Below are 72089 nucleotides of genomic sequence, written 5' to 3'. Positions count from 1 at the left end.
CTACTTTCTTTTTTCAGAAAAAACAGTGATATAGGTCCTAGAATTACAAGTACTTTCTGTGTTCAGCTGAGAGTAGACAACTCTGAACCAGGCAGAGGTGTATAAAAATTTGGACATGAGACACAAAGTTTTAGCAGAAAGCAGTAACTGCTCCTCCCATGCCTGTCAAAACAGATTATGGAGATTGGCATGCATCTGCTAAATCTCTCTCATGACAGATGACCTGTGTACACTAGGAGGTCCTCCCTTGGTTGAGTTCAAGATCAGAATGTGCATTGAAGGCAGAATAATTGGCCACAACAGATTTCTCTTTTGATGCTGTTATAACTTTAAATAAATGAATGGATAGCTACGGTGTTTGCATGTAATGGTGCACTTGGCATTACTGGAGATTTTTCACCAGCAGATTCGACAGACATGCCTATAGCAATGACAACCGTAACTAGAAAAGGGAAATGGATTAAATTTCTCAAAGTCTCTTCTATCCTTACTTTATCTTGTTCTGTGAACTTCTTGGAACTTCTTAACTCTGTGGTTGTTACACTGTAGTTGTATTTTTCATGCTCTACTGTTCTGAAAATAACAAATACCTTCTAATATTAACTTAATTAGACTAAATTGTTCCACAAATTTGTTTTCACCACACTGGAGTAAATTAAGACAATTCTAGGCTTTGAGAGTGCAGGGAATTTTGAATATGCCACATAAACAACTTGACCAACACGGTTTGCTACATCAGTATTTACTGTTATTCAGTGAGCATGAGCCATAGTATCTGGTTTCAGATGCATGCTCACAATCCTCAAGATAATTGGATTATAGCAAAGAGCAGAATTTGACTACAGGGAAGTATGTTTTTCAAATTTTACTGTGTTTCTCTATGCAATAAAAGGGATGATGCTGTAAAACAAACATTTATTCTGAACATTATAAAGTTCATCATAAATTAGATTTTGTCAAGAATTCAAATAAAAATTTGAAGTAGCTAGCTCTTTGCATAGTGAAATTATAATGATTTATAAATTAGTAACTTATGTTCTTTAGTAGATTTGTAGAGACATGTATTTGCAATCAGCCTTGCATCCCAGGCACTTATGGTTCTTAAGGCTGTTTCCATAGATAGCGATATCTGCTTCCACGCTGTCAGGTTCTGTCCTGCAGGCTACACCTGCCACAGCCAGGGAGGCATTACTTCAGCCTGTGAACAAGCAGCAGACCAAGCTGCTCTGCATGAGACACAGGTCATCCAGAGATGCTCTTGGTACACACAAATGATGATAAGTGTCAGGACTCTAATATACATGGAAAAGCAAGGAATCAAAGTCGAGTGAAAACTAATCCTGAAAGCTACTGGATTGACTAAGCCACTCTAATAAAATTCTTTTCAGGTTACATGGCATAACTATAATTGACAATTTTGGAAGTACACTATTTACTACCATTTGAAGATACAGATAAACTAACTGAATCTGTAGAAACTGTGACTTTCCTTGTTAGTGATAAGTGCATAAATTCCTTTTATTATCCCACTTAAACACATAAGTAGCAATAAAAAAAGATTCTTTATCTTAGATCCACCCTTCCATATACTTTAAAACACAGTGGTCTTTCAATTGTCATTCCTTTGCCTTATTATATTCATCTCTGGATAAACTTGCTGTGTTACATCTTGTTTGTAAGGTATCCAATCCATTATACCAGCTGTTTAATGGCGTCCCATGAGAGGATTTGGATTCATGGATTTCTGTCTGCATCCTAGTTACGTTAAACACTGCTTACAAGTACAACATTTCTACCATAGCACAAGAATTCCTCACTAGATCACAACATTCAGAAGAAAAAAAAAAGAGGTTAATTGTAATTTACTCATAGTTAATTAAGAGTTTAAATATTTTGGTTACTTCAGTTGCATGTGCCCAGAAATATATTTATTGTTTTCTTCCGTTATCTTTCTTTTAAAATACCTCATTCTTTTGCTTCATGCAGTTACACTTTGCTGTCACTCTTCACTGAGTAAAAAATCATCTGGATGGCCAGGCCCAGAGAATGGTGGTGAATGAACTTAAATTCTGTTGATATCCAGTGGGATTCTCCAGGGCTTAGTACTGGGGCCAATTCTGTTTAATTTCTTTGTTGACAGCCTGGACAAGGAGATTGAGTGCTACCTCAGGCAATTTGCAGGCAAGTTGGGCCAGAGAGCTGACCTGCTGGAGGGCAGGAGGGCTCTTCAGAGGGATCTGGGCAGGCTGGAGCATGGGCCGAGCCCAGTGGTGTGAGGCTCAACAAGGCCCAGTGCTGGGCCCTGCCCTTGGGTCACAGCAACCCCAGGCAGTGCCACAGGCTGGGGCAGAGTGGCTGCAAAGCTGCCACAGGAAAAGGCCCTGGGGGTGCTGGTGACAGCAGCTGAGCGTGAGCCAGCAGTGCCCAGGTGGCCAAGAAGGCCAAAGGCAATCTGCCTTTTCTCCACAGCAGCTCTTTTCCTCCACAGCAAGCATTTCATATAGTCAGAAAATGACATATATTACAGTTCATTTATATTAAGAGGATGCATGAGGAAAACTCTCAAAAGCTTCTTTAGTGATTGCTCCTTTCTCTTTCCCATCATCTCCACCAAATAATGTAGTCCAGTCGCTAAAAAATCTGTCAGTGTTGTTCTGTTTTCTATGCCCAAGAGAAAACATAACACACTTTGTTTCAAGACAACTCTGGTAATGATAACCTACATTTCATTACACCTCTTTCACCCTTGTTTGGAGTGTTGTTGACTTCTCTAAGTAATGAATAGCAAGTTTTTGATTTTTTTTTCAAACAAATGAAACTGTTCAGTAAAAGTGTACTCAGGAGGTCATAATACCTTTTTTTCTTGTCTATTTACATCTCAAAAAAGTGACACGGTAATATAAAAGCATAGATGTGGAGTCTTTCCACAGAATCACAGAACCACCCAATGAACTAGGTTGGAAAAGACCTTTTGAGATCATCAAGTCTCACCTGTAAGGTAACACCTCCTCATCAACTAAACCATGGCACTGAGTGCCACATCCAGTCTTTATAGTTCTTATAGTCTTTTGACTAAACCATGAGAGGGAATTGGTGAGCAAGCTGAAAAAAAAACAACAATGAAGTCCTTTTCACTGCTTTTCTAAGGTTGTGCTTACTTATGCTGACTGCAAGAACATAAAATTTGCCTTTTTTTAGAAACATTACCTAGAATTCCATGGAAGTATGAAGCACAATAACTTCCCACCTGCTCACAACGTACACCTTACCCTATGCATATTGCTCATGGCCTCTGGGCACATCTTCAGTACCACCCTTCCCTCACAGAGTTTCAAGGAAAAATTCAGGGCAGCATATGATAACATGCACTTACCTGAAAAATAGCCAGCTCAGATTGACCCTGATGTTTACTCACTATGTGGAGAAATGTGGGAAGAAAAATCTGAATGAACCAGAAGGTTTTTTTTTTTTCTTTTAGGTGTGCATTGTATATTTCTACAAAGAGATCTATTTCTGAAATCTGGGAACATTCCCATACATGAAAAATATGGAATATATACCCATGGTACATAGATTGTGTAATGAGTTCATTTGAAATACCTACAGATTACAGACAATAATGACTTCATAGTTAATGTCAGCCTGATTGCCAAGGTCTTGTAAAAGGTTGAAAGTTCATATATCTGACAAGAGTAAGAGGACTGACTTATTAGTCACAATATAATTTCCTCTCACTTGTCCATCTTTTTCAAGTCTGGAACACATACAAGTGACATCAGATCTTCTACCAAAATCAGATGCCATTTTCAAGTACTTGTAACTCAACCCACAGGTAATTCATGGTCAGATTCTCTCTCTTTCCAAAACAATGTGGATCAAAAATGGATAAAAAGGGGCAAGAAAGCACCATTCTGTGAAAATAAACTCCTCCATAATTAAATTTCTCTGTAATGTTCCTACCTTGCCAAATGCAAGATATCCAATATCACCTTAAATAAATGGCTATATGTTATAAGACATGGCTTATAATATAGATGAATATTCAAGATCTTTCTCATGTCTCCCTGAACAAAGAATTTTACACTGTGTCATTGATGGATTTTTAGACCTTTGAAAAGTGTCTTACTCAGGCACAAAAGGAGAGCAGAATAACAGTAATAGCACAGCATAATCCAGCTTGCTGAAGTCAGAGACTTCAAAGGTCCTTGACATAATTAAGAGTAGGACTACCTTGTCTCTAAAACATTTGGATGAAAATATCTCCTTTTAAAGATGAATGCTTCAGCAATTAATTCTTAGGACAGCATTAGTATTACAACTGCTTGTGTAAGCTCTGTTGCAATGCAGTGAGGTGAAATGAGTGCTCGATGACAAAAGGACACTTCCACTGGGTACAAAGAGAGAGTATGACAGACAAATACATCATGCTTAGCCTGCAGATCCAAGTTCACAAAGCAAAGCATGCTGGAAAACTACCCCACATGCAAATAAAAGCAACAAATGAAAGCAAAATGGATCGACATGGGTGGATGAAATGATGATCCTCACTGCTTTCAGAAATGGATCAAGACATAACTATCAGGCTAACATTTCCAAAGTTTGATGTGGAGCATCCATCTGATACTGAAGCTGAGTTTTCAAAGTGCTGAAGATGAGAAAGTCAAAGGCAAACATAGCTTGACAAAAACCAAATCAATCTACTTACTGCTGAGAGCACGAAACCAAAGCAATTTTGAACTATTTCCAGTTGGGTGCCTATTTTCCAACTACTTACGATTCCAAGAAACTGAGTTGTTAGAGTCCCGTTCAGCAATAAGTCTGTTAAATGATATGGAGTAAGCAATAAGAAGTCACTTTATTTTAACATGACAGCTCCTAAAAAGGGATGATACAAATCTCATGCTTGCACAAAAACATTGAAATTATTTTACCAGCTATTGGAATATTTTTATTCAGCAAAATAGATTATACAAGCAAAGTGATTTTACGGAGATAGCAAGAAATAAATTAGCATAAAAAACCTAACTATTTAAGGACTATTTTTGCTGTTATTATAGTGATTTTTTTGTCCAGACTTAAATTTGAACAAAAAAAGTGGCCTAATGTACATATACATAATTATATTATATTAATTATATTAATTATATAGTATCATATTATTTTATATTTTGTAGAACTCAGGAAAACTTCAAACAACAGACTTTCAGCATCAAATCACAGCTAAAGTGACATACAATGGTAATTGGAAAAACTCTTCAAACTATGAATTGCAAACCACATTGCCAAAAAATGGCTTCCACGGGATAATTTACTTGTTGGTTTGGTTGTTTGTTTTTTTTTCAAACTGAGAAAAAAATATACAAAAAAAGAAAAATAAATGAAAACAAAATATAACAAAGAAGAAAAGTGTGACTGCTTACTCCCTTCAGTAAATGTTACTTAGAAAAAGTTATTGCAAACTGCCCAGTTAGGATAATTTCACTATAGAGATGTTCAGAATTTAACTGATCCCTTCAGTTAAGCATATTTAGTCTCATCACTAGTAGTGTTTCCTAGGAAACACTGTTGGGCCTGGTCCTGTTTACTAACTTTATCAGTGATCTGGATGAGACGCTTGAGTCTACTATTAGCAAATTCATGGATGGCACCAATCTGGGTGGGAGTGCTGATCTGCTGGAGGGCAGGAAGGCTCTGCAGAGGGATCTGGACAGGCTGGAGCATGGGCCGAGCCCAGTGGTGTGAGGCTCAACAAGGCCCAGTGCTGGGCCCTGCCCTTGGGTCACAGCAACCCCAGGCAGTGCCACAGGCTGGGGCAGAGTGGCTGCAAAGCTGCCACAGGAAAAGGCCCTGGGGGTGCTGGTGACAGCAGCTGAGCGTGAGCCAGCAGTGCCCAGGTGGCCAAGAAGGCCAATGGCATCCTGGCCTGTGCCAGCAATGGTGTGGCCAGCAGGAGCAGGGCAGGGATTGTCCCCCTGTACTCAGCACTGTGGGAGCCACACCTCAAATCTTGTGATCAGTTCTGGGCCCTTCAATTCTGGAAGGACATTGAAGTGGTGAAAAAAGTCCATAGAAGGACAGCGAAATTGGTGAGGAGTCTGAAATGCTTGTGCTGTAAGGAGTGCCTGAGGGAATTGAGATCACTTAGCCTGGAGAGGAGGAGTATCAGGAGTCCTCTACAACTCTGTGAAAGGAGGTTGTACCCAGGTGGGAACGTTTTTTCCTAGGCAGCTATGAATATTAGAAGAGGACGTAGTCTTAAGCTTCTTGAAGGGACATTTAGGTTGGACATTAGGAGGCATTTCTTCACACGAAGGGTAATAGACATTGGAATGTGCTACCCAGGGACATGGAGGTTTCACTGTCCCTGGGGATGGTTAAGGAAAGAAAAGTGGCACTCAGTGACATGGTCTGGTTGACAAGGTAGTAATTAGTCATAGGCTAGACTGGATGATCTCAAATATTTTTTCTCAAATTAGCTGAATCTCTGATTCTGTATTTCTCAGCACATACACTCAGAAATCACATGTTCTGAGATTTTGTGCCTTGATCTGTCCATGTTGAATTCTTTGCTGTTTCCTGCAACTCATGAAGACATGTCATGACATTAGAGCTGAAAACTGAGTGACCAACACAACATTTTATTGGGCAAATATCTCCCTGTATGTATCTTCTTACCTTCCTGTAAAGGCAATGTAACAAGCTGGTAGAAAGGATTATCGGCCTCAAATTATCCACATACTCTCCCATCTCAAAGGAAGAATATTTTTGATTGTTATTTTCAACATATAGACTCTACCAAAAGATCCTTACATTATTCACTGGCTTGGGAGGGTGTCACAGTAAAGTTAACCACTGCTGACTTTTACATTCACAAAATTTGAGACTAGGAAAATCAGCACTGCAACAGACTCTTTCCCTGCTATTGTATTTTTGTTTTCAATGTAGAATGTACTTTCATTTTCAAAAAAGCATGTGGTCATAATCTGAAAGTAGCAAAATTTAAATGTAACCAGAATTTCTTTAGACTACAGATGACACAAATGGAATACCCCACAGACACATTAGATGAAAAGAAGTAACCTACTGTCAGCTGACACTGTGAAGATTATACAATATGATCTCTGTATTGTGACTCCTGCTTTGACAAAGAACATGTTTGAGTCCTTCCTACTGGTTGATTGCATGAGAACAACCATATTATTCTTTTTGTATGGTCTCCAGATAGAGTGATCCTGGGGTGCTAGACACATCTCTGGAAATTCTAAAGTGAACCTACAACTGAATCTACTAACTTGAAATACAATATTCTGCTGCATGTTTGACCCCAGTTCCTCTCTACTCCTTAGCAGGTGAAAAGAGGACATAAGCAAGGGGTTGAATGCACACACATGGACAGAATCTATCTGAATTTATGTACAGATTGCTTCTTGAGTACTTTCCGCTTCTGCCATAGAAAAGAGCTGTGTTCTGCAAGCTCCTGATATTGACCAGCAGTGTGGGGTCATTTCCATGAAATCCTTTTGCTAGCACAGCACAAAGTAACCTGCTCACTTGTTAAAATACTTTCATATTTCATCAGTCAAAAACCTTACCATGCAAATCTGCTGTACTGCAGTTAAGTCCTGATGCACAGGGGGACTTTATGTCCTTTTGGATGACAAAGAGTTTCCACAGCTATTTCTCAGGAGATTTTGTCTCTCCAAAGGCTATTTTCAGAAAGATTTGTTTGTTCTTACAGGACATTTCTATCAGAACTGTGAAGTTATGCTTAAACTGCCCTGCCGAAAGTTAATTATAAAACTCGCTAGAAGCATAGGTTGAAGTCCTGCTTACTGCTGGTGACCACACATTTCTGTCAGGCTGGAAAAGTCAGCTGCTTCAAGCCCAGCAGCATTTCCATGACAATATTGTGTCCAAAAAATTCATTTTAAAACATAAAATTAAAAAAAATATTAAAAGGTGATTTCTTATGGTTTTAATTCTATTTCTTACTATAGAGTTTACTGATCGCCAGCTAAACAATTTCTAAGAAACAAAGCAAAGCCTCAAGTCTTCTCTTTTGGCTACTGCAATTAATTAACGAGAATTACCTCCTCTATTGCCCCCTTACCAGTAATAGTTACACCTCTGGTGATAAGTAAGAATCCTAAGGCCTAAGAACTCTGTCCTGGATACAGGGACAAGAGGATGGAGCTTTCAGTGCTGTGTATTCCACACCACCCACATCACTGCTGGAGGGGTGCGGCCTTGACAGGAAAACACTATGAGCAGAAACTGAAGTGGCACCATCTTTAGCCAGGGCACATGGAAGGGCATGTGCCAGAGCAGAGTCCAGACTGCACTGCTACTAGGCACCAGGATAGAGCTGGCACCATAGCTGTTGTAGCCATCAGAGCCAGCACTCCGGAGCTGCTGGCTGCCACTCTGCTGCTGCCACCACTGCTGCACCCACAGCCCTGCTGCTACTGTGGTGGCAGAGAGCGAGAGAGAGCCTGCACCAGTACTGCTGCCACCACCAGAGCCAGCGTCTCTGCACCACAGAGCCTTATCTGGAAAAAGTAGTTTTCCAGATTTTGTTTTGTCCCTGTTTTTCATTGTTTCTGGACTGGGGAGGAGGAGGTTGAGCCACAGGAGCCGCCACCCTGGCATGCTGCCTCTGTTTTGCTGAGGGCCATGTGATGACGGTTCTATTTTGCCTGTGTTTAGACAGTGCACTGATTTGTGCCCAGGTGGACATTTGGTGAATACCCTTTTGTGGGCAAAACTCTCTCCTGTCGCTGCCTCTTGTACACTCTTTGTTACTAATATTGTTGTGATTATTTCAATAAGTTGTGGTTCCAGTTTACAATTTCTCCTAGTTTCCGCCATTATCAGAAGGGGCAGGGGGGAAAGGGGGCAGCTACAATGGGTTTAATTTTTCACCTGGGTTTAAAACCAGCACAAACTGAATCACTGAAAGGCATATATAGGACTAAATTAGTTAAAAGTTAGAAAAAATTACACTAAAAATGACAGTAAGTGTTTTGTCTCCTATGAACTACTATCAACAACAACCCTCACATGATATATTGAAATAATGACCATATTACTGTTCAAACTGCTTGCATAATTTGCACTAAAATATTGTCTCTTGTATACTAACAGCTGTGTGTGAGATATACTTCCCACACTGGATGAGCATTCACTTGGCTCCTCTTGTTCATTTTCCCTCCTTGTTCCTAGCAGGCTTTTTCTACAGTTAATGCACTGAGACAGATGCTTGGCTGTCTAAGGCTTTCCTACAACCATGAAAATTTGGCCTATGACTTCCCATGCAGTTTGAACCTAAGCTCAAAGGCCAAGCTTCAAGTCTCAAAATAAGATTGCCTCCAAATCATGGGCATTTTTATAATACCAGCTTTTTTCTTGCAGCTAAAATTTTGGCATACATTTCATTGCAGTTCAGGGAGGGCTGTAATTTGTCAGCCAGCACTTCATCTATGTTTGTAGAGATATGGTAGCCCATGGTGTTCATCCTGTTTCTCCTGGATTAATATACCCTTTGACAGCTTTCATTCCCCAGCTTTTGCAGAAATTCTCTCTCAGAAGAAATTTAAGAGCATGGAGAAAGGATACACAAATAAAAGCTCCAAGGGTCAGGTGGATTTTGAGATAAACCTGATGAGGTACAGCTGCAGATCCTGAGGAAATTGGTGGAGGAAGTGGCTAAGTTATGTATCATATTCGAGAAGATGTGGCAATCCACTGATTGGTAAAGGAGAAATATAATCCCGATTTTTTAAAAGGGAAATAAGGTACACCCAGGGAACTATAGGCCTATCAGTCTCATCTCAGTGCCTGGCAAGGTCATGTAGCATATCTTTCTGGAATGAAGGTACAGGGAGGTGATTTGCAACAGCCAGCATGGCGTCACTAAGGGCAAATTTTGCCTAACAAGTTTGGAGGCCTTCTATGAAGGATTATAGTATTGGTGGATTATTAGAACTACCAATTTTGTGGACGGGACGTGCCTGAGTTTGTCTGGCCCCTGCAGCTGAACCAAAAGGTGACAGCTGTGGTGTTTTACCTCAGAGATTCTTTTGGCTAGCTGGATGTTGCAGCTGGGCACGTGGAGATAAGTTCAGGCATGCTGGGGCTCCGGTGGTGGCAGGATGGAGCTTCCTCTCATAGACGGTCCACTCCTTAGGTTTCCCTCTGACAGAGAAGCTTTAAGGCGGTAGTGAAGGAAAGGAGTCAGTTCTGATGGAGGGCTTTAATCCAGAGCTTTTATTCTGGCCCACAGGCCTCTGAATCCAGCAACTCCTCCAACAGAACTCCCGGACCACATGGTTGCTCGCTCTTTTACTCAGGGGAGGGGAGGAGGGGAGGAGGGAAGGGATAGGAAGCCCACCAACCAGGTACGGGAGAGGAGGTCTCAAGGGACAAAGGACACCTGGATGGCCCAATGCCCCCTGGGGGGTAGAGGGCATCTTTTGAATCTGCCCAATCACTTGACACCCTTCTGGAATTCCAGGATTGACAGAGAGTGCTTGGCAGGGGGCAGGGTGGGGAAAGGAGGGAGGAGAAACCCAAGGGTTTGGGGTAAAACCCTGAAATCATACTGTAACAGTGAATGAGGAAGGAACAACTGACATCATTTACCTGGACTTGTGCAAAGCATTTGACACTGTCACAAATGACATCCTTGTCTCTAAACTGGAGAGACACAAATTTCGTGGGTGGAACATTATGTGGATAAGGAATTGGCTGGGTGGTAGCCCTCACAGCTGTTGCTCCCAAAACAGCTTGATGTCCATGTGGAGACCAGTGATGAATGGTGCTCCTCAGGGGACCAGCGCTACATATAGTATCTGTGGCAGTGGCACGGACAGTGGAAGCACCCTCAGCAAGTTTGCTGATGACACCAGTCTGTGGGCAGCCAATGCACTGGAGGGCAGGGATGCTATCCAGAGGGACCTGGACAGGCTGGAGAGGTGAACCTGTGCCAGAAGGTGGGCCTCTGGAAGTTCAACAAGGCCAGATACAAGTTCCTACCTCTGTGCTGGGTCATCCCAAATACGGACACAGGCTGAGTAATGAATGGATGGAGAGCTGCCCTGAGGACAAGGGCTGTTGCTTGACAAGAAGCTTGACATGACCTAGCAAAGTGAGCTTGCAGCCCAGAAAGCCAACCATGTCCTGGGCTGCAGCACACGAAGTGTGACAAGCAGGTTGAGGGAGATAATTCTGCCCTTTTATTCCACTCTTGTGATCCAGCCTATAGTACTGGATGCAGCTCTGGGGTCCCCACCACAACAAGGACATGAACATGTTGAAGTGAGTGGCCACAATGGTGACCAGAGGGCTGGAGCACCTCTTTTACGAAGACATGCTGAGACAGTTTGAGTTTTCCAGCCTGGAAAAAGCTCAAGGAAAAACTTCTAGCCACCTTACAGCATCTGCAAGGGATCTACAAAAAAGCCAGAGGACTTTTTACAAGGGCATGTGGTGAGAAGACAAGGGCAAATGGTTGCAGAGACTAGATTTAGAATCATAGAACAGTTTTACTTGGCAGGCAGCTTAAAGATCATCTCATTCCAATTCCCTTGCTGTGGACAGGGAAAACTTCCAGTGGACCAGGTCACTCAAAACTCCATCCAGACTGGACTTGAACACCTCAAGGGATGGAGCATTAACTGTTTCTCTAGATGACGTGTTCCACTGTCTTCCCACTCTCACAGTAAAAAGTCCTAATGTCAAATATAAACCTACTCTCTTGAGGTTTGAAGCCATTCACCTTGTCCTGTCACAACATGCTCTTGTAAAATGTCTGTCTCCATCTTTCTTGTAGGGTCTCTTCAAGTACTGGAAAGAAGGCAAGGTATCAGATAAAATGAGATTTTGAAATATTTTAAAAGATGAGTTCTTTCCTTGAACCATTTACAGTGCATTACCGTTGTATTTTTCCAAATTTTTTTTTTACATTCTTTTGAAGTAGAATCCTAGCTCACAATTAGATCTTTTTATTCTAACGTGTGCAGGCAACTAAAAAAGCTGAGGCTTAGACACAGACCATGCTAAAGTTCCAAATGCTGTGATGAAACTCCTCAGAGCAAATTGGGAATACAATGACTGTTTAGTTCTGCCTAGAAAAGATGCCAAGGGCACTGAGTATTTTCAAGCTCTTGAAATGTCCCAGAAGGTCAGATCGTATGCCTATAATTCATTTTTGAGTTGCATAGCCAATAATTCTAAATTCCTTTCTCAACTTTGCTCTTCAGATCTTTGGCTATCTCAGTTAACATATTACCTCAAACTTGCTGAACATTTTATAAATTAGTGTTCACTCACTCATCCATTTCAATGTGCTACTAAGAGATTTGAGTTCCAAAATAATTTTGTCATTTGCTATCATCTTCTATCCAGAAAACGTTCTGCTTCATTACGTCTTCATTAAAATAAATCTCCAAAAGGAGTGTGGGTGAACAGTGTCCTTCAATTTCACTTATGTCGTTTGTGAAGACTGGTAAAAAGCAACTGCTTGCTAGAATCAATAATTTTATAATTACATGTATAGTACATAGTTATATGTACTAGTACGGCAACTTGTACCATATATCGCATAATGAGGCATCCTGCAGAGTTGCTGGAGCAGCAGTAGAATATTATCTTATAATTTTTGCTTTGTTCACCATCACCTTGTATTAATACATACGTAATTTGTGTAGTATGGAGGTTAAATGATGTTACTCCAATATGGCTGGAAAATATCACCATCTTCACTTGGGGAACAAATTATTATTATGCTAATAAAGTGATATTTGTTCAACATAGTTTTACCTCTTAATTTTTCAAGATTAAGAGACACGATTGCCACTACAGTAAAGATTCAGCCTTTTCACATGGGCCTAGAGATCAGATGCAGGTGCTGCTGTGAAGTAACTCTTCCTCTGAGGTGGAATTGCCTTGTACATATTACTGTGCCAAAGAACAATATATCCTGTGCAACACCCAATATCAAGTCACATCTGAAAACAATAATGCCTTATTCACAGCTCAAAAATCTTGGAAATATATATGAAGTCTAGTTCAAATTTCTTTTAGTCATTTGCCTTAAGCAGAGTTCATTTCTGAGTCAGCAGGTGAGAAGATATTACAAAAATCAGAAGTGAAAAGGTAAATCTCCACTCCAGATAGTAGATCTATTGTTCTACTCTACAAAGATTTACTGAATAATTTTGCCCATGAAGACATCATACTTCAAAACAAACTTCATCCCTGCCATGCTGATATTCTCTGACAAACATTTTTAAATGCTTTGCAGAAACTCAGATATTTTTACTCTTTGTGCAAATTTAATTAGTTTTTTTATTACTACCAGAGTTCCTTTGCACATGAGGCTAAAGAAGGGTGTTGTGAGAAATATGTGTGCTTCATACTTATCCTTGTTGTTCATACTTACCCATTTTGTGTAATTAGGAAGGAAAACTATTTGCAGTCATATTGGTCTAGATTTTTTCACAGACTCTTAAGTGGCTGAATCTTTAAGAAAAAGAAGAATAATTTTTAAAATCATTGCCACAGTATGCACCTGGATTTACACCACTGCTGGTTCATGATGACTTCACAGATATGCCATCACTCTTTCTAGGCAAATGAGAAATTTGTGACCTTGTAAAATGTGTCTGCCTGTAATGATTTTCAGAGCTTGGCTTTCCTTCAGCCTTCTGTTAATAGTACATAACTACTAGTTAAATCTCAATCTGTGAAACACATTTCATGCCACCTTCCCACTCTGCTTGCCCACTTTCTTACAACATAAAATGTCTGCAGCCAGGAGAACATATAAGCACAGTATGAAATATTTACACTACTGGAAACAAGAAAAAGTAATGACACTTTCTCACTGATAGAAATTCCTCCAAGTAAGATATGGACACAACATCTTCCAAACTTCATTAAAATAAGTGACAATATACGCAGTATTTTTACTGAGGCCAGGAACACAATTTACTAAAAAAACCAGAAGTGATCTAGAATGCAAAGTTCCACATCCATGGTTTTAAAAGCTTAACAGGTAAACCATTATCAAGGAACTCTAATACTTTTTCATCATTATTCTTTTATGTTTGTTTGACACAGATGAGTTTTGATACCAACTGTGAAAAATAGCTGATAAAAGAATATTTAGTTACCAAAAGTGGGTTTTGGTAGCAAAAAAATATATTCAATATTAGAGGGCTACAAGCTAGCAAACAAAAATCTCATCTGCAGCTGTTGTCTTCCTCCCAGTTGTGGTCCCATTGACTCCAACAACAATAAAAATCTCATTGATCGGGCATAGGATTTCATTTAATTAAGGAAAACAAAACAAAACCCCAACAACCACTGACACTCTCCCAAAGCAAGCAAACAAAAAATAAAGTCCAAACAACAAAAAAAAAACCCTCCCAATGTCCTCTCTTTGTTAATTTTAGCTCAAATCCAGACTTTTTTATCTACTGTTAAGCATAATTCAACAATTCTAAAAAATCTCAGTTGAAGAAAACATGAAGAATGACTAATTTGATAAGGTTTAGGGTATCTTTGGCAAGAGTAGAAAAACAAGTGCAAACAGAAGATAAAGCACCTACTGGTAATATTCTGGAAGTTCTATGTAGTTAGATGGATCCCCCTATGCATTCAGGAACAGCTACTGAAATAGAAATATGTATGACTTTAAAATTATAAGAGAGGGTTGGATTAATTAAATATACCAATAAAGTTTCTGGTAGTTTAAAACTACACTGGATTAAACAGCAATTGTGAAAGAAAAGTCTACTGCTATTAGACCAGTATCATGGCACCAGATATAAAATCAGCCCTGTCAAGTAAAGCTCAGTGGAGGAATTTTTTTCCTATAATATATTTTTTTCTTATCACATACGCTACATTATACAGCATATATGGAAGTTAAACTTCAAGGTCAGATGTCAGGAGGCACGTCTTCCAGGCTATAAGGAAAAATTCTGCAATTTTAGGTGCTTGGTAACACTAAAGTATTTACAGACATAAGACACATAAGATCTTTGTGCATTTTGTTCCACATGCTTTGGCACTTCACTGAACTTAAAAATGCTATGATTTTTTTTGCATTATTTTCTCATTAAGACAAAGAGATATTAGAAGGAACTGATCAGTTTGTGTTTTCAAATTTTGTATATACTCATGGCTTTATGTTATTAAAAAACTATTGCAAAGTTCCTATCTTGTGCACTGGCCTTAAATTAAAAAAGCAAAATTAAATTAAACAAGCAAAATTAAATTTAAAAAGCATATTTTAAACCCTCAACTATTCTACCCATATTTTATGTAGATTATTTTTTGAAATATTTTAAAAATACTGTTGTTTATCAAAGCACTTTTTAAAAACACAATACTCAAAATTTCCTTAATTCCCTGTTGATGCAGTTTCCTTTGTATGCTCACCATAAACTAGAAGAAAAAGGCACTTCATTAGTTTTCTATGGAACAAATCAACTGTCACCAAAACTTATACGGTAAGCTAACCAATGCAGAAAAAGCTGAACATCTAAATAAGTAAAACTGAAGTGATTTTTTTTCCTTTCTTAATTAGAATCACTGAAGATCTTTTTTAAGATTTATGAAAGGGCAAACTTCCATTTGCTATACTCTGCTCTGCATTGTACTGTACTGTACATGCTCCAGTAGGACTGCTCTCCCAGCATCTCCCAGCACTGAAACATTCATATGCCTCAAAACTGAAAATATTCCTATGCTGGTCTTCAGTAATTCACTTAAAATGTAGTTAAGAGAGTTATACAGATTGGAAGTTATTGTTGAGACATGGCTGTGTAAGTATTAGTACACCATGTGGTAATAATTTATCAATAGAATGGTTATTTATGTATTTATGCACACTCCTAATTCTACAACAAAATAATCTGAATTATTTTAGCCTTCAGGAAAAAAAAACCAAACATGGTGAATGTATGTCATTGTTTCCCAGGACAGTGTTCACATTTTCAAGACTGATTCCTCTGTATGGTTCATTAACATTAAAAAAATTAAGCACAAAAATTAAATCATTTTTTCATGCATACAATCCTGACCATGATCTACTCTAACAACTTTGTAACAGTGATCAATATAGCTGCAGAATATATTCTTATCGTCTTTACAGGTAGAGTGTATCGACATTTTTTCACAAATGCATTCTATTCCTTTCATAATGATTCCATGATGTCTCAAAATCAGACAAAAATTTAAAAAAATGTTTTAAATAGAATATAGATTTATGTTTGTTCAGTAGTTGCACTCACTAGGTGTACAAGCAGGTAGTCTTGAAAAGTGGTGTGTCTTTTAGTCTTTTCATATAGATTAATTAGTTTTTAGAATAATTTCAACATTTCAAGAATGATCCATGGGCTTAGGCTACATTTCTTTTCCATTTTATTGGGATGCTTTTTTTTGTGATGTTGGGTTTTTTAATTTATAACTCCCTTTACAGAAACTGCTAGCTTGACTCTACATCCAGGATCAAAGCCAATGTCCATCATTCTATAATAGGAAAATTAAATTTAAAATGGCTTGCTCATCAGGATGTTGAAAACATCCCTATTTCATAGGCTTGATTTTTTACACCCTTTAATTTTCAATGGGTGTTGTGTTGTCAACTTTGTGGGTTTAGGTTTGGTTTTTTTGAGGTCAAGACTGTGGAATTACTTTTGATGAAATTAAAAAATAAAGACAATTATTAAGGAAAAAAAGACTAGAACTTTGGCATGCTTTTTTCCTTAAACATTTTTAGGGACAAAACACTAGCAGAAAATAATAGAACATTGTATTGTAACAAAAGTTATATGGGGTCTTCAATATTATTCAATATATATATATTGTCTTGCTGTTGCAGAACACAAAAATAAGATCTATCTCTAGCCTTCACAAGTTGTAAAGCAAATTGTCTTATGTTTTTTCTAAGGTTGTGCAACTCCTTTAAGATATTTCAAGCTTCAGGAAGAAATATATCAGCCACAATCACATTGTTTTGTACCTGCAGAAGGGCATTTTTCTGTCCTTAGAATGCTGCAGATAATTCTAGATGTACCAAGAAGGTACTCCAAAATCCTTAATGTGAAAAAGGATACTTAATGTTTCAGTATTAAGAGAACTACAAAACCTTAATAGAGAAATAAGTAAATTATAACCTTATTTTAGCTAGTCTTCAGGAACTGAATTGGAATAATTTCCCATAGCTCACCAAAACAGCTCAAAAGAGAAGCAGAGTAAGTTGTAAGAAGGGCTATGTGAGAAGGTGAATAGAGAGAAAATTAAAGGAAGGCCTAAATTCTGAAGATGTCTTGCAAATCATTTTGTTCTTACTATCTAGAGAGGCATCAGTTCACCACCTCCTGGGGCAGATCAAACATTTGACTTACTGAAAGCAACATCTGAGACTCCAAGTATATAGGAGAGGAAATAATAGTTTTAAAAAATTATATCCTGTGGCAATGAGATCCAAAGGCAGAGCTCTTCTGCACGAGGTATGCCTGATCTTGCCCATCCTGAAACCCAGTGTGTCGTTTTCTTCAAGTATCTCTTTGGTGCCACTCATACTTTGTGATATTTCCATACCAAAGTCTAGGCACAGTTGTTTCTTATAATTTCTTTGCATTAATTATTTTTGTTTTGCTTTACTGTAGCTTGTAATGTGATAGTATGCCAGCCTTCCTTTTAAGAGGTCTGACACATTTTATGGCTTAATTAAACTAATATATTTACTTATCTGTTTCCTTTCCACCACTGGGCTACCACTTATTTTTTTAAATTAAATTGTCCTGATGACAGATGCAAACAAATTACTGCAGTTGCTCTACACATCTGAAAAATAAGGACAATTTTAGGTGTGTCTCTATGAATTTATGTATCTAGGTCCAGGTTTTAACACTTGAGATTGATGACAGCTCTTGCTTCTCATCCAGGTGGATTTCAGTCCTCTTACCTGATTTAACAAGGTACATGCCTGACTCTTTCTCCAGGCTGTCACACAGCACAGCTAGATTCATGTGAAGAAAGAATGAAGAGAGAGCAGAAGTGACAAGGTTTCAATTGCGGTTTTTGCTGATCTCCTTCAGGTCTTAGTTATCCAGGTGTTACAGACAGAAATAGGTAAACCTCAGTAGTGTATGGTTAGAAATCAATGATATCAAGTGCAATTAAACAAGATAAAATAAATTTTCATTCTGCTCTCTCCTTCATGTCATTCAGCAAGACAATGGCAGATTTTGGTTGGGGGCTGTTTGTTCTTTGCATTTACCATTGAGCTACGGGTTTGACAATCAAAATCGGCATCTTTATAGACATATTGAAAACCATACACCCACAGAGAACTGGGTCCAAATATTATATAAGCTTTAATCAGCCTTATGATGGGGAGGAAGAAGGAGACCATTGTGAGATGCACAAGAAATAAACGCTTCTTGGATATTTTAGTATGTAAGCCTAGCAGGGTCAAATCCCGGGGGGGAAATCCGACATTTGTGTACCTGCAGTCCCCAATTTTGTCAGCAGGAGCTGGGTGTGCTGGCCGGCAGGTGGGCCGGCCGAGCGAGGGGCGGGCGTGGGCCGGCCGAGCGAGGGGCGGGCGGGGGCCGGCCTCTCCGGTTGCCAGGTGAAGCGCGACGTCTCCGCCTCGCCGCGGTGAGCGCGCAGCCCCGCGGAGCGCACGCAGGCGGCTCGCTCGGTCCGGTCCGGTTCGGTTCGGTTCGGTTCGGCTCGGCTCGGATCGGATCGGCTCCGCGCGACACGCACCGCACCAGCCCCGCCGATCCCCGCCATGGCGAAGGCGATAAGGAAGGGATTTCTCTGCCCGAGCTTCGTGAGGGAGAACTGGCTGCTGCTCAGCACGGTGGCCGCCGTGCTGACGGGTGAGCGCGGGGCAGACAGGGAGCGGGGCGACGCCGCCCCCCGCCCGGCCTTGCCAGCACGGTACGGCCTTACCGGGCCGTACGGTGGCGCGGCGCCCGACCGGGGACGACGCCGGGGCGAGGGGGGCTGCGCGGCCGCAGGGCAGGGCTGGGCAGCGCGGGGCCATGCTAGCGACCCACCCGAAAGGCAGGCGAGGGCGGCGGGCTGCTCTTCAACGGCTCCGCCGCGGCCGCGGGGAGCAGCCCCGCAGTGTGACGGTGCCGCGGCGGTCGGGCGGGAGCGGGGCTGGGCGCGGGGGGACGCGGCGTTGTCAGCCCCGGGCGGCCGGGTCGGCAGCGGGGGCCCGGGGCCCTCCTGGCCGGGCCGGCTTCTCCGCGCGTCCCTCCGGCCCCTGTGGCAAAGGTCGGTGATCGGCGGGGCGAGACCGCCGTGCGGAGAAGCGCACGGGCGCCGGGGGCTGTGGGCCCTCCGTGCTGCGGATCCCCTCGGCGGGCTGTGCCCCGGGGGCCTCTGCAGCTCTGGGGGACGCGCCCCTGCCTACTGCTGGTCTGCAGGTGGCAGCCCCGCCGAGGGAAGCTGCTGTAGGGCCGGGGAGCGGTGGAGGTGGCTGCTTCTGGTGGCCCAAGCGAGCGGTGCAGCTGGAAGAGTTTGGCAATGCCGCCCATCTTTTGGAGAGGTTTTCGGGGTGGAAACGTCTGGCAGTGCCATCCGGCTTTCAGAGAGGTTTTCACGGCCATCATTGTAAAGATAACAGGATTTATCCCCTGTACGTCAGCCAGCTTCTGAAGGAAAAACGAGTTGAACGCCATCTTATTAAGGATAAGTGGGCAAAGAGGGCAAAGAAAATGCACTGTGTTACTTAGATGAAGAGATTTTTCCATAGGGCATCATTTTGGCCCTATTTATTTCATTTTCTCTTGGTTATTATTTGGAAAGCCTTGTTCACTTTTTTTTATCCTGTAGAGAAGTGGTGCTATAAATATTTCCTTAGCTTGCTGTCTGGGTCTCTTTCAGATGACTTTTCTGCTAATTTGAATTTTGGCTCAACCATGCCTATTTTGGTGCAAATTTGTTCAGAAGAGAATTATTATTTTGGAATTCCTCCTAGTTATTTATAAGCTGTAATCAGAACTGTGCTTACATATATACATATATGTATGTAAGTGTATTTCCACAATGCACTCAGTATTTGAAAGATCCCTGGATTTTTCTGACCTTGTTCAAAAATATTTTTGTGAGTTTTGTATACCAAGTGTGCGAAGGGCCTTGCTTTGAAAATCTGACTGTACAACTGGAGGAGTGTGTTTATGTGTCTGTGTTTGCATGTGTACAATTGCTTTTTCACATAGTCTTGTCAGGTATTCTTCCAGGAGTTGGCGTACTTACTTTTGATTTACAGAAGTGGTTAAGAAATATTCCCCTCTTATTATCTTCGGTGTCTGTAGTTAGAATTGAAGATTGTGATGTGATTCTACAGCTGCAACATTCTGAAATTAAATTTCTCTGAGAGCCACAACTTACGGCAATGCAGGAGCTGTGGGGACAAGTGACCCCAATTCCCCTAATACCCAATAGGAATTCCCAGTAAGAGGACAGTCTCCCAGCACCTGCTGTGTCCTTCAACTTCTCTGCCTGCTGCACTGTAATTAACAGTCCATATCTCAGGGGAGCTCTATAATATTGTCAAAGAGAGTCTTCATCGTAATTCTGTGAGCCTTGGACCAAATTACCTTTTCAAGGAACTGTGTATCTGCAGCATTTCCTGTATTTCTCATAGGTGAAGTAAGGTACACGAGAAGAACAGTGAAACCCTTGTAAAGATGGAGTTAAATGATATATTATTGCTTTACTACAGCATGAGGAAAGTTTGTAGTATACCTAGAGTCCACAAACCCTTCATAATTAAATTTACATATTTATTCTTTTTTAATATCTCTGGGAAATTGGTCTGAGGTTTGTTAATCTAGTTAGTTTGGAAGAACAATTTAGCATTTATGAGCAGAAGAGTGGCACATCATTTTGAAATAAGAAAATAGGCATTTCAGAAGTGTATGGAAGTAATAAATGCATCAAGCTGTGAAAGTATGCTGTGAAAGCTGTCCAGCTGTCTTGCAAAGTACCTGACATTCCTGCACCATCGTATGGAATCGTGGTTTTTGCTCATGATCCTCAGAGCCATGTTCAGCATCCAGTTGAAATATGCTTATCTTTTCTAGTACCCTTACTAAATTGAAAAGTTTTTCTGATTACTTGTGTGCAGCTCTGAAAAGAGACAGAAATGGAAACCCCTCAGAATTCTGAACACTGCTTCCTTCAAGAGTATTATTATCTTAAACATTCAACATTTTGCCTGTCCTTTCCCTTTTCAAATGTACCAGAATTTCTTTCATAGCAATTGTGTATGTGGAGGGTGTAATTTAAAATCTGTACACAAAATATCTGGAGTGTCATGTTTTTTGGGTAAAAACACCTGAATGACTATTCAAACAAAACAAAATTTGAGGCTCAAGTGGTTATTTTCCTTGCCTTAGAAGAGAGTCAGCTTCAGGCCACTAAGCTGATGTGAAGAGATGTGTAACCAGGAGAGCAGCAGCCTCACACAAATATCTGCAAAAGGAGGTGCAAAAAGGTGCAAAAATCTTTCATCTTGTTGTTCTATTGGCCTTACTGAGCCCAAAGCAACTGAGCTAAGAAAAGTCAATTTGCTTTGAGTGCTTCTGCAGCCCATTTTATAGAAAGTTAAATTGTTTCCACATTATACAATCAAGGCAAAATAAAGTGGAAATATCCCTGAAAATTACTCACCCTGAAACAGGTGTCCAAAGGGTAATTGCATATGGAGAGTTTAAGTCACACTTCACAGGTTTCTCATAGAGTATTTCTTATTTGTCATCACTTTGTCTCAAAAAGGTCACTGCTGCAACACAGACAAACCAGTCATGAAAGGGAAAGGCTGATTATGTGACAGTGTCTGGGAAAGATTATTCTGAGGGATTCAATTCACCTAAATTTGCAGATACTTTTTTTTTTAATTGCTGAATGGAGTGTCTGTCACTTCCTAAACATATTCAGAACTTAAGATACCTCTAAACCTGTCTGTGACTTGGGATTGGGCTTATTTCAACAGCACACTTGTGGGATACTGAAGTTGTTCAGGTATTTATGTGGAAATGTGAGAAATGCAGTATTGAGATTGATAAAGAAGGAGGAAGCTAATGGCACCGAAGACTGTGAATCTCAGGTGTCCTTTCTTCAGCCCTTTGTTCATCAGGGGTGTGCCAGTGCGGTCTCAGTGAGAGGCGGCGACAAACACTTTTGTGTTCTGCCATTACCTTCCTTCATCGTTGTCCTCTTCACGAATGTACACGGTCCTTAGGCTGTACGCCTCAGGCACCGCGAAAAAGGAGCCTTGGTGCCGGGCCGGGAGCCGGGTGGGGCGGGAGCTGTCCGAGGTGGCTCAGCGCAGCCGGCACCGGGCGGCCGGAGAACGCGCGAAAACGCGAGCTGCAGCCAGCGGCGATGCAAGGCAGGGGCGGAGTAAAAGAGAGGGCGGGGGTCAGGTATTGAGGCTGGAGCATGCCTAAACGACTGACTTTTCCACCTCTGAAGTGAATTTATTCAGTCTCTGCACGATCAGATGCTTTGCTTGTGCAGTTCCATTGTTGAAGGATTTGGGCTGGCATCAGCCTGCCTTTGAGAGTGAGATTTAAACAGGCATAGTTCCTGTTGTAACACCAGCATTGCGGAAACTTTGAGTGTTGTGACTAAAATGATTTTCCAGAATTTGGTAAGTGCACTAGCCATTGAATCTTCTAGTTTGTATTTTATGATACCCCCTGGCAGTTTATATGCCTTTATTCTCTATAATGTTAATGGAAGTTATTATATAATAATATTAAGTAGTAATATCTCACTTTAAGAATATTTCTTTGTTTCTAGACAAATCGGGTCCATTCATACCTGCTAAATGAAGGGCTGTGCTCCCTCTGTAATCAGACTTGACACGGGGACTTGACAGCTGGTTTTAATAGCAGTAGTTCTGCATTACTGGAAGCCCACCAGTGCACTCATACAAGAATGAATGTCTCATAGGGTGAAGACAACAACAGAACAATTAGTAACCTATCACTCTGTTGATGGCCTTTCCCTATGTAGAAGGCCGCCTGAATCCAGGGAGCTCACAATATTCCTGAGGTTTATTGGCAGATGTTGACTGCAGCCTCTAAACCCCAAAAACATATTAACTCTCTGTCAGTAAGTTGCTTCTGTCTCCAGCAAATGCAATTTAAATAGCAAAATCCTAGTCTTGATATGAAGTAAAGTTTCACCATTTTCCCTCTCTCCCTCCTTGCACCATATCAAAAATGGCCTCTTGGGTTAGTTTAGGCTGTCTTCAGTACCATTTCTTGCTTGCACAATATAGTGGTAAGGTTCCAAACAATGAAGTAGATTTATAGTCTCTTGAAATATGCTAGCAAAACCAGCAAGAAAGAAGTTCTTGGGGAATAAGGAGAATATAAAAAAACAAAAGAATTATTGCTTTGTTTCTGACAAATATAGATGTAAGCCAAACATTCAATTTCTTTCTTGAATTCTAAAGCACAGCATTTTATTAATTTGGAATTTATAAAATATGAAAACCAGATATCTTGAATCAACTATGGTAGCATGGAAATTTAAATGAAAACTGTTTTCTTCTTGCTGTGCCTCAGAACAGCAAAGATGATACTTGTGACTTTCTGTGCCGCTCTAGACAGTGATGATTCTTGTATCTGTGTTTCTCTGTAACACTTACCAACAGTTTGATATAGGATGGGATCTCTTCAGAAATGTATGAAACACAGCAATTCTGAGAAAATGTCTGAATTTAATTTTAACAATGGAAAGTAAAATGTGTAGTGACAAATAATTTCATCTGACAGTTTAACATGCCACTGAGGATCAGAAATTCTCTAAATCAGGAAGTCAGACAATGGAAGAAATCAAAGGTAATTGAAGTTAAGCATGATGCCTCTTTTGAGCTGTTTTGAAGCGAAGAAAACCCATCTTTTATTTCTTCTTCTGGCATGTAAATTTTCCAATTTTATTGTTTGTTTTAACCCAGTCTCTGGGTTTCACTTTATGTGAGTAAAGTGAAACTATCACTAGAGCTGAATTTTAAAATCTTTGGAAAGGGTGAGCTTAATGTCAATTTACACTCTGAAAAGTCCCCAAACTACCAAAGTCTACTGGTATTATTTTTACATTTGAAGCAAGAACCCCAATATTAGTATCAGCAAAATATTTTTCTGTATCCAATTTCCCAATATTATTTAAGGGAAGATGTAATTGCAAAAATTACAATGTAATTGCAAGAATTTCTTTTCTTTTATATTTACATTTTAGAAACAAAGCATAAAGACACTTAATCTTATATACCCCATTAAAAAAGATAATGTTCAGGTTGAGACTACTTGCAAACAACAGTTGCACTGTTCGGAAATCTTTTTTTTTTTCCTATAAATGCCCCATAGGATTTGTGCAAAGCATTTGTGCTTATAGTCCCACAACATTGTCTTGTCCAGTGAGAACACATGTGTATCACATCTGAAGATCAGAGCTCTATTGGAGTTAGCGTTTCAAATTTCGTGGTCCTTTCATGATTTTGGAATGGTGAACAACCTGGCCTTGCTTACTCTGAGCTATTTTTTTGGGTCATGTATCTGATTTCTCAAGGCTTTGAAGTCTTCATTAGTTTCAGAATAACAATGTTACTGCATTTTGCTATCTGTCTATCTTTAGTGTCCACTAAATTGCCTTTCCATCTGCTTATCTCTATCACAATCATTCCACTGCTCTTCCAGCAAGGGGAGAGCTAGAACAGAATGTCCTGTTTACTGTCCTTTTCTCTCATGAATGAAGTAATAACAAGGTTTAGAATCTGGCAGATATTTCCAGTTACTGGCCTTTCACCTTTTTTATACCGCTTCCAACCATTTAGTTTCTTGTGTGTTTTAGGGGTCTTAAGTAAAGATGCATTTCTCCTGATGTGCTCTACTGAGCTAATACCTCTTGGGCTATCAATGTACAAAGGTGCTCATGCAGCTTTGGGATAGCAAGCCAAACATTGTGGAAAGAGAACAGAAAATCAGTGGGGTTTTACAAGGAAGGAGGAGAAATTATTGGTGTTTTGTGTGTGGCATTGTAATGGTGCCCATGGTACTGTAGTGTGTCAGGCCATATAAGCAAAACATCGGATGCTACAACTGAGAGACATGAATTTCTGAAACGATTGAGAAAAGGGGTCTAAACAAAAACACTGCTTTATAAATTGTAGTGCGTTTGGAGACATTGTGGAAGCACTAAGACCTATACATGTCTGGATGACTGCATAATTAAAGAAGGCTCACACATCATAGATGGATGAGATGAAGGAGAAGGGTAATGGTTTTAGAAGTGATATATGAAAGGGGTCATGAGGAAGGTCTGCAAAAGAAGAAAGACCAGTTACTGTTGTCAGGTTATCTTTCAATTTTACTGTAAAGCACAGGAATAGAGAGATAGAAGGATACCCTCTGGGTTATCATATCTAGCCTCTGCTGCTTTGGGTTGCACCATTGTAGATAAAATTCTGTTAAATGCCATGCTCCATCTTAACGTTATATAGGCCATTTGATGCTGTACATCCTCCTAGGAAGCTGTATTCTTCAATCTGATGGTTGAAAGCCTTACGACTTCCACTGTAAATGTACTGTTTCGCTATTTATGCATCCAATAATTAAAATATTACTCCATCACTAGTATTCAACCATTTTCTATATTGCTACCTCACTCATCCATGGTGGACAAAATAAGCTCCTTCATCTCCCCTCAAAAGGTAGGCTCTTCATTTTAATTACCCTATAGTCCTCCTTCATGTGTGTTTGACACTGATTTTGCTTTTCCTGAAACCTTAATGAGTTTCACACAGTATTTCCCAACAGAACAGGTGCTTTCACCAGGACACATCCAAATCCATGAAGAAATGTAGGTTGCATAGCTGTTGGGACAGAATTGTCATTTTCCCCAGATTGTTTGTTTATGACATGACCTTGCTTATAAAATAAATAAGTTTGTTATGTTAAGGTTGTAAGCACACTACTTCATAAATATAATAAATTAACAAGTTTTTGAAACTATGAAAGAAAAAAATCTTATCTCTGGTATGACAGTTTATTTTTTAGTGGTAGATTCTTTTACTAGAGTTCTAGCTAGATGAAGCACAGTTGAAAGGTTTTTTTCTTCATTCACCTGTATATTTTTTTCTTGGCTTTCTCTGAAGGAAGTTTCATCTGCACATGGGAAATATTTGGAAAGTATGTGCAGGTGGAATTCATCTACACTGTTTGGATAAAGGAGAGGAAACCCAGAGTCCAGTAGGAGACATTGTTAAATAATCAAGCTGGTTAGCCAGCTTGTTTATGTTTGCATGTTTGGAGGGAGTACTGGTTCAGATTCAGCAGAACTGTGGTCACACAGTCACAGGAAAATAGCCACTATTTCCCTTTTCCTGGATGAGTGAGCTAACTGCTCTTGGTTTGACGAAGGAGGAGGTGTGCCTTGTGCTGCCTAGCAGAGGGGCTGCTCTGTGTTAGTGGTGACTGCTACAGGCTGCCATATGTTATCAGCCCTGTTCCAGGCTCCTGCAGCACAGAAGGTGGCAGGAGTTATGTGGGTTTGCTGTTTGCAGTGGCCTTCAAACCTACTGTGAGTAAAGGGAGTACACCTACACTGGAGCAGCTGATTTTTACCCCTCTGGCCAGCATTCCACCTTGCCTTCATTCCTGAAGGTCCATCACAGGGAGTCACTGTCTTCCTGAAGTTTTCTCACACTGCAGTCAGATGACAATGTGCTACTTGTGTGAAGGAGTTTACAACCACTGCACCCTCAACAGGATAATCTGAGAGCATCAGGGGGTCTCACCATGGCAGAGGACAAGCATTCTCTTATACATTGCTACTAAATATTCTTCAGTAAATCAAGAGCTGATATGGAAACTCTCTTCTGGAAGATTTCTGAGAGAACTTTTCTTCACATGTCTTTGTAAGCAAGCTGGTAGTCTGGCTAACACAAGCAACCATAGAGTTAAGATTAGTTACCATGTAATTATACCCCTTATACCTTAGTGGTTGCCTGCAGTTTTTCCAAGAATCATCTTTTTTCAATCCACATCAGTATGTTTATTGGAAGATAGAGTGTAAAACAGTAAAATGTGTAACATTAGAAAGTATTAAAAACAATGCAAAAGAGCTGAAATAATATGTTTATAAGCCTTTGTAATATATTCTTCCACACTCTCTCTTTTAGTGTTCTGTAGTTGGCACTATATTTCTTTGCACTAAGAGACAGCCAGTGATAAGAGAAACTCTATGGAGAGAGCAGACAAAATTGTTTTATAAAATATTACTAAAGGACTGAGAATGTACCACACTGCAAAACTCCTTCCTGCCTGTGCTGCAGTTTGACATGTTTATATTGAATATTTTGTATTGTGTTTGAAATCAAGTCAGTGAACTTTGTTTGCTAGCCTTTTCAGTTCCATGAACCATCTGCTGTGAGGTTAATCCAGTTAAGACTCACCAAAATTATAGAAGTAATTGTTTTAGTCTGTCACATCTGTGCAGCATATAATGTGAAATTATGAAGAGCCTAATCACTTAGTTAATAGCACAATAGATATTGATACAATTCAATTAAATATTACCAGGTTTGAACAATGTGACTTTTTTTTCTTCTTTCAGTGCTGTGTCAAAGCAAAATTCCTGTAATTTCCACACTGTCTAACAGCATCAGCAGGATCACTAACTGCTTCAGTGAGAAGGAGTTTCCATATTATGAAATTTTAAGAAAACAGGAAAAATAAATACCACAGCTTTTTTTTCAGAGCAATACATGTGCTACAGAACAGATAATTTTACAAAACAGATTATTAGTTTTACAAAAATACATGCTGGATTCCTTTTCTCATTGCCTTTATGGTTCATTCCTAAGGATCATTCGCATAATAAAGTCAGTGGGAGGTGAAGGTGATATGTTGTTTCTTCAGTGTCATGCACACTGATGGAGAACTCCCTGTCAATAGAAACTGTGCATCCCAAACCAGTGTTCTCATCCATGAATGCAAATAACATGAGGGAGTCCCACCTGTTGGATAAATTTTTTTTTTCTGTTTCACATTCTCTTTCAGTGAGAAACAGAAGCAAGCATGTCTATATGTGGACTTAGGTTATCTGTTTCAAAATTGTGAGTTGTTCTACCTGTGAAGGTAAAGAAAGTAAAGGGGCATGCTATCTTACCATATTCTTATCAGGGATGTAATCAGGTTTTGAAGAGCAACTAACCCACAATAGTAATGATGTAAAGCAAATAAGTACTGTAATGTCATACTGCATATCCTGAACAGATTCAGATACTCAGGGTTTCTGAGTTTTGAAATTCAAAATCTGTATTTTGTTGACCTCACACAAAAGGGTTCAGGGTTTAGCTATGACTTCCTGAAAAATTGTAAATGGTCTCCATGTTGGGTTGCTTGGGAGCTTCTGAATGGCCAGCATATTTTTACAAGTTTACAATAGCCGTCGGACAATCTATGACACACCCCATGTGTGCTAGTATAACTGAACATGGAGATTATGCCAATGTTTTGAACAGAATGTGTGTAGGTTTTTTACTCATTTCTAAATCTGTGTCATGAACTTCAGCAAGGTACTTGAAGAAAAATGTAGTAGCCTTATAATCGTTCCCATACAAAGAATTTACTTTTTCCTTAGATAAAATTTCAGAAAGAATAGCAATATGCAAAGAAACACTCCAGATGAAGATCAGATTGCAATAAATTACTGTTCACCACATACCCAGATGTCACAGAAATTGTTTTGCAGATAGACAGAAACCTCAACATAATGGTCTCCCAAGCCCATTTTACCTAATTTCAGTGGTGGACTCACTGACCATAAATACACAGGCAAGACTGGTTCTTCCACCTCTCTACACACAGCCATCATCTCCTAGGTCCTGTAAAGCCTCAGGCTTGGCAGATGTAATGGATCTAGTGCTATGTACAGTGGAGCCAGTTGCAGGTGCTAGGTAACCCCTTGCAGCACTTTCTGCTGCCCTTTTTCTGGGTGGCACAATGAAAAATGGCTCATCCTATAGAGGGGAAACATGCATTCCCTCTGGCTTTTTAAGCTGGGACTCCCTGAAAGTTGGGTGCCAGTGGGTTTCACTTGGTGTGCTTATATTCAGTGATTTTCTTCTGCTCTGTTTTTCTTGTTCTTCTCATCTTCACCCCTCACTTACTTCGTCTGTATTTGCACATTTTCTTTGAAGGATTTTCTGTCTGTTACCAAGCTTATAAAAAGCCTTGTGTGTTACCTAGGAGAACAGTAGCAAAGAGTTAAAACATGTGAGAATTGTCCTGTGGCCTCATTGTGCTTGCAAACTCAGGGACCTGACTGCACCTTTAGTTTGCTGTCTTGGTGGCTGCTGGGAGAGGAAATGTAGACCCCATGCTATACAGCATGTGCTCTACTATTCTCAGTTACAAGGATATGTTTTCCTTAAAAATTTAAATTAAAGGTATGAGATTGTACCATTTATTCCACCATCATTCTTCACATCTGCCAAAGACTGCAGAAATCTGGAGCTTAAGCAGAATGTGTCATTGAGCTGCAAGTAAAGGATTGCTCTTGTGGTAAAAATCATAACCTAACTTAGCCATGTGGACAAGAAGGAAAAGCAAAAAGAAGAGATGGAAAAGAAATACAACCAGTTTATCGCGGATGAGAAGAAAGGTGGAGTAGTTGAAACTCCTCCAGGAAAGATGAAGAGAGCAAGTAGGAAAAATAACATTTTGCTCTTCAAAAAGTACAAGCAAATTATTCCATAAATTAAAGAATAATAAAAAAATAAAATTAAAATAATAATAAAAATTAAAAATAAGAAGGAAGGAATCCTAATATATAGAAGCAGCTTTGAAGACTTTATTTTAAGGTTGTTAAAAGTAATTGTTGATTTTAATTTCAGAAATAAGGGAGTTATCAGGAGCATTCATCTAGAGAAATTGAGATTTTTATAACACATTGTCTCTGCTTTGGGCTGCTATAATCAATGTGATGTTAAAATCAGTGGTTACCATGAGAAATGTGTTTATGCAACGACACTTCTTTTTGTGTGTTGCAATTCCCAGAAGAAATTTCCAAGTTAAACTTGGTTATTAAGAAGAGGATCAAAAAGTTCTACATATGTCCATTACCTGTACAACAGCAAGTTTATTCTGCTGAATTTCTAATCTTCTCTTGTTACTGTTACAAAATAAAATTTCTTATATTCCCATGATATATTCAAGCAGCATATGCTAGATGCTAACTGCAGTTAAAAAGTAGCTGCATTTTACTGTAGTTTGGTATACTACACGAGTTAATATGGATATAAGGGCGCTGCTGGGTAAAGGAATTGCATGAATAAGGAATTGAGAGCAATAATGTAATTTCAAGAGGTTGTTGAAACTCTGTTCTCAGCTATTGCCATTAGATAAATAATATCCTCAACAAAAAAATCAAACAGAACAGGTACAAGTGTATAGATGGAACATCTTAAGGAAACCCTGCTATAATTTTGAGAGCATGTGGGAAGTTTTTGTAGTGAAATCTGAAGAAGTGGAAAATAGACCCCTCAAGAATTAAACCAAGGGTAAATCTTTCAACCTGCAAGCAATCCTGCTGAATATACAATTATCAGAATTCCATCTGGTCAAATATGGCAGTCATATAGAATGAAAGGCAGATGGTTAGAGCACATCCTAGCCGTACCTGCTGAAAGTAAAGTGGCATTACACAAGTTGCCATAAACATGCAGTTCAGTCTTGCTGCAATTTAAGCAAATGTCTACTCTAAGTTACATGCATTGTCTGAAGACATGGAAATTACCTGTATGGTTAGATTCAGCTATTTACTCTGGTGCCTTCAGGATCAAAGCCTTAGCAACTAACTTCAACTCATGTAACCATTTTACAAATGGAATTTTATCTTGCTTGGGCTTATCTAAAAGTGCAGAGTAAATATTTTCAACTCATCTAATTCAGTACCTAGATGAGAAGTAGATATCATTGTGTCTTATCATTCTTTAATCAAGGTTATTTGCATAATATTGCAAATATCTTCAAGGCTATTAAGATTCAAGATTGCTCCAAGGAATTCAAGCTGTCTGTATTCACTGGCAGAGATTACACCTTGATCAGAAATCTTAATAGTTGACTAGAGCAGCTCATTTTCTTGGAAGGTTATCTGGTTAATTTTCCATCTCTATTAACAGGAAAGACTTGGTTTTTAATCTGTTTTAATTTTCATTTACCTTGATTTTGATGATGGAGAATTCTGACTTGTTCCTTCATTGGATCCAGTTAGAAACTGGATCTCTTGATCTCTTTTCATTCAGGACTGAAGCATTACCAAGCTTCTATGTGAAACAACAGTTCTAGTGCTTTTTAGACTAGAAAAAACATTTTACACATATCCTGTAACAGTCATTTTAATTTGAAAATCATGTTGGAATGGAAAATAAAGCTATTGCCTGTCAAACTGAGGAATTTTGTCTTTTGATTCATAATTTTTTTTCTTTTGGTAGAAGTCTTATCTGTGATTTATCTCAGAAGTGGGAACTATCTGATAATTCATATAATCCAAAGACAAGAGGATGTATAAAGGTTCCTTGTGCCATGGCTCAATCACTGATTGAATTTATAATCTGGTATTTTTAGGCTGGTTGTGTTGTGAAATGAGTGTGAAATGAGCAGAGTGTATTTTTGTTGTTCTGTTTCCTGGAAGTTATTAAATTAATTTAGTGATTACAGTCACACTCTTTCCTAATTATGTAGAGCAGCAATTACTGAGTGTGTTGCTGCTGGGTAGGCTTATTTTCACCAAAAGAAATCATCTGAAGTATTTATGTCACCATCTCTCTTTAGTGTTTGGTAGTGTTTATATAGTCTATTGATTTTTTAAATGCCAGTTATGAGTCTTCTAGAACTGGTGAAGGTGGGTAAAAAGTCAGAACTGGACTGGACTGATAATCAGACCACCTAATCAGATTTTTCTGAAGACATACCTAAAGACATCCTGCTTCAGGATTATGTGTTATTACTTTGCTTATTAGAAAAGGAAATAAATGATTTTACCTGATTTAGAAGTTGTACCAGAGTTGTGAAAATATGTTTATTTTCTCTTTTTATTCTGATATTTTTTCTCCTTGTCTCACATGTTTCTATTATAAACTACATCGAATTTGTGTAACATTTTTATGTCCCTTTTAGGTATTGGGATTGGCGTGCTGGTACGGGAATATGGCAATCTGTCTAAGTTGGATAAGGTCTACTTTGCGTTTCCTGGGGAATTGCTGATGAGAATGCTCAAACTCATCATTCTGCCATTAATCATATCAAGTATGATCGCAGGTATGACTGAAAATGTACTGTTGGCTTGTGGGACTATCATTGTGGGTTAGCTTTTTTTCTAAAGGGTATAACCCCTAAAAACAACTTGATGGAACTCTATACTGAGAAAGAGAGATTTCATACCTTTAGGTTAAATTATTTCTTTATATAATGAGAATGAGAAAAGATTTAGAAAGATTAGCACTATTATGTATAACATTATATAGAGCTGTGAGCTAATAACTTTGCAAATCTATAGATTCTTGTATCTTTCTCTCCCTATTTTCAGAAGTGGGTTAAGCACATTGCAAGCCCAAAGCTGCAACTACATATTCTGAGGTAGAGTTAACTGTTATAAGCAGTCTCATGATGCCATTTCAAAAGCAAGAGAGAGCTGATCTCATTGCCTTCTGTCACAAAGAGGACATTCATGACCTATACTTCCTTGGTCTCAGCTAACTTCCCTGAGGTACCTTGCATGAAGTCTAGCATTCACTGAGCCCTTCTGCGAGTCCACTTGTACTTCCCCAAAACTGAAAACTCCTTTGAACCAAGCAGGTGCTTGGGAGACTGTGTGGCCAGGAAAGGAAGAGAGAAGCAAAGCTTCCATCTTCTGGGAAAAGCAAGCAAGCTGTTGGCTGGAACCCTGCCCTAAGTGCTAGAATTTGCTAGCACTTCACCCACAGAGAAAACTTTGGAAAGATTTGGTGGAGAAAGCCCAAAGCAAGGAGACAGAACTGAATGTCAAATAGCCTTTCCGTAGAAATAACTTTTTTCAAAAAAGGGAAAGCCAAGTAAACTTCTCTTTATTCTGTAAGTCTTTACTGAGGGTGCAAGGATTGTGACTCTTTTCTTTTAGCTTCTTGCAGTGACACATTGGTCCCTTGTCATCTCCACAAAACTTCTATTTTGACAACATATTCATGTCTAGATATTCATATCTGTAATGTAGGGTGAGATGAACCCAGTGTTAGAATTGAAATGGAGAATGTCAAGAGCTGCAAGATCCAGAATGGAAAGCTGCCAAAGGCAGAGTGAGAAATGATGTCACAAAATAGTCAAGGGTTATGTCCAAAGGAATGAAAGGAGGATAAGCAATTGTTAGTGTGTAAAGGTGAGGAGAACCTTAGTCTGTGTCAGGCTATCCAGGAAAATGAATATCCAGGATATTTATTGTGTTTAAATGTAACTGCCAAGATAAAATTAAGACATTTCTTTTTTTGAACAAGGTTTTATTTGTGAGTGAAGTTGGGCTCATGTCTTCAGAAATAAATTGGATCATTAGGATAATCATGAAATTATTTTTTAAATCTATCTGTCCAGCACTTAGAGGGGAAACAAGAATCATCCTGTTAAAAAATATTGTGCTCACTTAATGTATAATGTTCCAGTATGAGTAAACTGCCCTTGTAACTACTAACATAATCTTGGATTTTACAGATTGCAGATTACAGTCAAATACAAAAATGACTGTATAATTGGAATTGCCAAGGTCAGAATCACAGCATCTCATGGTGAGAACGAGATGCTCTGATTCTGACCTTGGCATATCCAATTTCCTTGGCAAGTAAGGCCATATTTTTCTACACTTCTGTATTAGAATTTTAGGCAAGGGAAAGGAAGCAAGATAGGTAAAAACAGAAGCTACTTCGATAGACTATATAGGCCTTTGCAAATGAACCACAAATGTCGGTGCATGATGCTATTTACCCATATCCATCCTCAGGATGTTAATGACATATTGCCTCTTTTAAAATAGGTATGTTAACCTTTCAAGCATCAGAAATGCACATTTGAATTGAACAAGTAAACCTGTGAATGGTTATGAAGCATACTAGTCATTTTTCTTCTTTTACACAGAGTCATAGAGAGTGATTGAGGTTGGAAGGGATCTCTTGAAACTATCTAATCCAGTGCCCATGCAGGATGTCATGGTGATACTGGCTAAACACCAGATAGCCACAAAAGTCATTCACTCGCCTTCTTCTATTGTAGTTGGGCAGAGGAGAGGGGAAAAAAAATTAACAAAGGGCTTGTGAGTTGAGATAAGAACTGGGAGAAAAATACTCTAAGGGCAAACCAGGTTCAAATTTGAAGGTATAAGATAAATTTATTATTAATAGTGTCAGAGGAGGATAAGGAAAAGTAAAATAAACCTTTAAAACACCTTTTCCCCTGCCAGCCCCTCCCTCCTTCCCACTGACAGTGGAGGAAGACAGGGTGTGGAGGATCTGGTCAGTTCATCACCTGAGATTTTCTGTTCACTCAGGAAGAGGAATCTTTTCTCTGCCTTGGCCATGGGGTCCTTCCCACGGGCAAAGAGTCTTCCCAAAACTGCTGTGGCGTGGGTCACACATCCACAGGCTGCAGCCTCTAAGGACAGGCTGCTCTGGTTTGGAAGCAAGGGCCCTCTCTACCTCTGGGAGCAGGAGCCCTCCCTCTCTATTTGGTTCTCCCATGGATCCCAGCATCCACCCACTCTAGCGTGAGCACTTTTTCCATGGGCTGCGAGTGGATCTCTGCAGCCTCATGGACTTCATGCATTACAGGGGGACAGTTTGCTTCACCACAGTCCTCATCTTGTATCTGACACTTGGAGCACCTCCTTCCCCTCAAGGCATCACTGACCTTGATGCCACCATGTTGTTTTCTCTCACATTTCCTCATTTCCTCCTCTTCTCTGACTAGAAGAAAAACTGCTCCCTGTAGGTACCATTGTCAACAAGTTCTACCAATTCTGAGATTCCTGCAGGATCCCACAGTGCCGAGAGGTTCCACGTTGGGGAGTCACTCGTTGTGTTTCTGCTGCTGGCCAGGTGACCCTCCTGCCATGGCACAGGCAGTGATGGATGCCGTGGCCCTGGCACCATTTAACATCTCCCTTCATGTGGGGTCTGGGAAGGAAAGGCCACCACCACCTCTGCCCTTCTGCCCACGGCGTGGCTGCCTAGGGGCGGCCAGGCAGGCAAGGCCCGCCGTAGGCCGCGTCGAGATGGCGGCAGCTACGGCTCGTTGCCACCACTGGAAAAAACTGCACATGCTGTTTGGCTTTTCTTCTTAAATATGTCATCACAGAGGTGTTGCCAACTTCTCTAATTGTCCCAGCAGCATGTCCATCTTCAGGGCCATCAGACACTGCATCTGTCAGGCATGGTGGAAGCTTCCAGCAGCTTCTCACAGAAGCCACTTCTGTGGCTGTCTGCTGTTACCTAATAATCCAGGCTCTGTCAAATCAACACACAGGGTCAGCTAAAGCAGTGTCTTCATGTTCAGATTAAATCTCATGGGTTTTAAAATTTTTTACTATTGTGTCATGTCTTGTTTCTGGGCACTACTGCTAAGAGCCTGGCTCTGTACTCATTCCCACACATCAGCAATTTATACACATGACTAAGGTCACTCTGAGCATTCTCCTCTCCAGACTGAACAGTCCCTGCTCTCTCAGCTGTCTTCATGTGAGAGATGCTCCAAAACGCTCATCATTGTTATGGCCCTTTGCTAGACTAAGTCCAGTAAGTCCATCCCTTTCTTCTACTGGGGAACCCAGAACTAGATCCAGTACTCCAGGTGTGGCCTCACAGATGTGTTTAGAGAGATCACCTCCCCCCACATTGACAGTGTTTGTCACAGTGTTTCCCAGGAGTCTGTTGGCCAGCTTTATTGTGAGATCTTACTGTCTCATGGTCAGCTTATTGTCTGCCAGGACTCCCACATCCTTCTCTGCAGAGCTGTTCCAGCCAGTCAGCCGTCAGCATGCACTGGTTCCCTGCAATATTCCTGCCCAGATGTAGGGCTCTGCATTTTTTCTTGTTGAACTCCACAAGATTTCCCTCAGACAAATTCACCAGCCCATGCAGGTACCTCTGAGTGACCATATAACTATCTCATACATCAGCCACTGCTCCCAGTTTTGTCTTGGTAATTCATGCACAAAGCTGTTACCTGTAACCAAAATCTAGTATTTTGACATGACATAAATTTACAAAGGCATCAAAACTTCCTAGACGCCTTTGGACTCAGCATCACAGTCTAGTTAGAGTTATGTACCAAATGAGCCATTGTAATTGTCTCTGCTGCACACACTTCACCTTCTGTAAAGGCACAATAACATGACAATGTTTTTTCTCTCGTGGTGAGCTAATTGCATCCCCTTAACTTGTAAACTAAAAAGACATTCATTCTGGGCCAGCTGAAGTGTTGTTACTACTTTAACTGCAGCAGCTTTGAATATATTACGGCCCCAAGTGCCACTGAGGGTGTGAACACATACACAGGTCCAACAGCTGTGATCATCAGATACAGGCCCTATAGGCATTTGCATAATACATGCATTCCAACAAGGTGGACATCCTCAGAACACATCTGGTCCCACCAAAGACCACCAGCCATCATGCAGATTGTGGTGCTTTCCTTGCATATCCTACATTTAATCAAGAATGATGAGGTTTCTTTGGAGGAAAATGCTTTTGGGTCTCATTCTAGGAAAGGCAACGCCAAATGCAGAAATACGTGGCCTTGCCACTAACAGTAAGGCAAACTGTCTTGTTTACAGTCATAGCTAAAGACAAATCCTGGATCTTCCATAAATTTTTCATTCCCCTCTTTGTTTGCTTCTTTACAGTAATTTTTGAAAGTGTGAATTTTGCTTTTGATCTGAAAACGCAAAATTTCAAAGACATGTGGTCTAACTTGACTTTAGTAGTAAGGTTTTTGACACTCTCACATAACATCCCCACAGATCAACTGAAAAAAATACAGGTTAAAGAATTCCACAGTGAGGCAAATTGAAACCTGTCTGAATGGGCAGACCGAGAAGGTTGCACAAGTCTGGTTGGAGACAAGTCAGTAGTGATGTACCCCAGGATTCAATACTGGGGCCAGTCCTGGTTAACATTTTATCAATGACTGATGATGGAGCTAAGTGCTTCTTCAGCAAGTTCACAAGTTTGTTCAGTGGGCAGAAGAGAAGGTGATAGAGAGACCTTACTCCAGCTTTCCAACACTTGATGTAGTCTACAAGAGAGCTGGAAGGGGTCTTTTTACATGGGCATCTAGTGCTGAGACAAGGGTCAATGGCTTTAAACTGGAAACAAGTAGGTTTAGATTAAATAGTGAAAAGAAATTCTTTGCTCTGAGGTTTGTGTGGCACTTTTCAGGAGCAGGTTAACCCATGGAAATTGTGTTTGCCTCACCCCAGAATTGTCCAAAGTCATGTTGGATGGAGCTCTCAGCAACCTGTCTAGTGAAAGGTGTCCCTGCCCTTGGCAGCTGTGTTGGAACTAGAGGATCTTTAAGCTCCCTTCCAACCCAAACCATTCTATGATTCTATGATGCAAAATATATCACCAAGACATTTTTGAAAATGCAGTCTGTGGTTTTCTTTTTTAGGATTATAATGTAATTAAATAATTAAAAAGGTAATGTCACATCCTGAAAAGAATCAGGTTATGCTTTAGAGATGGGGAGCTGTGGACAAATGCATGTCCCATGACCAGATCCCAATCCATTTGTGCATAATGATGTAAATCAAGCCACGGCAAAGAGAGTGGAAGTTGGAATCACTCCTTGAGATTTCACGATTTTCTGCAAAATTTGAAGTATTAATAATTTTAATTTGTTGGAATAAATTCCATCTTAGTAAAAAAAAACCCTCACTGATTTCCTCAGTTAAATTAGGAACGTGCTTCTTCCTTCTCCTTGGAGCTTTAATTAGAGCAGAAAAACCCTTACCTCTATTTTGAGATTCAAAAGGTAAAATTCTCCCCCTGAAGAGAAGGAGACTTTGTAAAATGTGGTTTTCATTCATAAACTCAGCTCCTTTGAGCGTTAGAGATGAAAAGCATTGTTTACGTACTTATTTAGCGTACAAGTTGCAATTTGTGGAATTTTTGCACTAACCTGCCTAGAAGCATAACTGTAGCCTAGTAGAAAACTGGCATAAGCATTAAGCATGTATTTGTTCTGAAAATCTTGGTTAGTAGAACCTTGCTTTGGGTGTGGAATAGTCTGAGTAGTATTCCAGCTCAGAGCGAAATTTTAATTTTTCTCTTCTTCTCATAATAATTTTAATGGGTTCTCTACTCTCACCGAAAAGTCTACCCCTGATAATTTGGTTCAATATATAGAGCTCTACCCGTGAGATTTCTATGCTTCAAATTAGTTAATAGCATACTACTGCATCATTCTTGTCAAGAAATTATTTGTATTTTCTGTCTTCTGCTGTAGTGACATGGGAAAATTGAAAATGAAAATCAAAAGCCTAGAGTGTTATTCAAGATCATTGCTATGATGTCAGAACTACAGCTGTACTGAGTGTAATGCTCCACACCCCAAATCCACTCTTTTTGAAGTAATTCTCTAAAAGAATAAATATTAGACAAATACAAAAATATGTTATTTTTAGGTATCCTGTAGGGAGAAAGAATTGAGAGAAATCTCTTGTGTGCTTCATTGGAGTTTTGATACTTCAATGTAATCATTTTGGGAGTACTTATGACATATAAAGTATCTTTGAAAGTCTTAGAAATTCACAACTCTAATTTCATTCCGAGAACAAAAATTCCCTGGAGTTGTGCAGTGTATTTCATTAAGGGTGCATACTGAACAGATCAGTCCTCTTTAATCACTTTAGCTTTCTTTTTCATGAAGTGAGATTCACACAGTATGCAACAGCAGGAAATGTTTGTAAATCTGTTTCCTATCAGGATGCCAGTAGAACTTAGGTTGGAGACAACTGTCAAGTTTCCTGAAGAGTTGTTCTCTTCTACTTGGGTTACAAGCTGAGGAAACTTACATGCCTAGTCTGAAGTTTTATCAGTCCACATAAAGTGTCTGGCCTTACTTCCTGCACCTAAGTTCTGGGTTAGTAGCTAGTGTCAGGAGATCTGGATCTTAACGCAACATCCCCAGACATCCAGATACTATGAGAATACCATGGGTCTGCTTCCCATCTCTTTTCAGTTGGTGCTTCTCAGATGAGGTTATATCATGCTGCCTGCCACACTGATTTTCAAACTGCAAGCCATGGGTCTTGATGTGGAGATCTTTCTTCAGGGCTAGAATATATTCTGTCAAAAAAATTCACATCACATATGTGATAAATGACCTTTTTTTGGATGATGTTTCCAGACTTACCCATAAATACCAGAAATTTTAGCTTTGTATTAAAAGATGTGGCACATAGCAGAGCAGGTCCATGTCTCAGATCTCAAAATTAATGACATGATTTTATCAGCTGTTCAACATCTGTTTCAAGTTCTGCAATAATCTGTGCCTCATTTCTTATATTTCCTCCCTGACAAAATATTAATAAAGCTTTTTCTTATGTTTCTAACCTCCCCTGCACTTTTAGCCTTCACAGACAACTTCAAAGAGACTAGAACAGATGCATGAGAGTTTCCTGCATTGTGAATTTCTGCAGGCTCGGCTATGGGTAACACCAAAATTTCCTAAAGCCATTGATGAGGCATTTGCAGGTACACATGGCATACTTCAGGACCAGTGGGAAAAAAGACAGTCTCAATTACCTCTCTCAGGGCAGCTGTAAGTGAGCTATAAATACAATGTCTGCTGAGCTGTGGGTCTGGCAAAACTATAAAGTTTCCATCGCTGTAGAAATAAACTCTTGCTTTACTCCAGGGCCTGCTTTCACTCCAGGTCCACTGCAGTCTGAAGCATCATGCCAGTTCCATTTGTCCCTATACTAAATATACACTTTTACTTGCACTTGCTACTTATGGTACAAAGGCAATGATTTCACCACAAATCTGTCTCAGCAGTTTCTATTTCTACAATTCCAAGAAGCACAGCTATTGGGAGATGCTCTATTACTTACATCCTTAGGCATCCTTAACAGGCCCTGTGCATCACCAGCAGAGTCCTTGGGAAATTACTGGGCTAGCTTAACATACTCAGGGACTGTCTTCTGAAGTACCTGCATGTTCTTTGTATGCTTTGCTGTTTCTTAAGCCAAAAGAGCTTCCAAGAAAATCAGATCTATTGTATAGTGTTAGTAAATTAGTTAACTGGGCTCAGACAGGAGACTCACCTCTTCCCTCTGTATCATTAATTGTGTGAAGGTCAGAAAACATTACAGTACTGTTAATGAGTTCTGCCTTCAGCTGTATTGAGGGATGTTGGAAGCTCTGTCCCTGCTGTCCATGTGCAATCATTGAAGCAGGCAGGATGGCAGAGTCATGAGTTATTAATGGACAAGACTTTGTGCCCCTCTTCTTCAGATTACTTCTGTCATAGTCATCTACTCCTTTCCCATCAATATCAGTTGACCTTATACAACTAAGACAGCCCCTACATTATTTGAAGTTTTAAATTAAGGTAATAAAACTTTGAAGTGCACTTCTGGTTCATGGAGCACAGTTACCACCAGCTCTCAAGGGCAAACATCTCCAACAGAACAGCCATTTTGTGGTACCAGCTGTCACTGCCTCCTGGCGTAGCCATATCACTGTGGGCACTGCTGGTGGTACCACTGTGGTTGAGTCTAAAGTCAGTTGGTGTCTTCTGTGGTTCTCTTGTGGAGCTCAGGACATATAAAACTGTTCAGGACATATACAACTAGATACGCAGGACATATACAACTAGATAAACCAGATTTCATTCATCTTTTTCACTCCATTTCCCTATGAGCAGATATCACAATCGATTAAAAATGCAGTGTCATGTTAAAGGGCTTTTTTAATAGCTTGGAAGTTAAACCTTGTCCACCTACACATTTTGCCATCAGTAATTTTGAGGGAATTCAAGTACTTTCAATACTACAGTTTTCTGTATACACTCCATACATGTATCACCAGCAACAGTTCAGGGCTATATTTCTGCTGCATCCTTGAACTGAATCTGATTTCTGTAATGAATCTTGTTAGTCTGTCCACCTGTCTATCTTGGCAGATAGATGTGTCATCTTCCTTCCTTTCAAGTTCTTCTTATATTCCAACTGAGGAACATCATCTCTCCTGAAAAGTCATTAACTTCAGATTATATAACCTCTAAGAGCTTTCTAGAGAAAAAACTAAAATGTTCCTAGAAGTGATGAATAGAAGGCAGTACTAATACCCTCTTTCTCTGCATGTCTCCAATAAGCTCTGTAGGGAAAGATACAATGATTGTGCCAGCTGCCAAGAACACAGCACAACAGTCCCTCAGCAAACTGATATCCAGGGTCAGAAATTCCCTCTGTTTTATAATCGCTTTAACCCTTTCATTGCTATGAACTGTTCATCTCCCATTCCACCCTATCTAGCATTTAGAAAGGTTCATTACAATTACTTTTTCAACCTCATCCTAAATGAACCAAGACATCTCTCAGTATTTGGGCTCTTACAACTATTGTTATATTCCACATTTTAGTCTCTTTGTTGGGGTTTTTTTTCAAATAATATTTTTTCAATGCCTCTCCAAAGTTAAGAGACCAATATTTGACATGTTAATCCAAGTCTCATTAGATCATGTAATTAGAAATTGAGAATTTTCTGACTTGAATTTTTGGTTATATTTAAATAGCAAGAACAATTGCTTAGGCATTACCTGCATGCATCTATCTCTCTTTCCCACTCTCTCCCTAACACTGTGCCCCTGTCATGTGCTAGTTTTTCTCATTTCATTTGTAAGACATTCTTTTGTTGCACTGACACAACTTACTAGTGGGATAACAATCACTTGTTCTAAAGAAAAGCAATAATAAAATTTCTATCAAGTCGATTGAAAAGGTAATTGCTACAAGCTGCCATAGAAATCCTTTTCCTTTACAGTAAGTAACAATGACATTTGAATAGAAAGGATAACTGCTGTTACAGAAGAATTGACAGAATAGGAATGGAAGACTTCTAGTAAAAACACTAAAGACAGTAGTAAAATGTAAAATCTCATTTGAGAGACTGCAAATCACTGTGTGTTTGGGGTTTCCGTTTGCCATAGCTTTTTCATTACCTGATCTTCTCAGCCAACATCTGACTTGGACCTGTCCTCCTAATGAGACACAGCTAAAGAGGTCATTCAGTTAGCTGGGGAAAGACTAGTTGCAAAAGATCTTTCCAAGCCCCATGACACAGTAAACATGAGGAAAAAATAAAATTATGAGGTGCATATCAAGTGAAAGATATTTGAGAATGATCTAGTGGCAATAGCAACCTGAGTCCTTTGTCTCAGATGAGCAGTGGACAGTACATTGTGCTGTCTGAAGTCCTGTGTGTGGGTGGTATTTCAGTAGACAGTTGTGAATGACTTACTCGGTCCTGGTCGTCTTGTTCAAACACACGTAACATGGTATTACATTTCCCAGAGAATTCCACAGAGCATCAGGGAAAAAAAGAAAATATTCACCATTCAGCTTTTGGAAGAAGCAACAGAAATTGCTGTTAAACTAGTCTGGAAACTGAAATTTCAGGGAGAATATGAAGAAAATGACATTTCAGGAGATTATTGACAGTCAGAGCAAACTTGACAGTCAGGGCTTAACTACAACATCATGCAAATAAAAGGGCAAAATGGGACAGAAAGGACTCAGAATCTGGAATGGGAAGAGGGGAAAATCATAGATGACTCAAAAATGTCTTCAGTAAAGCATAGGCTCTGAATTCACAACTGTGATTCCCTCACTGCACTTATTTTCCAAATTGTAAGCAGAAGGATTTTCCCTTCAAAAAGTGAGCATAGACCAAGGACAAAAGGAAATATTGGGCCAAGAACATAAGGACAGAGGACAACTGGCTTTGGAAGCTTGCTATACACTGCTTGTGCAAGCGATAATCTTGCTCAACACTGGAGCTAGAATTTGGTGTTCACTCCTCAGATAAAAAGCATGTTGGTCTTCTGAAGTAAAGGCCAAATACTGTTTTAGCATTGGTAGTGTTTCCCATTGCAAGTAGAAGATGGCAACTAATTCAGAACTTTCACTTGCATCTAAGAAAGATTGTTTTTATGGCCTGACCACTAGCCTTGTGATGACCAGTGAATTAAATGAGATCTCTCAGAAGAGAGTGTCAGCACTCTTTTGGGTTTTTCTACTCAGTGCTTTTAAAGAATAAATATTACCTTTTTGCAACAACACATAACATAGTTCATCCCAGCAATAAAGTAACATTACTTCTTTTATATAAGACATTGTGATCCCCTTAGAAGGACTGCCTATTGAAATTCTCTGTATGCATTTTAAGAGTTGCCTATGGTTTTCTGGTTTTTTATGTCTTATGCAACATTCTGTAAAAACTTTTTGCTTCCCTGGATGCTCACCATCATTTAATTTAATGTAATTTAATTTAATTACGTATAGTTTATTTACATATAATTTTTATGATGTAGTGACTGCATATTGCAGCCAGAAAAGCCAAAATGGACATGAAGAAATATAGTGTGAACACCTGGAAGAAGTTGAGAATAATTTTGTGATTTATCTAGTGACTTCAGAAGTTCTTCAATTAGTCAGTAAGGCTGCTAGCAGTTTGGAGCAGTTTCAGAACTGTGTTTTGCCTTTGAATCAGCATTGTGGTCATAGCTGAGAAGGTCTAAAAGGCATAGAGCTCTATTCTTCAGGAACTTTTTTTGTTAAATTTTTTTACAATTGGGGATTAGATAGGGAATTAGATATCAGAACCCTTAGAGAATTGGTGTGCAGTTGATATGCACCATACTTGAGTTGATTTTCATCGGAATTGAATTAGCTTCTAAAACTAATAGAGAAATATACCATGTGTCTGTCAGTAGTTTGAACTTGGAAGGACCTTGAGCCAGACTCTTCCTTCAGGCCCTGGGTCACTTAAGGAGAACAACGGTCAGTGCTAGAAGTTGGCTAAGTGACATTGAGAGAACTCACATCTTGATCCTCAAGTGTGGCTGTGCTGCAAAAGGAGTTAAACAGCCTAGCTTTTATGCATTATACATAATGATCAATGTGTTGTGCAGATAAAGTGATGATCCTGTCACCTTCCACTGATCTCTGGAAGTTTGAGAACAGCTAAGTACTGCAAGAGATGGACTTGATGATGGCACTGAAATTTGTAGAGCAGGAATAAAAAATGCCAGGAGGTCTACGTATGATTATTTCTGTTGAACAGAGTCAACCACTGCACCAAATTTATGATTAAAGCTCTCATGATGTACTGAAAAAAAGCACCTGGAAGCGTAAATCTGTGTGTACAGTTGCATGAATTCCAATCTGTAGAATGGTATGAGAAATTCTAAGGATGTAGGTTTTATCCTGTAGGGAATTATGAAGATGATATCTAGCAAGTCAGAAGACCCCTGTGATTGTTTCCAGTACTTCACAGAACTCGTTTTACTCCCAGATCTCGCAGGACCGAGCAGTGGTCTCACAAGAGCATAGTGAACAACTCTGGAATTACAGTGCTGTGCCTCAAAGCAAAGCCATTTGCCCATTTGTATATAGGCATTTTACAGGCCTCTAAAGTGAACATATTTTATGTTCAGTGGCTACTCCTAAAAAATTCTGGAGCACCATGTTTCATGTTTAAACTTATTTTTGTTTAAATGAGACTATTCCCTTAGATAGCTTTATCCAGTAGTATTTCAGGGAAGTAGTCTTAAACATGTACCATTTTTAAAAATTCCTGCACTGCAGCGTTTCACTTTAGGAGGGTTTTGAGGTCCTTATACAAGAAAGAGTAGAAGGGAGAGACTTCATTTCACTGATTTTTTGGGTTGTATTCTTTTGCAAGTGTATGTCATACAAAATAGAGAAAACTGGGCAAAAAAAGAGAAGAGTGCTAAGAGCTTCAAGCTGGAGACTGAAACATAGAAAATGTGGGAGGTGAATTGCAGACTAGACAATTGATTCTAAAATTTTTCTTCAGTAAATAAAACTTAACTCTGTTCTGCTAAAATCATATGGGCAGAGAGGTAGATAGATTAACAGATTTTAACATCAGTTAGTGTCTTTGGTGATGATCTCACTCTTAAGCCTTTTTGTATCACAGCCACAGAATTGCATTTTGTGCTTCAGTGGCTACAGCTGAATTAGGAAATATCTTATAGGAAAATTTAGGGGACTAATCAGAAATAACTGCAGTTTTGAAATGCCATGGGACAGAGGAGAATCTATCATGCCTGTTCAAACTCTATACAGTAAATTATATTACCAGTTTATCTGTTCAAACATGTTTAAATTTGGGGATAGATTGAGGGAAGAAAGAACAAATACATGAGCTGTAAACGTTTAGTTGTAATCCAAAGTAGATAACCAAACCTAATTACACTGCTTTTGTGATCTAATTTTGAATGACACTGCAGACTTTCCTATTGAAGCAGCATGTGTGCCATCTTAGTTTGAGTAATTAGTGTTCTTCTGAACTGAAATTGGTGTTGTGTAGTAGTTTAATACTACTAGCTTTGTAGTTAGCAGTGTTTTAGTGCTTTCTTCAATACATCTTCTATTAACTCTTTCAGTTCCAAAGAAACCGAAAGACATGATGAAACTAAAGCCATGATGTAACTACAAAGAGAATCTTAATTTCAGTTTTCTTGAGAAAAAGGCTAGTGGCTATCAATTATGTTGTCAATTGCTCAGTCATGACAGTAGGACATATCTGGATAGAAGTCCATTATTATATATCATATTTTCTTATGTGTAACAAGCTAACATGAAAAAAAAGGAGCTTAGTAGTATACATTACCCAGTGTAAACCTGTGTCTGTGGCACTTGTATTGAATGCTATTTCAGTCTCTAAATGGAAACATCATTCTGAATGCATGTTTCAGAGTACAGCAGCTTTCAAAAAATGCAAATCCCACACCTATCATCCCCAGACCATTGTTGTACTTATTCAGCCACGTCTGTCAATAATTTGTGTGGTTTTATGGTTACCAGCAAAGCAGCATCAACATGACAATGGAAGGACAGGCTGGATCCTAGCATAGCTTGCTCACTAACAGGATCATTACTCAGTTTAAAAAGGCAGGGGCAAAGTTTACCCTTTATTATACCTCTATAACTCTACTGAGCATAACAGTTTGCGAAGGGATTTCATTTGGAGCCAGAAGAATTCCTGTCACAGGAATCTCCTTTCATATTTACTGTAGGATCTTTATAACTGACTACTCCAGGGAAATAACCTTGCATGATTATTGGGCTCTTAACTAAGTCAACAGGACTGTCAGAGAAAGAAAAAAAAAAGGAAGGCGTAAGTTTTAGAATAAAATTCCATTATTTCCAAGGTTTTTTTAACTTTTCATTAAAAGATACAGAATGGTGGCAATACCCGCTTGCTCTCTTTTAAAAAAAGTATGTGAATTCTTCCAAGTTAATTTATCAGGTGCAGAAGTTTCAACATTGAACAGCCTTTGAAAATAAGTTTGTCCACAGAAAGCATTATTTGTTATTATTGGTGTGAATTGACACAATCAGGTAACCAAGGGAACCGCCAAGTGACAGCTGAAACACAAAGAGTAGATTTATTTCATTACCTCACCAACAATGCCAGTTGGCCGAGGCACATGGAGACAGAGCTCCCTTAGGCTAGGCTCATCCTAGTGGCCAGGGTGGGGGAATTGCTTGCAGCCTGCCTCCTGCATCTCTGTGAGAGTGCGTTATCTCTCCACAGGAATTCCACTTCTCAAAAGAGGCGCAGGCTGAACAACACTAGGCATAATAAATGCAGTTTTCCCACGCTGACATTTTTAGCATTCCCAGCTGCAAGGTCATATAGGTCTAAACTATTCCCTCCTGCTCCCCAAATTTTCCAGTTCTAACTATTTCCTTCCAAAACTATCCATTCTGAGGATATGGTCATGCTGCCATGACTTCCACAGCTGAGCCCACCCCAATGGAAAAGTCCTCCTTTCTACCTTTTTCCCCCCAATTCCCAAGGTGAGAAATGGAAATCAAGGCTTAGCTTCTGTGTTTATTCTGCTATTTGTGCCTCAAACAATATCCTTACTGCTGACAGTTTCGTGTAATAGCTGTGGCATTGTTTTTCTCTGCATTAATCTGTATTCCTTTGCCATATGAATAGTTCATTGATTGTCTTTATTTGCTTTACAAGTGAGAGAATCTTTGAACTATGATTTCTGTATATATGTGTAGTTCTTCTGTACTCAATCTTATGGTACACTATGCCATGGAAGACCCCAAGATAATCAGATTATGAAATAAAATAACCTTCATTCTTCCCTCTGAGTATTGTTTGCATTTTGAATCACAATTAACAGAACGAGTAAGACATTATATGAGTACTCTAAGCACAAGTTGTCAGTGCTGTTAGTATAACTTCTGAATGAGACATCAACACATGGTTAAACTGTGCTTGCTAAGATCCTTTTTGAACTCAAAGATCAATAAGTTACATGTAAGTCAGATCTCTTGATTTTTCTTCCTTCACTTTTGAAACTATTTTTCCCTACAAAATCACACTTCTCTGAGGCTAAATATCCTCCTCATGGTTTACCTTTTGTATGAAAAGGAATCCAGCCAGTCTTTGATAAACTGACTCAATAAACATACAAGTATTAATGGATCACAAAGGTATAATAAAGAGATAGCAGTGATTTATTAGCTAACGTTGTTATAAAGAGACAAGTTTTGGAGTCAAAATGCTCACTTTGCCCTGGTTACTGATTTTACACATACAAGTTTTATAAATCTTTTAAACAACTAATAAATACTTCACAAGAAGTTTCATCTAGTATTGTTGCCAGGAGCTAAGTTGACCTGAGTGTAATACCTGTTTCAGCACTTTCCCTACTTTCATTAGTAAATCTGCCATCAGTTCTTGACAATGACATATACAGGTGGAGAAGTGTGGACCACCCAAACTTCAGAAAAAGCTTTAGTCAAAAATTTAAAAACAGTAAACCTGGTAATGAAGACAAACTGACCAGAAATGATCCTTACTTGTCTGATAAGTCTTTGAGCCACCTGGGGTAACAGGCCTGAGCAACTCTCTTCACATGGCTTTTAGCTTTAAAGCCAAAATGTTACAGATCTGGAAAAAGTGAAGCTATGAGTTAACAGAATAAGGAAATAAATTGTGACATGTTCTTATAAACCAAAGAAATCTAATTAATCACAAACATCAGGGAATCAAGAAAGCTCAGTTGTCTTTGTTCTAGAAAAAAGGTGGAGGGGGACAGGGAAAACAGATTTTTGAAAAGAAGCAGAAGCAAATATGTTGGTCAGCTACAGATATTTTTCAGAAGTGCAAATGTCAATTAAGTATTTAGAAACATCTTGAATAAGGAAAGATTTTCTGCAAACAAGTAAGAGACAATCATTACTTCTCTCTACAAAAATGACAACATTCTTGTAAGACTGGTTTTTATTGTTTTGTTTCTGTGGCTGTTTTTTTCAGGTGTTGCTGCTTTGGATTCCAACATTTCTGGGAAGATTGGTTTGCGAGCAGTTGTATATTATTTGTGCACAACAGTCATTGCGGTAATATTAGGTACTCTGTGATTCTGTAACTTTTAAATCATCAGCACTGCCTAATTACAAATGTACTGCACTGTGACATTACTAATTTCTCAAGACAGGATGTGGAGATAAGATGGGGAATCAAACCAGACAACCTGACATTACCTGTAGTCAGATACAGAGAGGAACTGTCCTGCTGTCCATGGTTGGGCTGTGTTCATATCCAGTGTGAGGCCACAGGCAATTTCACCATATTTTTCAGCTCAGGGAGGATTAGGAGCTGTCTGCTGAGATAAAAAATGACCAACACTAAGAAAGCTGAATCAATGTCAAAGACCAACCTTAAATACAAAGTGAATTTCCTCAATTGCAAAACTGATAGCCTGTTCCTGATTCTCGTATTGAAAAATATGTAGTGTGTCACACCTGAAAGAATGACAGAAATTACTGGTTCCTTTGTCATCTTGTTTCTTTCCTTAAAAGTTTTTTTCCCCCTCTGTGACTGCCAGGCTCCAATCCTAGATCTCCAAAATTCTCATCTCCTGTTACAGGAAGTTCCTGACAAGCAACATTGACATGTTTTGTTTTGCTTAAAGAAACATCGTCAGCCTGCCTTCTTAAAAAATAAACAATACAAACCAATCTATCTCATATGTCATGGTAATTTCTGTAAATACATAAGGAATATTATATAAAGACTAATATTAGTATATATCTAACTTTGAAATTGTTCCAACTTTGGGTGAGGTGTTAAACCAGACAATCTCCCGAGGTCCTTGCTATTCTAAGTTGTTCCATGGCATTATGACATTACTTATTTCATAATGCAGAGCTACGCAAATACAATAATGCTTTCATTCATTAGAAAGACTTGTTCCTGCCTGGTTGAAGGGTCATCCAAACAGCTCTTTCTCCCTTCTTTCTCCTTTCACTGAAATTTAGTAGTTTCATTTTCTTTGGCTTTCTCTGGACTTGTATAAGGGGAAAAAAAAGAGAAAAAATATTTTGAGAATTTGGAGAATAACAATAGTAAAAATTCTTAAAATGGAGCCACTAAAGTAAATGAAAAATTTGTCATTGATTTCAGTATTTACAAGGTCAAATCTAGTATTTCTTAATCTACTTTTTAAAAATTTCTTTCTTTTTCTGAAGCCTTCTCTTACATAACTGTATTGCTACCCAACTTTAATGAAACACCCTGTGACTCTGGGGTGCACACTTGTATTCATATCTGAAAGCTAGTAACAAGAAGAGCTACATAAAGGACAAGGGAAATAGCAATTAAATATATTCACTCTGCAAAAGTTGCAGCACACTCATCTGAAGGCAGCTGAAGTAATGTACCCTCTTGGTGAGCAATAGTGATGTAGTACAATACATACAAAAACAAAGCTAAAGTGATGAAGTCTAGGGGCAAACCTGCAAGTAGCTCCTCTACAAGGGGAACCCACACATTTAAGGACACCACCTGCAGACTTTTCTGCACATACTAGCAGAAGCACCCAGGGAAAGTGTTTGTTGAGTTGAGTTCACAAAGAGTTTGGATACACAGGATATACTGAGGAAGAATGCACCAATGCTTCTGCTTGCACGGTGAGCTCTGCTTCTCCTTCTGCAGGGATTATCCTTGTTGTGACCATTAGACCTGGAGTGACTCAAAAAGCAAGTGAGATTGACAGAATGGGCAGTACCCCAGAAGTCAATACTGTTGATGCCTTGCTGGATCTGATCAGGTGAGATTTTAATTTTTAGTTTCCATATCCCCTTTGCAGAAGTTCAAACAAACACAAATAAAGTTGTGATATGTAATACAATAAAATGCTCTCTGATACTGTTTGGATGAATTAGGGTAGTATTTCAACAAATTAGACATTTTAAAATTTACTCAAAGCAGTTTGTTTAAAAGAAATTCTCCTTATAGTATAGACTTCAACTAATAAACCAGTGATGGAAAATCCATCCTTCACAGAAACTGACATGCAAGATTTATCTATTATGAGGAAAAGATCCATAAAGGATTGGTGGATTACTGGTGGATTACTGATTGGCAGCTTCTGTGTCATCCAGCATAGACAACCAGCTGAAATTGCAGAGCTGTGGTTCCCCTCCACAAGGCAGCATGCAGAGTAACAGATGCAGTATGCCAAGATTTCCAGGGGTTCCACAGTCAAGAAGTTTGCTGCATCACCAGTATCTAAGGCAACCGTATAATGTGTCTTTCCCCATTAGCATCATGGACAATGACAAATATTTTAAAGTGGTTAGAAGAAGGAAACCCCTAGAAAGTCTGCAGAAGACAGGTCCAGGTTTTCAGAGCTACTGTGTATAAAGGATTTGAAGAAAAATAACATCAATAAAGGCTGCATTTCCAATAGAGGCTAGAGGCTAGGTGGTACCTTCAAAAATATTTCTATTTTTTTCTTCTGCTATATTTAGCCTCTATTCTGGGTCACTATTCCTGCCCACCATTTTGTCTTTGTAGAATTTTTACATAACCTGTCATGTAAGAATCAACTGCCACATATCTGGTAGTTTGGGGGTTTGCTATAGATTTTAGCTCAACTTCTTGCAAAGAAGTTGAAGACTGTAAATTAGCAGTTAAAAGATCTGAAATTCACTTTTAAAGGAATTAGAATTGCCAATATATTTATATTCAAAAATATGGATAAAAATAATAGATTTAGGATTCAACACAAGACAGTCTTGTAAAGTTGAAGGAAAAACCCACACTTGCACAAACTGATTTTGCTTTTGAATAGATTTTGCTTTTAAAACTTGAAGACCAAAGGCAGAAGTTTGTGAAAGGTCTTTAGGGGAGTTTTTAAAACTTCTGCTTCAGTATATCAATGTATTATATGTATCAAATGCATTTTCTGCACTGGATTGGATATTTACCAAATACCTAATTAATGCTTTCTTTTTGCAACTGCTTGAATCTGAAATTGGCATTTGGAGTCACACAACTGCATTGCACTAAATCTCCTAATTTTTCAGTGTTTGAAAATTGTCCTTGACACCAGAGTAATACAGGAGAATTTACCATTAACCAAGATTAATTTCTGAATCCAAAACTACAAAAGAGCATACCAAATATCTTATTCTTACAGCACAGCCTTTGTAAGAAGTTTTTTATTTTTCTTTTCTGCCTATATTTGACATAACCTATAAAGATGGTGTGTCCTATATTTCTTACAGAAGTCAAGGAGATAATGTAGGAGGGATAAAATACACTGGGTTTAGTATCTTACCAACAGAAATGCCAAATACTGAAAAATAAGCCCAAAAGTTCAGCAAGTGCTAGCAGGAAAACAGTCATTGAGACTCTTAAACCCTTAATTTCTTTGGAAAAAAAAATCTATCTATCTATCTATCTGTCTCTGGTGATGCTAAATGTACTTCTTTCTGCTAAAAGAAACAAAACATGATCTTGTTTTTAAGCATCAAATTTTATCATTTTGTTTATAGCAAACAACTTTTCCTTAGTATGCTGTCATATTGAAATGCTTCTATGCTTTTTAACAGGAATATGTTCCCAGAGAACCTTGTTCAGGCCTGTTTCCAACAGGTAAGTTTGCACATTCCTCTTTATTTCTGTAGTTTTCACTGTTAACCACAAATTATTTTCATATGTCACAAAAAAGTTGTCAGGCAAGACTTATTTCTGAGAAGTCCAGGAATATCTTCATCTCCTATAAAAAGGTGGGGGTTTAAGGCATCTTGGTTCCATTTCCATTATGATAAACACTCTGCTATCAGCTATTAAGTCCCAAAAAGGCACTGTTTAAGAGCTGGATGCAGAAACCAAGAAGCATGTAAGACAAGATGTTTCCTTTTGGGACAACAAGAGTTAGAAGAACCATCTTAAGAGGATTAGTTGCCTTGTTCTTAAGATCCCTCTGTGTCTGATAAAGTCTGTGTAAGTTTGCCCTCACCCTGAAGTGTCTCACATCTAATATCAACTCCCAGACCAAATCCTTTGAAGGAAAAGGATGATAACTAGTAGTCTATTTGAGACATCTTTCAGGAAAAGGGAGTGTTGCAAGATGAAAGAGGAAATTTCTGTCTGTATATTAGACTTATCAGCTAACCTTCCCCAGAAATTTATATAAGAAATTTATACGCTCTGTGCACAACTCACTTTATAAAACTTCTCCATGTAGTTTTCGTCATCATTACTGGCCACCCCACACTAAGGGGACAGGCAGGCTCTTTTAGGAATCCTTGACAGAATGCTGGTGGCATTAAACTGTAGTTACTGTTAAAGTCTTGTTTTCTTAAGGGATTATGATTAGTGTAGCACAGAACTTACAATCAGAATATCACAGGATTTCTGTGAGCAGAATCAGTGTAGAACAGTTTTATAGTAGCACAATTTAACTTGTTTTCTAATCACCTGGAGCCACCGCATATTTGCTCAAATCTTAATACTTAATTTGCTGTATCAATATAACAGCCATAATCTAGGTTTGAAAAACATATGAAAGAATGCAGGTTGGTCACTCAGTCCTCAGAGGAAGCAGACAGTGACAGAGGCATCCCTGACCACCCAGTCTCACTGTCCTGCAGCAGTTTTGGTCCAAGTTACTCACTAGGACTTACACCTGCTTGGTTTTATGGACAGTGTACCTGATGCTGTTACATTTGCCTGTTCGGTGACTGCATCATCAACATTGCTCATCTGGCTGGGTGCCTGGAACTTTAAGACAAATAAGGAGAGGGGTAGTCAGCCTAGTGCCAGGAATCTGGAGGCTAGTAGGGAGTGGAAGAGTAAGTCTGTTCGGTTTGTCTGCTTGGTGCACAGGACCTTGAAGACCTGGCAATGAGGGGTAAAGGAAATGTGTAAGCCATTTGACCACTAAGAATGTCTGTTTGCCTAGCATAGTGGCATTAGTTATGCTGACCACACCGCCAGGGGCCTCTCCTGGCATGGCTGTCAGCAATTCTCTCCAGGCTGTTTGTTCCAGCAAAAAATTCTTGCCATTGTCAGGAGCTCTAGCTCATGCCCCACAAGACTGCAGCACATCCATGGGGTATCCAAGATCCTGGGGAGCAGCATTCATAGGATATTATTTGTGAACCTCTTGTTTGATCTATAGCTTCTGAGGAACAGAGCCCTGATGGCTCACATGAATTGGGAAATAAAGTCTTTGTCTATGTTTGCTACCTTCAGCTTCAGTTGGTTAATTTTTCTCATATTTTTACTGAGCATTTGTCTATTCTTCAGTTTTCTCATTTTCCTAAGTAAGTTCTTCTGGATTTTTTTCTTTAAAAACTTTTCCAGTATAAAACTAAACGTGAAAAAGTTAAAACTACAACTGCTGTGGATAAAAAGAGCTCCCTATTTCGAGAGGAACCCACTACAATGGCTACAACAGCAAAGGCTTCAGAGGTACGATCTTTTATCCTTTCATTCCTTCATAATATATGAAGTAAGAAGAAAGAACATAGACTAAATTTTGTTTATTTCATGTGGTTAGTGATGAAGAAATGATTGGAAATAGCACATAGATGGATTTTAGCAAGAGCACAGAAGTTAATTAGTAAATGCCTAGAGGTCCTTCCAGTAGGATTAAGAACATCTCAGGATCCCATGGGTAATGGACCAGTCCAAAGAAAACAGATGAAGATTGATTACTTTTATCTGCTTATGGTTTGTAAATTTTCTGAGAAATTTAACACTCACTGCGGAAAGACTAGATGTACATCACCTTGAGATATTTGAGTAACAATAACTGTAATTGTAAGCACTAAAAAAAAAATTAGTTGAAAATAATAATAAATATTTTTAATGGAAAACAAAACAATATAAAGCATTTGTTAATTAATAGTTTTTACTCTGAAAAAGAATGTACAAAAAAAAAAAAGTGAAGAGATTTAAGAAGCCTTTCATTAGAAGTGTAGAAAGCTTTTGGGTGTTAATGGTGTATAAAGTCTAGACTTACTCTGGAGGAGAGGGAGAAAGGAATTCAATAGAATGTGAATGCAGAACTATAAACAATACCAAATCAATATACATTTTATTACACTTCTTCCAAATTTCATCTCAAAGTAATAATAGCATGGGAAGATAGGCTATATGAAGAGACATTAATTAAATCCTGAACCAGAATGTAGTGAAGAATTGCACCCTTTTGTTGATATGTTCAGGCTGCACAGAAGAATTTATGAATACCTCTTTAGTAGTATTTTTATGTAATGTGCACACAATTCTCCTATAAATTATGCAATTACACTGATGTCCCAGTTGTTAGGCAGTGGTGAATTTATCTTAGATCCAGACACAAACCCTTGAGTTGCTCAGAAACTAACACAAGAATTCTACATCTGTGTTTTGCTTTCCAGTGGGGAGTAAATCTTGAGTGTAGAGGAGTAGATCTTGAAAGCATGACTCTGGATACTTAGACCTTGCCATACTCATGTCAGAAGTCTATAGAAAGGACAAAACAAATTAAGGGGTGCTTTACTCCCTGCTGAGGTTTGGTCAGATCCATACACGGCTTTAAAATACACAAGTTCAGTGTAGTGTATTCCTGAACTTGCGCACTTGGCTATTTCAGAAAGCCAGTAGAGTGGCTGGGAAAGAGCTTCATGTCTTTCAAAAAAATCTAAATGTGTTTTTGTTTTAGAACTCTTTAAAGTAAATTCACTATTTTCAGATAGTATTTTTTTCTCTTGATTCCAATTTATAGAACAAAACCCAAGAATATAAAATTGTGGGGATGTATTCCAGCGGCATCAATGTGCTGGGGTTGATTGTCTTTTGCCTTGTTTTTGGAGTGGTTATTGGGAAAATGGGAGAGAAAGGACAAGTGCTGATGGATTTCTTCAATGCGCTGAACGAAGCTACAATGAGAATAGTTCAGATAATTATGTGGTAAGTTCAAGGATATACTAGCATTTTCCAATAACTTCTTTAAATGGAGTTTGTCACTGAAGAGGTAAGAGCAGACTCAACCTCATGTCTGCTTTTGCATAGTGCTTTACAGAAAGCAGCTTTCAAAGAAAGATTGGTAAAAATTTTTCTTTCTACAGAATTTGATCCTTTTGAGGGAACTGGAAACAGGGCTTCTTAATATATACTAAAGGAGCAGTCCTCTTTGTTCCCAAGAAACTTGAGTTTTTTAGACATTCTTGCTAGATGTTTACAAAAAACTAGTGCACTAGTCATTTGAGGCCTCTTTTGAGGATAAGCGCTACCATTCATATGCCTTTCTGAGTCTTGAACATTATTCTCTGAAAGACGTGTTCACAGGATGTATGTATTGAATCTAACTTCCTTTAGAAATCTGAATTAATATGCAAGCCACAGCACAGAGAAAAATTCAAAATGGTAGGCAAAATACAACTTAGTATCATTTACCTCCTTCTAATAGGTTTTGAGACAGCATTCTCATAATGTTCTCAAACAAGAAAAACAAATTTAATATATAGAAACTTGTGTGATAGTGTTTGGTTGGACTTCACAGCTATTAATAGAATTTTGTATGTGCAAATCACAATTACAGGATCAGGACTATAAATACACACAACTCCTTCCAGAGTTTGATCCTACATGCGGAATGCCTTGTGCCACTTATTACAATACTCTGCTCATGTGCACATTTCATACCAGTACCATGTCAGATCTGACTCTTCCATGGGTTTTTCTTACATCCCAGCATACTGAGATGTATGTAAAACAGCAAACCTGTCGAGGGTTTGCACAATTCTTGCTTCCTTAAAGAAAGGTAAATTAATTTCTGCAACTAGTCCTATGCTAAGCAGCTAGTTTAGTCCCAGGCTAAGTTAAAGCCCTGTGAGACAGGTTGCCTCACTCTGCAGAAAATTACCAACAATGAGACTCCAGACTTAGCACATGCCATACAGGTATTTACTTATAAATTGATTATCCATTTTCTTGCACGTGCCAGAAGCTGTGGCTACAGACTCCCTGAGTTTCTACAGATATGGGAGCTGTTGTTTGAAACAAGACAGAGTTTTCTGCTGAAAGTATGAGGAATTAGTACTGTTTTCATCAAGTTCAGTGCTTAGAGGAACTAGGTATACCTGCTTTTTACAGGTGTAAGATACAATTTTGTTTATGAGATAGCACACATACATTCTATAATAACTTGTCTCTGTGACAGCCTGCTCTCTGGAACCAAAATAAAAATATGCAGTGGAGCTGGTGCTAACATAATTCCTGATATTTCCCTTGAATTTTCTATAGGCAATACCCTATACAGCTGTTCAGATCCATGAGGCATGGCCTCGTGCAGGTTTATTCTGTGACACAGGTGACACAGATATAACCCCCAGTGCTGCTGTGCAGCTCCTGTAACTACAGGAGACCTTTCCCATCTGTGTGTGATTGCAGACTAGACAGACACTGGTCTCAACCCTGCAAACTTCCACCCCCAGGGAGCTTGTGGTTGTACACAAACATTTGCTGTAACAGGCTATATGCCCATACCCCTTCCTGACTTCTGTGTATTCTGTGACACCAAGTTATACAATACTAGCTAGACTATGTGTAGAGTCACATTTACTTTTATTTTCCAGGTTTTTTTCATCACCTCTGTTGTAGCCTTGCTGCAAATGAATTAAGTCCAATGTATAACATAATTTAAAAAAAAAAATCTGTTGTTGTGAAATAGGATATCAAAACATATTTTTTATCTGTTTAAAAAAATTACTCTGGGAGAGAAGTTATTTCATGGTGAGCATACAGTATTTCTGAGAATGCATTTTTGATAGCTTTATTTTTCCTTTCTAGGTATATGCCAATTGGTATCGTGTTTTTAATTGCTGGGAAGATAATAGCAGTTGAGGACTGGGAAATCTTTCGTAAATTGGGTCTTTATATGGCTACAGTAATAATTGGGTATGTAATTTCTTAAATATGTATGCAGTTTTGGAGCTCAGTTGACTACCACTCCATTATCCACCACATCCAATCTTCTAGGTCAGAGACAAAAATTCTCATCAGTGAAAATTATGTGAGGATATGTGAGGATGGTTTGAATGCACATTTTGCTGGATGCATGTTCTGTTTTAAAAAGTCGCTGCCTTGCCTTCTAAAAAAAACCTAAAACCCAAAAGTAAATTCCTTTATTGTATTCACTGTTTCATCTTCACAGCTTGTGCTGAAGAAAATATTGTTGTATTAAAGCTGAGGTTATGAATTATTTCTTATTGGGGCTTGCCAGCCTATCGAACTTATACAAATGCGTGGATTATGTTGCGAACCTCTATGGAACTTTTTGGGAATTTTTGGGCCCAAGGTGTTGCAGCACAGACCAAACTCCCTGCTAAATACAGATGCATAGTAAGAGCAGTGCACAATAAAGGATGCTAAAGAGACTGATCCCTTCCCTCCGCAGTACTGAGCAGACAGCTGACATCAAGAGAAGCCCTGGGGATTGCAGTTTGCTAATTCCTCCTCCAAGGTTAGAGTAGATGGTGAGGCTGCAAAAAGAGAAGTTGTAATCTGAATAACATAGCCAAGCATCAGAACTTTTTTTCTATTCTTTTTTTTTAGCAGTTGTCTATGTAGAACAGTCTGGGTGCAGGAGGTCACACCTGCACAATGTGGAGCCTTTCAGCAGTGGAATTTTAGAATAACTTAACTGCTCCAATGATAGGTTATAATACCAGGTTATTATCTATCTCTGAAAACTATCCTACAAAGGACTCTTTTGTCAGATAAATGTGCTTAAATTTCTGTTTCCAATTCAGTGAAGCATAGCCTTCTAGGCAGTCTTGGTCCATTACCTTAGCATCCACTCCTATAATTCCTTCAGTATACCAAGGACTTATATATGTTTTGTCTAGAGACTCAGTCCAAAATTGTTCGAGAGTTTCTTTCCCCACACGTTATGCATTTGCATGCTGTTCTTCAAATGTCTTTCACACACTTTCTGACAGCCAAAGAGAATGGTAATATATTAGTCTTAAATGCAAACTACTTTATAAATAGTCAAGAAGGATCTCTGGGGTTTTTGCATTAATCTGTGCTAGATAAGCATATTTATTTTAAGGTTGTTGTTTTGTTTTATTCATAAGCCAGTATGTTTGGACTAGCTGTTTGAAAATCAGAGATAAAATTTATTTCTAAATAAGAATTACTGTTCCAGAAATAGCACTGATTCATTACTTCTTCAAAATGTTACAGAGATGAGTACAAGTTATTTTCATCTAATGCATTATACAGTTTTTGTGAGTATTTCTTTGCACTTGGAAAATAGGTCAGATTTTTAAAGGTTTCAAAAGCTGATATTTACCAACAGATGGTAAATCAAGACTCTAATATTTTCTATAGAAATTATAAATGACACCCCAACCACAAGGTAGATAGAAATCATTGACAGAATGACAGTGTATTACTTCTGCTGGTTTTCTATGTCATTAACTCCAGTTAATTCAGAAAAGGAATGTTGAATGGATTACTACTGCCCCTTTTGACTTCAGTTTTACATCAGATAGTAAGTTTTAGTTTTAGATGTGATAGCAAGTTTTATGACTATTTACCTATCGATTACTGGTTATAGGTTACGATTTTACTGTGACAAGGCAAGTCTTCCTTAAGGTGTGTGTGAAGGCACAGTGCCTTCTCCAAAGCACTTTTATTGCAAAGTAACCTGCCACTGCATAGCCTCCTGTTTAGCTGGTAATCATTTGTTTGACAGGCACAACAATTTAAAGTAGATCCCCAGGTGCCATCAAAAACATTAGTGAGCACTAATTTGCATCCTTGGAGAGAAAAATTCTCTGTTCCTCCAAATATGACCATGTTCCCTGATGGGTGCTCTGGTAGAAGACCTCTGCAGCATTTCTGCCTCCTGCAGAGCAGCCTTCCATGAGTGCTGCTCAAGGCGTTGTTTTGCCTATTCTCTGCAAAACTGACCATCAGGGAGAGCATGTAATAATCAGATCACAAGAGCAGATATGAACACATACACACAAAGCTATAGGCTACAAGGAAAGGGGGCTTGTTCTACATTTTTCAGCCTGAAAGAATACCTCTTATTCTTACCTCTCAGGAAAAAGGAGAAATGTTGCTCTTTGTTTGGGTCTCTTAAAAACTGCAGTTCCCACCATCAGTTTGGTTTTCATTCTTATGTATTTGACCCTGTCTGCAGTGTATTCTGTTCACTGGTGTCTTCTGTAACTGCTTTTCATCCTCTCTTTAAGCTTGAACCTGAAAATAACAGGTTATCTTAAATGTTTCTTGTATTCCTTTTAAAGATATTTGTCCTATCCTCTGCTTTCTTTCCTTTAACCTCCCTAACCAGCTCACCTTCTTCCTAGCTTAATTATTCATGATCTTTCATAGCCTCAGCCCTACCAGGACTCATCCACCATTGTCTGCAGCTCATCTCAGTCTCTCTGTCTCGTTCAGGCCACCATGAGAGAACAGACTTCCCCCAGTGTCTTTGGTGCAATTTCCCACTAAGTATCTCAAGTCTCTCATGATTGATGGTTACAGAGTCAGGATGAGGACATATTAGAAGTTACAGCAGAGGAAAGTCAAAGTGGAGACATAATTTAAGTGCCAGAGGGAACTCAAGCTGAAGGGGGTCGGGGGGGGGGGGGAAGGAAAAAAAAAGAAAAAAAGAAAGGAAAAGAAAAAAGCTGCGGCAATTCCTTGTCTCTCCTTGCCTGTGCCTTTTTCTCTTCCTAATGCAGCAAGGAAGCTACATCCCTGTAAGAGATATTCCTACATGGAATGGAATGGTAGCTTGGGATTCTGAGGGACATGACTCTTCCTAACTTAAAAATGAATGCTATTAGAATTTCTGTTTTCAATTGCTGATTATGATTTTGGTATAAAAATTCTGCTGCTTTCTGATAATTGCATCTTATGAACAAAAATAAATATTACTTAAAATTTGTTTCAGGAAAACCAGTAGTAGCAAAGCAGATAAACAAAAATATTTTGAATAATGTCATGTTCATGCTACTACTAAAAAGATGCAAATCTAAATTTTTCAAATAACTAAGTCAGTATGCTTTTAGACTTAGACATACTCGAAATGCTTACTCTCATTAACATTTTGTTAAGACAGCAAATGGCACCCATCCCACTTTATTTTTTTCCTATATTCAGTTTGTTCTCAGGCATGTCACAAACCTAGCAATTTATACAATAATGCCTTGTGTTGGTGCATGTATAATTTGCTAGATTTCTTTCTAGAGTTATTTATAAAATTTTATCAAGACATGTTGCATGTTATTATTTACATTCCACTAAATATATCATATGATTCTACAATTCTGTGATATGTTCCCATACAGAATGAAAACTTCAATGCCTGTTCCTTTTAAAAAGATAATTTTTCAAGGAAACATATATGTAGGTTTTGTGGATGATTTTTCATGCCATTGTGGATTTCTGTACTGTGACTACTGGTCTCTTAATTGTCTGGTTTTGGCAGAACAAATGGTACCATTATTTATTGCTATCTTTATCAACTGCTCTGAAACCATAAAGCATTATTACAACTCAGGAATGTGCACAGGAACATTTGGTAAGAACAGAGTAAATATTCCAAGGTCATAGGTGACAGCAGTTTTTGGGTTTATGTTTCCAGGCTATGTGATAATTTCTTTTCATGAAAAGTGAATGTGCTATAATTGCAGCCTTTGAACACAGGGAGTATTCACAGACTCTTCAAATACATATCATTTCAAACGCACTTACAGCAGTCAGTTTACCTTTTATCTTAATGTCCACAAGCTCTGCATTCCTGTGCATTCAGGATTACTGCACAGTGTTCAAAATCAATGCATAGGTTGAAGGATGATTTCATCCCTGAGACCTATACAAATGCCCAGGCAAATACATCTGAGCTGCTAAAGTCAAGAGAGTGAGTTGATCTTCTATGAGTCAACCCACCTAATTTTAAAAATTAATACTTTCAAAACATAGTATTTCAGCATCTTACAACATTAAAAATGCTTAGACTATATACACCTCATTTAAACAGTCTCAAATACCTCACCACATTTTAATTGTAGACCTGAGCTTAGCCAGTTTTGCCCACAGCAGATGTTGATTTTTCTAAAGGTCCATATTTGAAGATTCTGCAGAAAATGTGCATTTCAGCTGACCCTGACTGGAAAGCATATTTACCTTTATTTCTAAAACATGTTCTGTAATAAGGGCAGACAAACTGAGAATAATAATTTGACTTGGCTTTCTGACTCTGGTTTGCATTGTAAGGATTTGGGAGAAAAGAGAAATGTTTAAGTGTTATTTCAAATCACCCTCTGCACATCACTTTAAATATTACGTATTAGTTTAGTCTTCTAATTTTTATCAGTTTAAAAATTTTTCAAGTCAATTCTTGCTCAGCTTAGGAGAGACAATTCATATATGGTGTCTCCTTTCCAAAAGGAAGTGTAGAACAGCATTAGTCTGCTTTTTATTACATTCTCTCTAAATTTTTCACCTAGGTGAAACACCTTTAGTGTTTCATTATTATATTTGAGGACAGAGCTGGGTACCTATTATCAACATCTTAGTAAAGAAAGACAATGAGATGGATCTATTTGTTTAACTAGTTGATTTTATTTTGCAGACTTGCAATCCATGCCGGTATAGTTCTGCCGCTTATCTACTTTATAATAGTAAGGAAGAATCCTTTTTGGTTTGCCATGGGGATGGCTCAGGCACTTCTTACAGCCCTTATGACCTCTTCCAGGTAAACAAAAACAGTATCTTTTCTGTAGTGTTCCTAACAGTATTGCATGGTCTGTGCTCTGCTTTTATTGCTCCTTTTTTAAAAGCCCTGGTATCAGCTGGACAGTTCTCAGTCCCTCCGCTGGAGGCTGAAATACTGTTTTCAATGTTATTTCTGTCATAACCAAAGGACACTACAGAGTGTGTTAGCCTTACACCAAATGAGAGTCTGCCTTTCCCTGGAGGAGGCAGTTCTTTGCCATTCAGTTCATTAGCCGCAGACTTGAAAGCATTTAAGTGGTTGAACATTTTTTGTGACTACATATACCATGGCAATTTACCATGTAATTTTGAGAACTAACACTTAGCTATTTCTTCCAATATTTAGAAGGTATAAGAGAAGTTGCTTTGCTTTTTCATGGTGCAGCCTCCCTTCCTGCCTTAGATCTCCTTTTGAGTCATAGAGCAGATCATGCTCTGAGCAAAAGGAAACATAATAGAAATGGTGTGTTGTTGCTTTCACTAATTTTATGTGTTTCATTATGTGCCAGTTCAGCAACTTTGCCTGTCACCTTCCGCTGTGCAGAAGAAAAAAACTTGATTGACAAAAGAATCACAAGGTTCGTTCTTCCGGTTGGAGCTACCATCAACATGGATGGCACTGCTCTTTATGAAGCAGTAGCAGCCATATTTATTGCACAGCTGAATGACTTAAAGCTGGATATTGGCCAAGTAGTTACCATTAGGTAAGACTAAAGCCATCACATACATTTTGTGGGAAGTGAGTTTTTTTGTGAATGGTACATTCGGATACCCCATGGGAAAGTTTAACCTATCATTCACAGCATAAGAAATAACAAATATTCTCATTTCTTGATCCAAGGAGTAGCCAGTGCAACCTGATGGGGAGGTAGGATGGATCAGGATATACAACACTGTTATGAAAATTGCTATTATTCTTTCCTGCAAACCTAACTCAGCCTCTACCTTTGATCCATCCAGTTTGCTTGCTAGACATGTGTTGCCTGTTATTCTGTAGTGTAACCATAAGAGTACATCAGAACATAGCTTGTCCTATAAACTTGATACCAGACTTTGAGTAAATACTATTCAGGATGAAATCTGAAACATTTAGGCTTCTTTCTTGCAGTGAAATTAAACTATTTGTGTCAGAAAACAGAGTAACATGTCTTCTGAATGCCTTTTCTGGGTTTTATTTGGGATTTAGCGTCACAGCTACAGCAGCCAGCATCGGGGCTGCAGGCGTGCCCCAAGCCGGACTTGTTACCATGGTGATTGTGCTGAGTGCCATTGGCCTGCCTGCCGAGGATGTTACTCTGATCATTGCAGTTGACTGGCTTCTGTAAGTTTAAGGCACCTCATATTTAATCTTTTTTTCTTTTTCCCTATCTTTTTTTTTTTAATGTTTGCATAAGTTGCCTAGAAATGTGTGAGTCTGAGAAAGAAAGCAATAACATCATTTAGTTGCAGAAAATGGACAGAGATTATTCTTATGGCCAGGCTTGTTCAGAGTTAAATGCAGTAATGGCTTTGATTGTGAGATAAGTCCTGCATGGGATGGCAGTGAATAACCTCCCATTCAGAGATGCTGTCTGCCTTAAAGTAGTGGTCACATCACTAATAAATCATGAGCATCATCCTCAAGATAGGCAAATTTGATAGTACCAAGAAATATCTCTAGAGTGTCAGAGACGCCACCACATTATGCTAAACACATACATCATTCATAAAACTGAAATGTAGCCACAAGCTGCAAAGCACATGATATCCATAAACTGGCAGTGGAGCACAACATGAACAAAGCAAAACTGACCCTGGATTCCCTGTGCACACATATAGCAGGGTGTACACAGATCTGTGCTGCCAGCACTACTTTGCTAGGACTGTTCTTCACTGACAGCACTCAGGGCCCAGCCCTCAATCAACAAGCACACATCTAAATTTGGAAAGTGATTCTTATGCCTAATCTAAACCATATCAGAACACTTCAAAACCTCTCAGTCACATTCATCTGCTCTTTCTGGAGAGAAGCCTTTGCATCAGAAATCTTTTCTGTTCAAGTTACACCAGTGTGTATCTCTGCCAATTTTGCAAAGGCCCAAAGAATCACAGAGTATTCTGGAGGTCAGAAGGCTATCAATACTCTGTTTTGTTCCATGATATAGAGGATTCAGAAGTTAACAAGTATAACTTCAGGTTTTTTGCCTCCTAAACTGTGTGAGCTTTGGTGATCAGGCCAAGGTCTTTTTCACCTGCAGTTTGCATGAATGACATTTCACTGGTATCAATCCAGTGATCTTAATAATTTCATAGTATTTGCATGTCTTCTTCAGGTTTATTTACATTCAAGATAAATGCCTTGCTGTTCCTCCTCTGGCCTTTCCAGTCATTTTATTGAAGGATTTCTGGTGGCAACCTATGTATTTCACAGATATATTTAATTTATTTACTATATAACTCAATTTTGCAAATAGAGAGAAATGCCAGTCTCCAGAAAATCAGGGCTATTGTATGGATCCAAGAATCAATTCCATTTATGTATAAGCATAATTTCTCCAAAGGAACCAGTTCTGTCCACAAGTAATTTTCCCAGTCAGCTGTCTGCAACAGGGTCTAATAGTTTTGTTTGCTGTGCTCCACAGTAATTTTGTTTTCTTTAGCTCTCTTCTATTCCTAGTGGGCATTTAATGTTTTTAAGGATAGTGCAGATCAGTACAAACCGCTGGCTCAGAGCAGGTATCTGAAGAGTCTAAGACCACCCAAATGTATAATGGTTCCTTTATCCAAAGTATTTGTCCAGCCTCCTGCAAATTGCAGAACAGAGAGCTCCTGAGTTAGAAGTGATTTTTGTCTTCTTCTACGAATGCCTCATTGCTTTGGGACCCATGTTTCCACAAGTCCTTGGGAGATGAATTCCACATTCTAATGATGCAGAGATATAATTGAATTTTGTTTGTTTTCATCTACACCCTAATAATTTCATTTGATGCCCTTTACTTACCTTATGGGAGTGAGAGAGAAAGAGAATACCCTATTTCTCAGAGCAATCATGACTTTATGGATCTGATTTTTACTCCACTTTAGAAGTCTGTAGCTTTTGTGGGTTTTAGACACAGTATTAGTACATGGAAGGTTCTTGTTCCACCATGAAACATACAAATAATTCAAGATGTTTCTGGTTCTAATTAAGGCAGTTTTCAGACTAGGATATGTTTTGCTGTGTAAATTAAATCAAATAGAATAGTGCTATTATAACCGATGAGTTTCCAGTGGTGTTGATTTCCTCACTTGTCACACTGATTCTACTAGAATCTTTACAGCTCTCTCTTCCTTTCCCTACCATATATTTTTGTTGCACATAGAAAACTTTTTTAGCACTAGAATTCAGCAGTTTTGTAGAAGTATTGGGAAATATTGTAAATATATCCACCTCAAGGTCTCTGCACAGAAAGAGAAACTTGTTCTGCCACAGAACCTTTGTAGTGCTCTGCAGCTGAAAAGAAAATCAGGGAAGCATGGCCTTCCATGCTCCATACCATACTTCCACATCGATTTTCAAATTTTGTTATGTTGCAAGGGTTTGTTGTTCCTCTGCCAAGTAGCAGCAGGTTTTTAAGGCCTGCATGTCACATTTCTGTCTGGAGAAAAATCAATAGTGCAGGAGTATCATATTCCTTTAAGTGAATTTTTTAGTATAGGTTTGTCCTTCAGCCCTTAAATAAGGAGAAGCCAGCAGAGGACAGGCCTTTCCCTTTGTCAGCTTTTGGGCCAGAATACTGGACATACTGGGCTAGGTGCTCTTCTGGCTGAGGACATGACTGTTAGAATGACAAAAGGCACAATGCAGACTCTGCTGCTGCACCCCACAATCTATCATTACAAGAGGGAACCAGCTTTGTAGCATACTTCAAGGGCCTGAGAGGTGATCCTTCCAACATTTTGTAAGGCTATACCACACCACTTGGCTCTAACAGACAAGTGACATGACTTGCGGTTTTGCATGTCCTGTACAAAATAATTTCTCATGAAAATTACCCCAGGCTTCTTCAAATACCTGTGGGTAAAATTCTGATTCTTGTTTTAAAAGACTGTTTTCTTTTAATTGAATAATTACCCAAATCTGCACTGGGAAGAAAACAGTGTTGCATGAGCTAGAGTACCTTACTTTTACTAAAAGGATTTTCTTAACAACTGGATGGTGTGTCTGACAACTTTTTTGTTCCGTAGGGATCGATTCAGAACAACGGTGAATGTCTTGGGAGATGCCTTTGGTACAGGAGTAGTGGAGAAGCTCTCAAAAAAGGAGCTGGAGCAGATGGATGTCACCTCTGAAGTCAACATAGTCAATCCTTTTGCCTTGGAAACAGAAATACTTGATAATGATGAAACACAGGCCAAGGAATCTTATATCAATGGAGGCTTTGCTGTAGATAAATCTGATACCATATCCTTTACACAGACATCCCAGTTCTAAAGCCAATAGCTTTCAGATAAAACAGGAGCACTAAGCATGGCCATATGCAATATCTCAAAAAGCTAAAAGGAAATTGAGAATTAATTACATCTCACATCTGATTTACCACACAGACCCTGATTCTCCTTACTGGTTCTTCCCCTGCTCATCATCTCCCTCAACAGTTTGAACTCATCATTTTTAGTCCTTACTGATAGGCTGAAGAAAAAGACAGTTGTAAAATACTTTTTTTTTTTTAAGAATATATACTATTCCTGAAGCTGTGAAATGCCTCTCTGGAATCAGCATGCTCATAAATGGGTCATTAGCTGGGACAGCCAAATGTGTTTTACTCAGGAGTAGCACAGCATTTTACACATTACCACATCACAAAGTACCTGTATGAAATCCCTTTTTACATCCTTGCCTTCTAAACAGGTTGCACTGTAACTTGATCATTTGCCAAAATGCTAATTTCTGCAGCTGAGGGGATACTACTTGCATGATTCAGGAAAAAAACAGACCAGAAGGGCCTTGAAATAAGTACATTTTACTGTGAATAGGGTTTAGTTTTTATTCAATTGTGAAATAATTAGTCACTGAAAGAGGTCCAGTATTTATGTAGCTAAGTTTCCTCATACCTTTCATGTGAATGCCAGATGTGAAATAAGTTGCTCTGAGCTTGCTCTTCTGGCACTTGAAGAGCTTTTGTAAAGTTATACTTTACCTATTTAGGTCAACTTTGATGGCTTCCTCATACATTTCCATCAGAAACAGAATCTCATTTTCTATTGTCCATTTATGATTTTAACATAAATAAAATATTAGTCAGCCCAAAAGTAAGAAGAGATCATGAGAACAAAAGTGCAGAGTGCAAATTCTAAATGTTTCTTCCTTGCAATAAAAGCAGATAGATAGATATATATACATATATCAAGAACATAGGAATGAGACTTTTCTCATAGAAAGAAGCCACTTTCACTAAACTCTTTACACAGACTGGTTGGGGTTTTTTGGCTCTTTGGTTTAGTTTGTCAGTTGAACATGCAAGTTTATAGCTGCAACACCACTATAGTGCCAACCTGTCAGCTAAACTGTATCTTATGAACCATTTCTGGACCTAGAAAATCATCTCCTCAGGTGGCTTGCTGTAAGATAAGAAGCACCGAGAACTTCCTCATTAAAAATCTCCATTTTCTATAACATTTACACAAGATTTCCATGGTGCAAAAATCACTCTCTCTTGGGAGGAGTTGATGTAACAATTTTTTTTCTGCCTTGCACATTGAAGAAGTTTAGCCATTTTATATATAACTTAAACTGAAATTCATATATAGTTATTTCTTTGTGAATAAGCTTGTGGTAAGCATAAATAAGCATTTATTTGCTAACAAAAAACCCTTCAAATACCTGCAGTGTTATATACTCGATTCAATCCTACACTTTTGTATTTAGACAGACCACAAGTGTGCCAAAGAGAACTGATTAAGAAGAAAACATTTACTGTAGATTTTGATAAATTGCACCTTAAATTAATGAGACATAATACTGCATTTAAATTTAACATCAAAAACTATATGAAAATGTTAATATAAGTATTGGTAAATTTATACAATAAAAAGAAAATGTACAGATTAAGCAAATCAATCTTTTACGTTTGCAGAAATAGTATGAGACAGTCTTTATCTGTGTAGCTTTGCTTATGGGAGGAAAAAGCCTACCAGTTTCCATGACGAGCCTATAATCTCTGCCTTGTCTTTAACCAGCTTTTTAAGTCACCCTTTTATGATCACTTTATTATTTAGTCACCCTGTTAATGATGTACTGTTAAAAGTGTTCCTAATGTGTTATAAATAAATAATTTCTCTCATTACTCTTGTTTTAGCCTACTATCTTCTCCTTAAGAGTTCCTTTAGCTATGACAAGAAAACCAAACCCCATCAAATTCAGGGTTTATGTTATTGTCTCTAGTGATTTAGCTGTAATTTTGGCAAGAATTGCTCTCTTCCTCCAATAAAATAGCAGCTTAAGAGCAGAGTGCTGAGATTGCAAGAAACCCCTCTAACTACAGATGACCTGGATTCGATGCTATTATTAAACACAGGCTAAGCAGGTGTTTGTTTACCTATAATTTACTCATCTGGATCAGATTCAACTGAGCAGGTGTTGATGGTATTGTTTTGCCATCTACTCATCTATTACATCTCTAACCAAGAGACCAAAGCATATGCTGAAGATCCTCTTAAGTCCAAGGATGCTTTTCTTGACACAGTATTGCAAGTGTGTACCTTCTATATATGTGGAAACACCCTGCTTGAGCAACGTCTCCTCTTTTCCACAGTCTCCTGGTCTGGAAGATTTGAAGAGTGGTGAAGAATCACTGTTAGAAAGGCATCTGCAGATTTTGGCCCTTTACACCATGTTGTTATGTTCTTGTAGGGGTTTTGGGGCTGCAGAAGCTTAGCACAAGATTGGACTCTGCATTTTTTGAATAGTGTTTGACCTGGAGGACCAGGTTACCCACACACCATCCCTGCCAAAATACTCAGGGACTTATAGTTGACTCAACTCTGAACGAGGAAAGCACTTGCACATAAATATACACACGCAGGTGAGCTATATCAGATCCACAAGATCTAAAATTGCATAAAAACCACTGTGACATATGCAATTCACTTGTTCTTTAATATTCTCTGATATGACCAGAAACTGACCAGTGTTGCATGCGCAGGCAGGAGGCAGCCAGTGGACCCCCATGCTGGGACACCACAGGATCTGTGGCCTCATCCTGCCATCACCACACAAACACCTTCTGCATCACTTGCCCCTCCTCACAGGGTCAAGGTCTTTGAGGTGCCTGGTGACCCATGAGAACCCATAGCCTGGTGACCTGCCCCAGACCCATGGGGACCCTTAGCCCCATCTCAGGGTACTGCTCCTAGCTGCAGACCTCCAGTGGAGATGGGGACTTCCTGGGGACAAGGACCTCTGGGCACTGGTATAGGAGGGTTCCTGTGAGGTCAGGGACCTTCAGACTCTCAGGGAACATGCCATTCGAGGGTCATGGGCAGGTGACATTCCCACACTGAAGTGGCCCTGTTCCCAGCTCCATGGCCCTCTACTCCCCCCAAAGGAACCTGCTGTAACAGGGTCAGGGCCAGGGTGTTAGAATCACTCACAAGTTTCTCACCAGAGGAGCTGGAGGACTTACTTGAAATTTGAAATCCTGGTGTCAAAGCAGATCTTAGGCACAGCTGCATTCCCACTGCATGTCACAAGTGGCACAGGGACTAGTGGGAGCTCTGGGACTGAGCATACTGGAGGCACAAAGATGGGCTGGCCGTGCTAGGTAGGACATGCTTGCTGGCAGCCTGGGAGGGCATTCTCATTGTGTGTTCTCAGTGGGCGCTGGTAGCACAGAGATGGGCTGTTCTGGGAGTCCTAGTGTAGCAGTACTGGCAGCACTGGGCTGAGGGTACTGGGATTGGGCCACACTGAGATGAGAGGCACTGGGGGCAATACAAGCAGTAAGTTTTGGGGTGTGGTTTAGAGGCTGGATGTGCTAGGCCAGGCATTTTGGGGGAGTATTTGTGGTCCATTGTGGATATTTGTGGGCCACGGACTGGTTTTGAGGGCTATTTGGGGTGCCTAAGGGTCATGGAGCAAAGGCTGTCCCACAGAGTAGCTGTCCCCCTCCATGTCTGAGCCCTGGAGGTGAAGGAGGTTTTGGAGTTCAATGTGATGCTGGAGTGGGAGTCCCCTCAGGATAACAGCGACTCCAAGGGCAACCACTACACTGTGCAGAAGGTGATGGGGAAACCCCTACCCACTGCCCCCCAACTGCCTTCCCTTAGAATCCCCAAATGATGCCTGGGTCCTCTTCTGGTTGTGAGGGGACAGCCTGGATGCCAGTGTTCCACTTCTGGCCTCGTGGGGGGAACCCTAGACACATAGATCTCCTCCTGGCTGTAGGGAGTCGCCCAGACACCATCCTGTCCTTGTCCTGAGGGGCCATCTGGGCATCTGGGTCCTATCCGGAGACCATCTCAAGGAGGGCACACCAAAATCTGGATCTCTTTGGGGAGCTGCCCAGTTACATGTCTCCTCCTGCTTGTGGTGGACACCCCAAATACCTGGGAGTTTTGTGTTTTGGGGTGCCACCTGTCCTCTGTCCCTGAGAGCCCAAAGAGGGAGCAGGTGTGGACAAAACCACCTCTCTTTGCTGCCCCCACATCCAGCTGCCTGGGTCTTTCCGGGATTTTGAGACTGAGCAGGGGGTCCCTAACTCAGGCCATGTCTCCATGTGTGTGTCCAGGACTTACACTGAAGCACTCGAGTTCCAGCATGACCCGTGCTCGGGCCCATGGCTCGAGGCACCGCGGCAGCTGAATCACTGCTCTCAACTGCGCTGTACCGGGCAGCCCAAGGGGGGGCGACACCTGAGGGGACGGGGGTCGGGGGGGTCGGGGCACCCCCACTGCTGTCCCTCCCAGCCCAAGGTGGAATGTAGATAGACATCAAGGAGAGCAAGGCAATTTTGGGGCTCCTAACCACATGTTCCCCCAATCCAAGGTGGGGTGACTGAAGAACAAGGGGCCATCAGGGAGGACCCCTTCAGCCAAGAGTCCCTGGGCCACCACAGCTGCAAACATGGGAGTCGATGATCTGTAAGAAGTCCCTTCCGATCCGGAAGGGATCCTCCATGGCTCCGCGACAGCCGGCTGACAGGGCCAGGCGTTACCTGGCAACAAGCGACACCACAAACACAGGGACCCGCGATCGGGCCTCTGGAAGGCAGAGGAAGAGGAGGAAGGAGGGTGCTGGGTGCCCTCATTCCTAACTGCAGCTTCCTTCGTAGCACGGAGAAAGGACAGGCGCTGTGTTTTCGGGCAAGGCAGCAGCCATGGCGTCAGGCAGCCTGTTTCAGCTGCTGGATGAAGCCATCGGGACGCCCGAAGTCAATGTTAACTTGGAGGCGCTCCGCAGACTGCTGAGGGTCATATTGGAACACCTGAGCCTGCTGGGTCTGCAGGACGTGATCCCCCAGGAGGGGGCCCAGGAAGCCGCGCCCGCCCCGGGGCAGAGCCCTGCCGCCGAGGCATGGGACACAGGGCAGCCTCCCCAGCCGCCGGGGGAGGACGAGCTGCAGGGCACCAGGAGCGGCTCTCCTGTCACCTCGGGGGCTGCCGACATGGTACAGATGGAGAAGACTGATGCCAA

At 39.5% G+C, this 72089-nt stretch overlaps 1 protein-coding gene across 2 annotated transcripts; it reads left to right on the top strand.

The window, feature by feature from the left end:
• The first annotated feature begins 18414 nt into the window (after window positions 1-18414).
• Window positions 18415-68710, top strand: SLC1A1 (solute carrier family 1 member 1). Of its 2 annotated transcripts, none has more exons than XM_058824510.1 (12): window positions 18415-18474; window positions 32235-32375; window positions 48671-48763; window positions 50351-50465; window positions 52255-52297; window positions 54014-54121; window positions 55422-55606; window positions 57488-57595; window positions 62295-62417; window positions 62947-63141; window positions 63624-63758; window positions 66644-68710. In XM_058824510.1, the coding sequence occupies exons 2-12, from the start codon at window positions 32321-32323 to the stop codon at window positions 66888-66890; spliced, it is 1407 nt and encodes a 468-aa protein (XP_058680493.1). In that variant the 5' UTR covers window positions 18415-18474; window positions 32235-32320; the 3' UTR covers window positions 66891-68710. The 2 variants fall into 2 exon arrangements, with proteins under 2 accessions (XP_058680493.1, XP_058680492.1); XM_058824509.1 differs by lacking the exon at window positions 18415-18474 and adding an exon at window positions 18738-18905.
• The last annotated feature ends 3379 nt before the right edge of the window (window positions 68711-72089 follow it).

Source organism: Ammospiza caudacuta, chromosome Z (genome assembly GCF_027887145.1).
Source record: "Ammospiza caudacuta isolate bAmmCau1 chromosome Z, bAmmCau1.pri, whole genome shotgun sequence".
Lineage (NCBI taxonomy): Eukaryota > Metazoa > Chordata > Aves > Passeriformes > Passerellidae > Ammospiza > Ammospiza caudacuta.
Note: the sequence above shows the minus strand (reverse complement) of the source record. Positions and strands in the feature narration are given on the sequence as shown.

Coding starts and splice junctions, on each gene's coding strand:
- SLC1A1 (XM_058824509.1), top strand. CDS start 18,815: ATGGCGAAGGCGATAAGGAAGGGATTTCTCTGCCCGAGCTTCGTGAGG. Junction 32,376..48,670: donor CATATCAAGTATGATCGCAG/GTATGACTGAAA, acceptor TGTTTTTTTCAG/GTGTTGCTGCTTTGGATTCC. Junction 62,418..62,946: donor GCCCTTATGACCTCTTCCAG/GTAAACAAAAAC, acceptor ATTATGTGCCAG/TTCAGCAACTTTGCCTGTCA.